General features: G+C 39.7%; 3 protein-coding genes and 1 pseudogene across 3 annotated transcripts; 3 read left to right on the top strand and 1 right to left on the bottom strand.

Annotated features, from left to right (window-relative positions):
• The first annotated feature begins 24,855 nt into the window (after nt 1-24,855).
• On the top strand, nt 24,856-26,035 carry LOC122671923 (chalcone synthase 2-like). The gene has a single exon (XM_043869415.1). It carries the CDS (start codon nt 24,857-24,859, stop codon nt 26,033-26,035), a length of 1,179 nt encoding a protein of 392 aa, XP_043725350.1. The 5' UTR covers nt 24,856.
• Nucleotides 26,036-30,091: 4,056 nt separating this feature from the next.
• On the top strand, nt 30,092-31,302 carry LOC122671927 (chalcone synthase 2-like). The gene has a single exon (XM_043869417.1). It carries the CDS (start codon nt 30,098-30,100, stop codon nt 31,271-31,273), a length of 1,176 nt encoding a protein of 391 aa, XP_043725352.1. The 5' UTR covers nt 30,092-30,097; the 3' UTR covers nt 31,274-31,302.
• A 7,440-nt stretch (nt 31,303-38,742) lies between these two features.
• Nucleotides 38,743-65,631, top strand: LOC122672438 (annotated as a pseudogene).
• A 5,252-nt stretch (nt 65,632-70,883) lies between these two features.
• LOC122671934 (40S ribosomal protein S17-like) lies at nt 70,884-71,423 on the bottom strand. Its single transcript, XM_043869423.1, has one exon. It carries the CDS (start codon nt 71,343-71,345, stop codon nt 70,908-70,910), a length of 438 nt encoding a protein of 145 aa, XP_043725358.1. The 5' UTR covers nt 71,346-71,423; the 3' UTR covers nt 70,884-70,907.
• Between the last annotated feature and the right edge of the window lie 666 nt (nt 71,424-72,089).

The following is a 72,089-nucleotide window of genomic DNA, read 5'->3' as shown; positions in this document are numbered from 1 at the left end:
TTTTCAATCGCTGAAGCTTTTTTGGGACGAAAATAATTGTCTTGCCTATTCTATCGCCATAAGAAGCATCCCAAATGCTAGCGACAATTGAAAACCAACCATTCCTAATAGGTTTATGAGGAACAATTTATTTTTAGGCACAACTATTAACCGTCGCGAAAAAAACTAAATTAGGGATAGTTTTTTACTTGGAGCGAGGCAGGGCCGGGTTGGGCTGGGTTTTTTAAAACCCTAGCCCAACCCTAGGTCCTCTTAGCTCAACCCAAGTCCAAGCTGGCCCTAGGTCGGGCTGAGATATTTCAACTCAGTCCCAACCCTGTCGAGCTCAACCCGACACTGATTGATCCTGATCGGGCCAGGTTGGGCCAGGTTAGCCTAGATTGACCCTGATTTTTGCTAGGGCTTGGTTGGCCCTGATTGACGAGTCTCATGTGATTGTGTATTGGTTTGTTTCATACTCAATTGACTATTAGACTTTTCTTTGGGTTAGAAAACTTAACCCAATCTTAAAATCTAAATACTTTTGTTCGATAGATAATTAGCCTTTTTTTTTATAAACCAATAGATAATTAGATACTAAACAAAAACTGCAAAATATAATCAATAAATTGTAAAGCATAACCTAACAAAGGGTCGGGCCGGGCTGGGCTTAGCCCGAGGCCTCAACTCTGGCACAGCCCGACCATGACCTCGGGCCTTAAAATTTCAACCCTACCCACCCTCAGGGTTGAAAAATCCAGCCCAGGCCCTATTCAGGCTTAGGGCGGGCTCGGGCTGACAAGGTCAAACTTACACCCATGTTTTTTACCATCACTATAATGTTTATTTTAGAGACAGAATTTTCTATCTAAAATCTGGAATTTTGTTCATTGGAGACAGAAATTTTCGTCTTTCTAAAAGTTTTATAGGTAAAAAAAAGGGGTGATGTTCTCTGCACCGCAGCACACAAGGGTTGTGATACCTCGTACCCAGTTAAATTTAGAAAGTACTTGTTGGTACTACCAGATGTTGACACTTCGATGGTACCCATGGATGGGTATGTTTACCTGAAGGTGAGACCTTAGAATTTTAAATAATTTTACAAATAGCATAGTATTTAATTTGTTTAAGATTTATTTTAGAAATATTTATTTAAATAATAATTCACGTTTTCATTTGAATTAATTGGGATTTATGGATTTTACTATGGCTTAGTTATAGCCAATGGGGGTCCTATTAGTTAATTTAGTAATTGAATTTATTTGGTTCAAAATGAAAGACAAGGGGTCTAAGGACCAAGGGGTTCACCTTTGGCCCAAAAGATTCGGGCCAAAGTATGGTTTAAGAGAATGATGTAATACGACAAGGGTAATATGGGAACACCAAGGTAGATTAGCGCTAGACATGGGAAATGAAAAGGAGGAACGGATTTGAAGGGAGGGGGAAAGTTGAAAAAAAAAATTGGATCATATTTAGCTATTTTGAGCATGTGCATAAAATTTTGTTCAAATCCAATTTCATTTGGGCCTTGATTGGTGCAAAGAATCTTTATGGGTTTCGCACACTTGATAAGCATTTTTTGCTACTTTCCCAGAAAAATTTGACCTTGATCGCCATATGGATGAAAATTGCTCGAGGAATGCTTCATGGCGATATAAGGATTGTCAAAATCAGACACACGGTTTGGAATATAATAATGTATTAAATTAGAACTCTTTAAAAATAATTTGAGAAAATTACTCTCCCCTCTCCTCGATTATATCCGAATGACAAGCCCTTCCCCTGCATATTGAGTAATAGCTCTCCCCTCTCCAATAATCAAAAGATTCTATCAACCGTACCCATTACGTAAAAAAACGCTGTTAAGTGATGACATCACACTTAATATACTCAATTAAACCCCAAAATGCCCTTAAGCATGTGATATTCCAATATTACCCCCTTAACAACAAGAGACTAAATGAAAAGAAAACTTCCAGAAGTTCTCCTTCTTCTTCCTTCTTTCGAACACTCCAGCGGTAACCAGAATAGAACAGATAATAGGTCCAGTGAAGAACCCTAAATAAACCTTGACCCTGAATGCTCCCTAGTCTCTATAGTTCCATCTCCCAAACCCATCCTTCCCACATTTCAAATTAATTTTAAGCAAACGGCAATGTTTCATAAATCAACTTGGATTTGCATTCTTGTAAGGCTACGTTTGGTAAATGTTTGAACATAGAACATCCGTTCTTGACTAGAAACGTTCTTTGGCATTTCTGGTTTAAAACTGCGTTTTGAGACAAAAAATGACTGTTTGATACGGTCTCAAGAACGCCGTTCAGAACGAAAATGGTGTTTGGTATAATTTGTTCTTCCTATTTGATGTTAATTATATTTATGCCATCCATATAACTAAATAAATGTCTCTCTTACATAACAAACTGAAATTTAAAATCTCTTATAAAAAAAAATTAACATAAATTAAGGGCGTGTTTGGTTGCATAAACCAAGTTGTGGTTGCATTGATATTGGTGAGGAATCCATTGGTAGTGCACCAATTGATCCGTTGTCCTGACAAATTAACTGTTTGGTTACCCTGAGCCCGTTAGCTGAATCTTCCAGAAAAACTGTTTGGCTACCCTAAGTCTGTCAGTTGGATTCAACATGAATCTGTATGAAAAACTGTTTGGTTTCCCTGAGTCTGTCAATTGGATTCAGCTTGAATCTGTATGAAAAACTGTTTGGTTCAGATAGATCATGTCAAGACATTGGCTACTATATGGCTAGAACATGAAACAATTATGAAGAAATTTGCATACAACTAATGTTTAAACTTAAATTAAAATGGCAGTTGATAGAGTTCCTATCCAATAACTGTCCTTGTCATCCATTATATGAATAAAATATTATTAAAAAATTCTATACTACTGTGACATCCTAGTTTTTCACATAAATCATTAGGAAAGAAATCCATGAGCAGCTAAGAAAATTGTGCGATAAGATTAGCATAGTTTTTCACATCAATGCATGTTCAAGCCTTTTTTAGCTAAATGATCATTACATTAAACAAAGAACCAAAAAACAAAGAGGAACTGAAAAGGCACAACTACAAGCTGAGACAGCTAACCATCTCACCCAAAAACCTTAAAAAATCTGTATCGAGGCATGCTGATCGCATCTCGAGCCAGAAGGTCTTCAATATGACTAGGGAAAGTAACACAGACTCTCCTATAATCGCCGCATGTTTAGCCAAATAATCTGCAATAGGATTCGCTTCCCTGTAGCAGTGCGAGATTTTCCAATTGCAAGACTCAAGAAAAGATTTAAGTACCTGCCATCTTTGGAGCGCAAACCACGGGACATTAGAATGTTGAATGGACAAAACCAAGGCAGCCGAGTCAGATTCTATCCAAAGGTCCCTGATGCCCCTCTCCATAGCAATAAAAAGACCGTCTAACAAGGCCTCAAATTCAGCCACAAAGCTGCTGGTAACCCTAGGTGTCTGCAGTACGAATGGATAACTTGGGCTTGGTGATTTCTAAATACTCCCCCAGAACCCGCCCTACCTGGGTTCCCTAGGGAACTTCCATCAATATTCAACTAATGGAAGCCTTGTACACAACTGTAGTTAAATAATTTGAAAACAGAGAGAAGTATTACACCTGAATCACCTTATAAGAACACAGTTAGAGGAACAAAAAAAAAGAAGGGTTTTTTTACAATTACCACCCCAAAATCTTTACTATCTACTATTACCCCCCCAAAAAAACTTTCAAACAACTGTTACCCCCCCTCTTATGCATACTAACCACTAACTGACCCCCACCATTACATTTCCGTAACGGTGGGAGTTAGTCGTGACAGTGTGCCGTGGTCACTAATTTTTTAGGACCAAAATGCCCTTTTGGGGTGGTAATTGGAAAAAAAAAAAAAAAAAACCCATCACTGTCTCTTCTCCTCCTCCTCCTCCTCCTCCTCCTTCTCCTTCTTCTTCCTCCTTCTTCTCCGTTCTTCTTCTTCTCCTTCTTCTTCTCCTTCTTCAGCATTATATACTTCGACAGTATGTGCCCATAATCTATAATTTGAGGCACCATTGTACTTAATAAAGGTGATTTTGAACATTGACGGAGTCCACAGAAGGTTTAGAATCAGCCATTGTAATTTATCAGATATAACTTCAGCACACATAGAAGAAACCAACTAATTGCAATTAACTAGAATTCCAGTCTCCAGACTAACACCACCAAGTCATATCAATCACAGATAATATTAGGGAGGCCACCAGACACCATCTACAGCCTTTACACAAAGGAAAGTCAACTGCAGGGAGAGAGATTTCTCTCTGTACAGAGAACTGGAACCCCTGAAATCGCAAGGGATTAGAGGGCTTTGATTGCCCTGAATTTTATGATGAATACTCTCATGGATACAGAGAAAATAATCCCAACGTTGCGTAGAAATCTGGTGACAGCAAGATGACTTATTGAAAAAACCCTTTTCAAGATTCGGGTTTGTCAAGAAATTGCAAAAATATGACCTGATGACCGAGAAAAGGAAAATCTTACTTCAATATGATAGTCACAGGCTAATATATCATCTCCAAGAGAAGAGAACAGAACAGCAGCAGCTATATCAATCATCAACCACATAAGAAACAACACCCATGCGGAGATTTAAAAAAAAACCTCTTGTGCAGAAACCCTAATTCGAATTGGGCAAAAAACCAGAAGAATGGCAGTAAAATTTCAGCAAGCAGTGAATGTATTCAGCAGCAGTCAATCTCTCCCTCGCGAAGAGCAGTCACTTTCAGTAAAGGACAGTGATGGGTTGCAGAGGAGGAAGAAGAAGAAGGAGAAGAAGGAGGAGGAGGAGGAGAAGAGACGGCGATGGGTTTTTTTTTTTTTTTTTTTTACAATTACCACCCCAAAAGGGCATTTTGGTCCTAGAAAATTTGTGACAACGGCACACTATCACGACTAACTCCCACTGTTACGGAAATGTAACGGTGGGGGTCAGTTAGTGGTTAGTATGCATAATAGGGGGGTAACCGTTGTTTGAAAGTTTCTTTTTTTTTGGGGGGGGGTAATAGTAGATAGTAAAGAATTTGGGGTGGTAATTGTAAAAAACCTAAAAAAAAAAAAACAAGTAGGCTTACTGACAATAAAAATGAAAGAAAAAATTATTCTTGAGTCTTGGTCAAATCGAACCACCATCCCATGGGTGAAACCCCACATTCTCTTCCGTTTGAGTTAAAGACTCACCTATTTTAATGATTGAGACATCAACCATATTGGCAAATCCATTTCTTCATTGAAAATTATGTTCAACCTATTGTTTTCTCTTTTTTCTACATATTCATTCCTATCTACAGGACAAGATTAGTTCATATTGGGATCCAATAACCAAGGTTCTTATACAGTCTGAACTAGTGCCTTCACCAAACAATTATTACATTCACTGATTCACATGCCAATGAGTGGAACAACAATAAATCCTATTCCTAATGGGCATTTCACTGATTAATGCAATGCTATCATAGTATCCCATCATTTAACCCATATTTCACAGAATCATCTTAGATTGTTAAACTATAACTGAAGAACAATGACGATTTTGATTACACTAATCACATATAAAAAGAAAAGGGCTTTGATCCTTGGAGGCAATGGAAAAGTTGTCCAAGGCCACACAATACTTTCAATAATGGAGAGGCCTAATGAATGCATGGTCTGGTGAACTTTTAGAGCAACAAGCTAATGGTGGAAACCATGGGAGCACTCCAAGGACAAAACAACATTATTAAACCCACTATATGAAGGCATCGCAAGTGCGATCGCAACGGAAGCGTAAATAGGATCACAGTATCGATGGAGAAGTCATTCAAAATAGAACGAAGCAAGGATCGATTATTACCTAAGCCTCACAAGTGCAAGACCTCCAACCGATGATAGCTCTTTCTCAATCGTTCCACGCACCACGCAAGCTTTGCGTTCCCACCATGGTCAAGCTTATTCCTCCACAGTTCCAAGAACACAATAGGTTGGACCACCTCTAGGATCAAACACCAAGAGAACAAGAGAGGGAGAAGACGATTTTTCAAGGAGGGAGAGAGAGCGCTGCGATTTTTGCTTTGGGTTTCCTTGTCTTGTGTGATTTTGTAATCTCATGAATATTTATATTTCTCTCACAAAATCCCCATATTGCAAGGTCACATGGGATAGATATATTGAGTTACTATAAGTGACTCAATTATCTCCCAAGCAATCTTTCTCTAAATTAGGAAAGACATGGATTGCTAGGAAAATCCAATCTTGAGTGAATATGAATATTCTCTCCATTGGGTTTCCTTTTCTAACAATCTCCTCCATCCTACTGTAAGATCCAATCTTACAAGAGGATCATGAAATGGACATCACGATCAATCGTCACCGCGTAGATGAATGGAACTGAAAGGAAAGGGGTAGGATCGCAATGGGATACCACTTAGCTTCTAAGAAAAGGCCATCGAAGATGCTAAGCAGATGTACTAACCTATGCCCAAGGTAAGTAGTTAAAACACGCATCAGTCCCCCACAAAACAATGTTGCACGGTTCAATATAAGGCATGTGTACAGGACTGTCATTCCTCAATGAACCGATACACCGATCGAGAGATTCAATTACCTTGATTGGACCAACAGAAAATATTTCAAACAAAATGTTCAAGAAAATAGATAATATTTTATATATATAGCTAAAAACATTTCAAAAACATTTTGAAGATGCTATCGGAACCGGATTTGGGTCCAATCCTGTATAGAACACTCTCCTCAACATATTCCCAACGTATGGGTTGTAGGTTCCGTGTTGGGTATCTCTTTTGAATACAGTCAGACACTGAGAATCCAGCGCACCGATATATAGTCAAAGATAGACATCAACCGTTGGTACACCAAAACTCTCAACATATGAATGCGTCGATAAGGACCCCTCAGGTCAAGAGACCAATCGTGAACTACTTAAGAGAATCTCATTTTCTTTATACTGACAGTACACCACATGTGAAATTCTCAATGATCCAATCCAATGCACACACCAAATGTGCACTCACATTTGTGTCTTGGAAAATAACCTCCCTAAGCACACACAATGTGACCACCATGCCGGATGGGATGTCCAGTTCCATCCCCAGTGGTGAACAGTTTTAGGTATGAATACCTAAGGACAATAACTGAGCTCAACAACTGATCATGCTAATCAAAACAAGAATTTATTATTCAAATAGAAGGAGTTTTGTACATCAGTGCCAGTCACCCATGGACTTCACCCCCATATTCCCAACATGTTTCTCAAAAACACTAGGAGGCAACGCCTTGGTCATGGGGTCAGATAGGTTATCTGCAGTGTCAACCTTAGCTATGGCTATATCGCCACACTGAATAATCTCACGGATCAAGTGATATTTCCGCTCCACATGCTATTCCACTGATGAGCTCTTGGTACCTTCGCTTGTGCTATAGCTCCCCTGCTGTCACATAACAGTTGTATGGGTTACTCCACTAGCTCAGGCACCACCCCTAGGTCTGTCAAGAATTTCTTGAGCAAGACACCTTCCTTGGCTGCTTCACTAGCTGCCAAGTACTCAACTTCGGTTGTGGAGTCGACTATTGACTTTTGTTTGGCACTCCTCCAAATTACTGCACTCCCACCAATCATAAAAACCATCCCAGAGGTAGACTTTCTGTCATCCTTGTCAGTTTGGAAATCCGAATCCATATATCTAACCACTGACAACTGATCACAACCATAAACAAGGAAGTAATCTTTGGTCCTCCTTAAGTACTTCAGGATCTCCTTAACAGCTGTCCAATGTTCCTGTCCTGGATTGGATTGATATCGACTCACAATCCCTACGGCATGACAAATATCTGGCCTGGTACACAACATGGCATACATCAGACTTCCTACTACCGAAGCATAAGGAACTCTCTTCATAGTCTCAATTTCCTCAAGAGTTTGAGGACTTTGTGACTTGGATAAACCGATTCCATGTCTGAGAGGCACACTACCTCTCTTCGAATCCTACATGTTGAACCTCTCAAGCACTTTGTCAATGTAGGCGGATTGTGGTAATCCCAACATCCTCTTCTTGCAATCTCTCACAAGCTTAATTTCTAGGATGTAACTGGTTTCACCCAGATCCTTCATTGAGAATGTTTTGGACAACCACATCTTTACAGATGAAAGTAACTCCACATCATTCCCAATGAACAATATATCATCCACATATAGGACTAGAAAACAGACGGCACTCCCACAGACTTTCTTATACACATGGCTCATCGATGTTTTGTTCAAACTCAAATCCTTGATAGTTTGATCAAAACGGATGTTCCATGGTCTGGAAGCTTGTTTTAGTCCATAAATAGACCTCAACAACCTGCATACCTTGTTTTCCTCTCCGGGAGAGACAAAACCCTCTGGCTGATTCATGTATATGACCTCATCAAGATAACCGTTAAGGAAAGCGGTCTGCACATCCATCTGCCAGATCTCATAGTTATGGTATGCATCAATCGACAATAGAATCCGAATGGATTTAATCATCGCTATAGGTGAGAAGGTTTCATCATAGTCAACATCCTCTTTCTGGGTGTATCCCTTTGCCACCAGCCTTACCTTGAAACGTTCCACATTTTCATCCACACCTCTCTTCCTCTTGTAGATCCATTTACACCCTATGGGTTTTACCCCAACTAGCAGATCTTCAAGAGTCCAGACATGGTTAGAATCCATGGAATCTATTTCACTGCGCATTGCTTCCTGCCATTTCACTGAGTCAACGTCCTTAAGAGCCTCAGCGTAAGTATAAGGATCTGTGTCTGAACAGTCAGACACCATTTGGAATTCTTCCACCTTTTGATCCTCCTCCGTGAGAAGGTTCAAACGAGTTGGTGGCCTGATAGACCTCCCACTCCTCCTAGGCTCTTGAGGCTGTTGCTCAACTGTGGGTACGTCAACTAGAACCTCTATCGATGCTGAAGGTACTTGGTCATTAGTTATTTCTTTAATGACCACTGGATCTGATCTTAGTGAGATTGTGTCATCCTCAAGAAAAGTTGCATGCTTACTAACAATGACTTTCTGATTAACAGGGTCATAGAAGTAGTAGCCTATTGTAGTCTTAGGGTATCCCAAGAAATAGCATCTATCTGTTCTGGATTCCAACTTATTCGTCTGTTGTTTCTTTACATGCGCTATGCAACCCCACACCTTGAGATATTGAAGACTTGGCTTACGCTGATACCACAACTCAAAAGGTGTTCTGGTCATAGACTTTGTTGGTACCCTGTTCAGTATATAGATGGTAGTTTCCAGTGCGAAACCCCAAAAACTCAATGGCAGTTCCAAATAACTCAACATGGACCGAACCATGTCTAACAAGGTTCGATTCCTCCTTTCTGAAACTCCATTTTGTTGAGGTGTTCCCAGGGCTATCAACTGGGTTATGATCCCAGCTTCTTTCAGATAGTCTCTGAACTCATCTGATAACTACTCTCATCCTCGATCAGATCGAAGGCACTTGATGCAATTTCCTGACTGTTTTTCAACCTCCACTCGGAATTCCTTGAATTTATCAAAGGTTTTCGAATTACGGTGCATTAAGTAAATATATCCATAACGAGAGTAGTCATCAGTGAAGGTCACGAAGTATTCGTAATCATACCTCGCTTGAACATTGATGGGTCCACACACATCTGAGTGTATCAATTCTAACATTGCTTCGGCTCTTCTCCCTTGTTAGAGAAGGGTTTCTTGGTCATTTTTCCTTGTAGACACGACTCATAGGTTGGGTAAGGTTCTACCTTCAATGATTCTAAAGGCCCATCCTTCACCAACCTGTTTATCCTTTCTACTCCAATGTGACCTAACCTCAAGTGCCAAAGGTATGTAGAATTATCTTGGGCTGATTTTCTTTTTAAAAAATTATTGGAGATCTCATTCACCTCTAGTATCGATTTTAAGAGATATAACCCGTTATCCAGTAGCCAGAAGCAATAAAAGAATTATTCAATTGAATAGTTAATTTATTACCAAAGAGGAAAGTATAACCATCCATAACAAGCCTACTAATATAAACAATATTCCTCCTAAAATGAGGAACATAAAAACAATCTCTCAAAATTAAAGTACTATAATAAAAAACTAAAGAAAATCTCCAACAGCCTCAACAGTGGCCTCAGTACCCGTACCCGTTCGCAATCGAACTTCATCCTTACTCAGTCTTCTTGTTAGCTTGAACCCCTACAACAAGTTGCAAATATGGGTGGTAGACCCCGAGTCCACCAACCATGTGTTAGTAGGTTCCTCTGACAAATTAGACTCATAAAGGACCAAGGTTTCAGAAATACCTTCTTCCTGTTTCTCCTGCTTCTTTTTCTGAGCAGCCAGGAAGGCACGACATTCCTTCTTCCAATGTCCGTCCTTCTTACAATAGAAACAAGTCCCCTTACTCTTGTTCTTCTGAATTCCCTTATCGCCAACCTTAGGGTTTTTGCCCTTGTTAGCGTTCTTCTTCTTCTTCTTGCCCTTGGGCTTTGAGGAAGAAGACTTGTCCTCTGTAGTCAAGACCTCCACTTTCTGCTTCTTGGATGCAGCTTCCACCTCTTGCAACATGTTGCCCAGCTCAGGGAGTTCCACAGAAAGTTTATTCATATTGTAATTGACAATAAACGATCCGTAGATGTCCTAAGGTAATGAGTGGAAGATGACATCCGTCTTATAATTCAGCTTGAATGAAGTCCCAAGGTTCTCCAGATCCAGGAACAAGTTCCTCAGTTTCATGACATGGTCAATAACCGGAGTACCTTGAGCCATCTTCGTGCCATGGAGGAGTGTCACCAGTTGATGATGGGCATGACATTCTTCCCTCCCATACATCTCCTTCAACTCCTCCATCATGTCCTTGGTCAAGTACATATCCTTGACCGAATCAACGATGGTCTTCTCCAGAGAACTCAACACGAGGAGTTTTGCCTTAGAGATTTTCTATCGAAACAACTCATAGGCAGGCTTCGATTCAAGGTTCTCCTCATTAGGGAATTCAGGCTCATCTTCATCCAGGACAGACAGGAGTAACTTGATGTTCCTCCTCCAGTCAACATAGTTAGGGCCGGTCAAAACATAGTCTTTGATAAGGGAGGCATAGTTCATTTGGGTTGACATTTTTTTAAAACTACATGATGTACAAAAATTACTAATTAGCATGATCTACAACCATTGAAATAACTGGGGTAAGAACAATCAATGGTCAGTCACACCCCAAGCTTCCCTCTAGCTTGTAGGGCATGAATTGAAAATGACCAACCCTCATGCTCTTGACTTAGCCTATCGGAGTTCATCATTCGCATCTTGGTTGGGTAGACTATTCTGCCCGTCACTTAGACTTCCAATGTATTTGGCCACCTGAGTGTCATGCCCATTCCTATCGGTTGACACACACTCAAGTCAAGTGTTTGCCCTTAATTTCGGAAGGAACTATGGTGTTTGTGGGTTAATGTCTATTATCATAGAACACATACCACTGACCATATTCTCTACCTATCTTTTTTTTTTTTGGTAAAGCCATATTCTCTACCTATCACATGTGAGATGAGTGCAGACAATTTCACCAATTCACTCTAATATTATCCTATCGGCATCTACAAGGGTGGATCAATGACATTTCTACACTCACCAACTAAGGGAGGCCATGAGAATCCCACCAGCCAGGGATTCCCATATCACACTTGTATTATAGTGAGGGAAAATGGGAACGCATATTAAAACACAAGCATACATCCAATGTATAAACAAAATAGCACATCCATCCAAGGAAAACTATAAACACATAAATACCAATGGTTATGGGACAACATCTTTAATCAATGTGAGTTCATAACCAAGACAAACTCACTTGACTAAAAATGGATGGGAGTAATCATAGCCTCATATGTCACTCCCACTCACGACAATTATAGTGTGATAATGCATATGCAACTATCTATTACAGGGAAATTCTAAAACTGTAATAATTAAGGACACTTCAAGTGAGCAAGTCCTTCCTTCATTCTTGTCTCCAACGAACCGGCAAGATCCCTGATCCATAATCCACAATCTACGATCCACGATCCATGATCCATAATCCATAATCAATGATCCTTGACTCAAGATCCATGATCCATGATCCACAATCCACGAAGTAACAATGAATATTTTCAAACTAAGCTAAAAATATTACAATCCTTTCCAAATAAATAAAATTACATAACAGGAAACCAGTCCACCAAAATTGGACTGCCTGGAGAATAATAAAGAAAATTACATATAAAATCACAACCATGCCATGCCTAGCACACAGATACATCTAATGCATGTAATTTATTCATCCCATAACCATGGTCCACATTATTTACATGATGCTCAAAAATAATATTCCAACATTTATGTGAAAATTGCCCAAAAACACATAAAACATCATTACCATGACAATTCAAGCCATTTTGATCAAGTGCATCCAATGCATCCATCATGCAACCATTACCATGCCAACTTATGTCATAATGGTTATGTGCATTACATGATCATTACCATGACAATCCAATGTCACTATGATCATGCACATCACATAGCCATTACCATGACAACTTATGTCATAATGGTCATGATACATACCCCACAAAGCCATCACATACATGCTTAAAATAAAACTAACAATTATAGTAAGCCATTATGCCAAATTGGGGAAGGTGGGTGAAGGGAAGAATCTCTCCACCCATCTTCTCCAATGAAAATCCTTTTCATAAATGAAACCAGAAATTTTTTTTTTTTTTTAATTTTATTTATAAAAACCTGCAACACAAAGTGAAGCAAAACAAAAGGGAAAAACAAGTGCACATTCATACAATAGCATCACATGCGGCAAGGTTGCCCGCGCACGCATGCGGCTGGCAGCCCTACACGCATGCCGCAGGCTGTAGGGTGCACACGGCCAGGGGGTATGGGCTATCCAAGGGGTGGGGTGCATGTGGCTAGGGGCGCGCATAGGCAGCCAACCCGCAGCCCCTATGCGCACATGCAACTCACCTCAAAAAAAAAAAAAATTTTTGTTTTTTTATAAACAGAATAAAAATTATGAGCATCATAAAATAATGAACAAATAAAATTGAAAACAACCCCATCGATAAAGAGGCTCTGATGCCACTGAAGGCATCGCAAGTGCGATCGCAACGGAAGCGTAAATAGGATCACAGTATCGATGGAGAAGTCATTCAAAATAGAACGAAGCAGGGATCGATTATTACCTAAGCCTCACAAGTGCAAGACCTCCAACCAATGATAGCCCTTTCTCAATCATTCCACGCACCACGCAAGCTTTGCATTCCCACCACGGTCAAGCTTACTCCTCCACAATTCCAAGAACACAATAGCTTGGACCACCTCTAAGATCAAACACCAAGAGAACAAGAGACGGAGAAGACGATTTTTCTAGGAGGGAGAGAGAGCTCTGCGATTTTTGCTTTGGGTTTCCTTGTCTTGTGTGATTTTGTGATCTCATGAATATTTATATTTCTCTCACAAAATCCCCATATTGCAAGCTCACATGGGATAGATATATTGAGTTACTATAAGTGACTCAATTATCTCCCAAGCAATCTTTTTCTAAATTAGGAAAGACATGGATTGCTAGGAAAATCCAATCTTGAGTGAATATGAATATTCTCTCCATTGGGTTTCCTTTTCCAACACTATATCCATTCGACATAGTGGGGACCCCTTCTTTTTGTGTTTCATATAGATTTATAACTGAAAGAAGTTACCAATTGCAATCAGAGACCCAAATTCAATTGAACTTCTACTTCAAGGGGCATTAATACAAGAAAAAAAATCTACTTCTCTTTATTTTCTTGAAACTCTAGTTTTTTTTTTTTTTTTTTTTTTTTTTATAGATAGAGGGGAGGGAAGATGTGAACCAAGAGGCTTGAACCCAAGACCTCTTGGTAGCAATGGGCTTTTACGCACCACATTTTGAAACTCTAGTTAAAACAAAATGCAGTACTTACCAGAAAAAAAAAAAAACAGCACATTGGCCTCCCCATCTTCGGCATTGCCATCAGCAGGGACTGTCAAATCGCCAAACAGACAAGACCCTAAAAGAAATCAGGCATACACAATTCTAAAATCTCAGTCTACCCTGAGCATCAACAGTAAGCTCATCTAGAGCCAAGGCAATCGGATTAGCTTCACATAAGCAATGAGAAATTTTTCACATGAGTGAGTCCATAAAAGAAATAAGACCATACCAATGCTGCCAAAGGAACCGGGGGAAAACTTTCCGCGAAGCTAGCAAAAAAACAGCCACCGAATGACACTCGATCCACAGATTTGAAACGCCAAGCAATTTAGCATATTCCAAACCCATAATATACGCATGGAACTCACCCTCAAAATTAGTCGCCACTCCCAAACTTTCCCTAAAAGAGAAGATTACTTGGGCATCAGAGTTTCAGAAGACTCCCCTTGCCCCTGATCTGCCTGGATTTCCTAGAGAACAACCATCCATGTTCAGTTTGACCCACCCTGAAGAAGGCCGCACCCAAAATATCTCTAGTAATCAGGCAGCGCCACAGGGCCTCAAAGAGACATTCAGTCTTCTCCCAAGCAAAAAGTCTTTGATGGAAAATGATTGGCAGGAGAGTTTGGAGGAAACAGACTCGATTTCCTTACGAATAAGACCCCAGACCTTCGCTTGACTGGAAGACCGACCTTCAAACCTTCTTAAATTTCTCTCCCGTCAAAAACAAAAAGGAATAAAAATTATGCCACAACTCCACACTTCTTTGAGTAGGGACACTGACGCCTTGCTTTTCCACTAAGAACTCAGCTCCAAAAGAAAAAATTGAGGCTGCTAACCAATGTTGAAAAAGCTCGAGAAGAAAACCACATAAATTGAGCGAACGGGCACTAACAAAAAATGTGATGCAAAGATCTCAGCCCGGAAGCAGAAAATGCATCTCAAAGGGATAGGAATGCCAAACTTATTAACAAGATCATCAGTAGGTAGCATGCCATGATGAATCCTCCAACCGAAAACTGAGTGGGGAGGCAGAAGACATTTATTCCAAACCAACGAAAACCAAGGCAGCTTAGGATTCATTAATCTAATCTCCTCCCAAGCTGATTTCACTGAAAAAACACCTGCAGGATTAAGAGACGAAAAACATTTGTCCTCCAGCGACGCAGGCAGAATGCAGATCTGCCTAACAGAATAAAAAATTCCTTTCAAGAAGTTCGACTCCACACTAGGGGGACACCATCGATCCCCTTGAATAAAATCTGCCACCTTGCTTCCAAACCCCTTGAATAATGCTGGCTTGAGAGGGGACATTTTTGCAATTGACGACAGACCCAACAATTTATCAAACTAGAAAAGGATTCAAGACCCATTGCCCACAGCCCATCTTTCATTACTGGACACCAAATCCCAAAGGTGTTTAATACCAGGCCAGATTGAAAAGGATTTGTAGCTGCATTTTAAAGAGCCATTAGCGTTTAAAAATCTAGCTCTAAAAAATTTGGCCCAAACCTGACTACCAGTGGTTGACTTGCCAAACAAGCTTGCAAAGAAAAGCTTTATTAACATCATGCATATGCCGAATTCCCAAGCCTGTTTCAGATTTAGGCTTACAAACCGAAACCCACTTAACAGTTACTTTTTTTCATGGAATTAGCATCCCCTGTCCAAATGAAATTCCTCATCCACCTCTCAAGAGTCTTCACCAAAGAATTAGGCCGCCAATAAATGGAGAAATTATGTATTGGAATGCCTGAAATCACTGATTTAACCAGCTCCACTCGCCCAGCCATCAATAATAATTTTCCTTTCCAACCCGGAAGTCGCACCTTGATTTTATCCATTAAGGGAAGCATATGCTCGTGCTTGACCCGCCCTTTGAAAATTTCCACACCCAGGTACCTCGTAGGCAAGGAGTAAATATGAATGCCAAGGTCATTAGAGATCCTATTATGCCTTCGAACAGGGACATTTCCAAAGAACAGTTTGCTTTTCTCCAAGTTCACCCTCTGGCCCGAAAAATCCATGTACTTAACCAAGAAAGACTTTAGGTTCAGAATGTACCTATTAGAAGCATTTATAAATATTAAAAATATCGTCAGCAAATAAAAGGTGGGCAGGGGTGAGAATCCATTGTTGGCATGTACTTCATGGTTTTAACCATTCAGGTCCATGTTTCCCTCTAGAGAGCCTCCCTTGATGACCGATCCTAAAAGGGTAGTCAGACTATCGTTAGCAGTTAATTTGTAATTTTAGGGTGTAAACAATGCCCCTTGCAACTTCTAAGGATGATGCTCATAAAGTCCTTATGGAGTTGCAACACAGCTTTGAACCACTGATTTGGTTTCCATCTAAAATAGTTTGTTAAGTGTTATTAGACGGTATAGTCGGCCTTTGGAATCCTTCCTTCCTATATATGTATTCCTTTTTCAGAAAAGAAACGTCTGGTATGACGTTTGAGTTGACAGTTGCAGGTGAAAGGTAATGTACACATTAATGCTTCCTTCATTTTGGCGGCGCTCCCGATTTCCTAGGGATTGAATCATTTTGAAACCCTCAAACACTAGTTTAAATAAATGATGCCAACGATTATAGAAGATTATCTTCTTCCTTTCTGGGTTTTTCTCAGTGTATTCCTCTTCTGTTTCAATGGTTGAAAGTTCCCAATACCCTTTCACAGCATCAAAGGTGAGAGCTGAGATGAACTCTGCCTCTGCTTATTTTGACATTCCAATTGTTCCAATGCCTTAGACAACTCCTTCTCTCCTTGGAGAGAGTCAACTTCTTTCTTACTTTAATCAGTTGAAGAAAGAAAGAGGTTCCCTGCCTGGTGACTTCTTCCAGTATGAAAAACCTTACTACATCGCATTCTCACTTTGTTGTTGGTCCACGCATTTTCTCTTCTACCAATGCACAGTTTGTTACTTCACTACTGGTTAGTGAGACCAAGCTATTCTCTGCAGGCATCCCATATTCCCCAACAAACTGCCTCTACCCTTTTCTTGTTTTTAGACTACATACTTGCAAGCCTGGAATGCCTGGGTCGACAGAATGGTTGAATACAAGATGGATTCTTAGCGAAGGCTTGGTATAGCTGAAGCTATCAATCTATCCAAGACCCCAATCGATGCTAACAAACCTTTCCTGTGAGTGGCTTTATGCTTCTGGTCTCGATCATCCATCACCTTCCGTTTCTGTTTGGTGCAATGAGTCCAACTCTACTGGATATTGGGGCACTACTTGGGCTTCGGTCAGGTGGGAAAGAGTTTCATGGTGATTCCCAAGCATCTTCTGAAGATCATGGGATTGACTTCTCCCAAAAAGTGGAGTACGCTTCTCATCTCACTCATTACCAACGTACTAGTGGTGATGACACAAAGAAGAGTATGTTGCCTTTCTTCTTTATTAGATTTTGCGTTTCTTGATTTGTACTCAGGCTAATAAAAAAAGGAGATCCTGGTACATAGTCATTCCAAGAGCTACTTACCATAGAATTAAAATCGGTGTGCTCCAACTAGAAACGTTATAACGGGAACAGACAATTGGAAGGCTTGTGCACGGGGTCAGTAAAACACCACTAAAGTGAAATGTTCCCAAATATGTTTTATTCTAAAAATATATCATGAAATGCTCCCAAATATGGATTATCAAACACATTCATGTCATTAAAAATAGAAACCCCCCACTGGAGCCGAATTCTAAAGTGTGTATAATTGGCAATCAAATTTTGTTATTTATGAATGGGATCTTCTTATTGACATCTCGAAAGGTGTCAAATAATTTGTAACCTAAATTTTTTTTTAATTTTTATGTCAGATACACAATTTTTTTCTAATGAGGGTAATAGTATCACTTCGCATGGATTCTCTAAAATTGTGCAAGAAATTGACACCTTTTAATAATGACCTAATGATTTGTCATTATCAAATTATTTTTGAAAAGCCTTTTTTACTCCTATCTTAAAGAACTTCTGATAATTAATAAGACAAGTGACAATTAAAAGGTGTCAAGTTCTAAATACACCTATTGTGGTGTCATTCAGGCACTCCCTCTACAAAAAAAATGGAAGGTTTGTAGTTTTTTTTTTTTTTGATAGGTGGTATCAATTTATTAAGAGAGAACAAAAGACAAATACTTACAAACAAAGGCCAAAGGCAAACCAAACTAGGCCTCAAAAACAGATCTCAAAGCTTAGAGAAGCAATAAACAACACAGCAGAAAAATAAATCACCAAAACATATTACAAAGACTACCCAACTTATCTATTCTCCCATATGCCCGGATATCACTAATAATCATTGCGCTGGTCTTGGTCTTGGTCTTGGTCTTGGTCCTAAATATACAGAAGTTTCTCTCCTTCCATATATGACCAATAGTAGCATAGAAAGAAATCATGACAATACCACCAATTGAGTCTCCCTTAAAATACTTAGCAATCCACCTAGCCTCCAAGCTGACATTACTCCCCACCCTTCTAGAAGGAGAACAAAGCTTCAATATACTTATCTATATCTGTTTAGTAAATGGACAGTCAAAAAATAAATGATCTCTACTTTCCAACCCTGCCCAACAGAAGCAACAATAGGGAGACACCAACACATTCCTCTTTCGAAGCTGGTCCTTGGTAGGTAGACCATCTACCAAACAATGCTAAGTGGTTGTTGAGTGTCTAGGAATACACTTTTAGACCAAACGGTAACCGCCCAATCTATCTTAGGAGAGTGGCTCCTCACTATATCCCTAGCTGATCTAGTAGAAAAGATGTTGGATGAGGACCCCATCCATATGATAGAATCTTCCCTTGACCCATTGAGCCAGCATATGTTGTCTGACTGGCCCCAAACATGGGCAAGATCTGAAGATGTAGCTGGGCCATGATTCCATCTTGCATCACTCAAACTGGATCGTACGAGAGGCGATCTATCGATCTGCATCATACGTATATGATCCCTAAATCTATTAAGCAAGACCCCTTACGGATGCCAAGGGTCAAGCCAAAGCAAAGTAGAAGCTCCATTACCTAACCTGTGTGGAACAAGCGCGCTGATCTGATCCCGATAATGACTTTTCTCCACACCCAAGGACAATTTTGGATCGGTTGGACTGTGCAAATAGAGTCTGTTTTCAAGTATCTATGTTGGACCCATTTAACCCATAAGGAATCCTTCTTGGAAACAATCCACCACACTTGCTTTAGGACCCCAACTACATTCACATCTTTAATGCGTCTTACACCTAGCCCCCCTTTTCCTTTAGGTTTACAAATGTCAGTCCAAGAAGTGAATTCTTCTTTCCATTAAAGGGCCAGACCATAAGAAATTAGAGAACATGGGTTCCAGCTTCTTGAGAACATGTGCAGACAAACCAAACAGACCAGAACAATAAATGTAATGTCCCTGCAGAATAGATAAGACTAGCTGAAGACGACCAGCAAAAGATAAAAATCTAGATTTCCACCCTTCCAATCTCTTCCTGACCAAATCAAACAAAGGTGCACAATCTGTAGCTTTTAGCTTTCCTGAGATCAGAGGGACTCCAAGATACTTTATTAGATGTTGAGTACCAGTAAAATCAATTAACACCACCAACTGCTCCCCAATCCAAGGATTAACCCCTCCAATGATTATTGAGGACTTCGAGTTATTCACTTTAGGGCCCAAAGCAAATGAAAATGAGTTAATGGTTTCCATCACTGTCGCCACTGAACCATAATCCGCCTTCACAAACACCATCAGGTCATCGGCAAAAACCAAATGAGAAAGCCTCATCACTTTACACCTTGGAATAAGGTGAATCCTTCTGTCCTCAACAATCTGTTTCAACATCATAGACAAGCCTTCCATAGCAAGGGTAAATAGGTAGGGAGACAGAGGATCTCCTTATCTAATTTCCCTACCACTAGCAAAATATCTTACGGGGCTTCCATTCACTAATACCGAGAACATGGGGGTCATTACACATATATTGCTTCACCCAAGATATAAACTTTGTAGGGAATCTCATGAGGCTCATCGTTTGGAACAGGAAGCTCCATTCCAACGAATCATAGGCCTTATGCAACTCAATCTTAAGAATGGCTGATGGCGGAGAATTTTTTTGAGCAACCCCCTTCACAACATCATGGCAAACAAGAATGTTATTAGCAATAGACCTTCCCTTGATAAAAGCCGATTGATTCAAGGAGACTAGAGTGCCAACAACCATCTGAATTCTATTAGCCAGAATCTTAGAAATAAACTTATATAGTAAATTGCATAAAGAAATAGGCCTAAAGCCACTAAACCCCACAAGATGATCAGATTTTGGAATAAGACAAATGAAAGTAGAGTTTACTGACTGGGGCATGAAAGCATGGGAGAAATTTACATGGTATCCATTTTTCTATTTCTTTATTTAAAACTAGAGTCAAGAAAGTTACAAATAGACCCCATCACTATGAATTGATGCATAACTAAGTAAATATTCACAGATTGCAAATTGTTGTAAATGAATTGCATCTCCCCTATGAAGAATTAATTGTTAAGGATAAGGATCCGTTGGCATTTAAAATATTCAATTTTATTTGAATTAGTCAACACTTATCTAATACTAGCTATTGTAACTAATTGGGTTTATCCCATTGTAACAGATACGAGTGTAACAACACTTTGAATTCAAGTTTATAAATACCATCACTACCCAACAAAGTGGGTAAGGTGAGATTCATCCCAATTCAATCCCACTAAAATATTGGTCGTTTGCTTTTGAAACTGCAATTTATCTCATAAATCATTTACCCACTGTTCTTCAGAAAAATAGATCTCCTATTCAAGTCTTATATAATCTCACACCCAACTACTCTTTCTTCAAAGTTTTTGGTTGTGCTGTCTACCCTCTCTTGCGCCCCTATAATTCTCATCAGTTTTCTCTCCGCTCTACTCTGTGTGTTTTTATGGGATACAGTCCTCTGCTTCATGGCTACAGATGTTTGGACCTAAAAACAAACCGCATGTACATTGCTCGCCATGCTCAGTTTATTAAGGATCACTTTCCTTTTGCCACTCATATTCAAAGCACACAACCACATTCAATCCCACCTCAGCCATGGTTATCAATATCCACCTTTGATACACGTCCGTTACAGGTCCAAGAAACAACAGGCACTTCATCTGATATGACTTCACATACTACACCTTCACCACCTCCAATCTCCCCTACTTAAATTATTCACCACTCATTTCCAATGCTGATGTGATCCCTACCCCATCTACTAACGAACAAGGATCAGATGCTATGAATAATGTTGTAGGGGTTATTGCAGATCTACAACCTTCCTTGCCTCCTGATTCAATATCTTCACAAGCCCAAAATCATTTACTTGCAGCGCCTCTCACAAGGACTCACCCGATGCAACTACGATCCAATCCAAGGCCATCAACACGTTATCCTTTGCCATCTGCCCACTTAACAGAAGGGCCCATTGAGGTTGAACCTACTTGTTTCATAGAGGCTAACAAACATGATAAGTGGCAGACAGCTATGAAAACGGAGTTCAATGCACTGTTAAAAAATGGAACTTGGAGTTTAGTTCCACCACAGTTCCATCAGAATGTAATTGGATCTAAGTGGGTGTTTCGAATAAAAAGAAAAGCAAATGGTATGGTTGAGCACTACAAGGCCCGATTAGTGGCCAAAGGCTACAACCAGCAGGAAGGTATCGATTACACAGAGACATTTAGTCCTGTGGTAAAGCCTACTACAGTTCGGACTGTGTTATCCTTGGCGACAGTAAACAACTGGGAGATGCGCCAATTGGATGTAACTAATGCATTCTTACATGGAACACTCAAGGAGGAAGTTTATATGAAACAGCCTCAAGGATTTATTAATCCCACTAAACCACAATATCTATGCAGGTTACATAAGGCGTTGTATGGTTTGAAGCAAGCGCCAAGGGCTTGGTTTCAAAGATTGAGTGCCTATCTACTTACTTTGTGGTTTGAAGGATCCAAAACTGACACCTCATTATTTATTCTTAAGCAGGCCTCTCATTGTGTTTATATGTTGGTGTACGTAGATGACATAGGTATCACTGGCTCTAATCCCACACTACTTCATCATACCATTACTTCTCTACAGTAGGAGTTTGCCATTCGTGATTTGGGGAAGTTGCATTATTTCCTTGGCATGGAGGTGCTTCAATGTTCTAAAGGTATTGTGCTCTCTCAACAAAAATATATTACAGATCTTCTCAAAAAGACTGGCATGGATGGTGTCAAACCAGTACATGCACCTATGGCTATCAATACCAAGTTATCACAAGCTCAAGGGAAGCCATTGGTTGATGCAACAACATATCGTAGTACAATGGGAGCCCTCCAGTACGCCACATTAACAAGGCCAGACATATCATATTCTGTTAACAAAGTATGCCAATATCTTCAAACCCCAACTGATGAACATTGGCAAGCAGTCAAACGCATACTACGGTATCTTAAAGAAACTGTTTCACATGGCCTTCTTCTCACCAGCTCTACATCCCCCACCCTCAATGCCTTTAGCAATGCAGATTGGGCTGGATGCCCTGATGACAGACGGTCTACAAGTGGGTTTGCAATATTTCTTGGCAACAACCTAATATCGTGGTCTGCTTGGAAATAAAATACAATCGCTTGATCTACAACAGAATCTAAATATAGAGCACTTGCTAATGCGACAGCAGAGCTGGTCTGGATTAAATCCCTCTTACAAGAACTTCGTGTGCCACAAGCAAAGCCTCCGGTACTATGGTGTGATAACTTAGGAGCTACATATCTCACAGTGAATCCATTGTTTCATGCACGCACCAAACACATAGAGGTGGATTTTCACTTCGTTCGTCACTTGGTTGCACAAGGCCTGCTTGAAGTCAAATTTATCTCCACTCGCGATCAGCTAGTGGATATTTTCACCAAATCCTTATCACGTTCTCGTTTTGAAATGATCCAGAACAAGTTGAAGATCTTTCAAAGACCAACCTCCACTTGAGGGGGGATGTTAAGGATAAGGATCCGTTGGCATTTCAAATATTCAATTTTATTTGAATTAGTCAACACTTATCTAATACTGGCTGTTGTAACTAATTGGGTTTATCCCATTGTAACAGATACGAGTGTAATAGCACTTTGAATTCAAGTTTATAAATACCATCACTACCCAACAAAGTGGGTAAGGTGAGATTCATCCCAATTCAATCTCTCTATCTAGCTCTCACATTAATAAATAAAATGTTTGGTGATTAGAGCAGTGAGATCAACAGTGAGTTGGTTTGATGCATCCTTTTAGCTTTGGCACCTGCAGCAGTGAGAAACATGAAAGTAAAAGTTAAAGAGTTAGGAAGTCTATTAAGCTAATAAGTTTAGTGAAGATGTATATGTGGAATAGATACTTTCACCCACCAGTTGCAGCATGAGGAACCTCTACAATAAAAGAAAGGGAAATAAATTTAAATTAATAAAAAAAAAATTTACAAAAGTTGAAATTATTAAGGTACTTACAAAGATTAGATAATTTAAAGGGAAAGAGAACGGGCACATCCCTGAATAGCCATACCTTCCCTAGCCATATTAATGAGCTTCTGGGCCGTGATGCTATGGGTTTGCCTAGCTACAGATTTTTGTAGGGCCGGGTAGAGTGATCGCCTCTGCCTGGTTGGTTTCTTTATAGCTGTTTCCTTCGTTGTAAGGGGCTACGCCCTTTTCCTTGGTTTGTTTTTCTTTTTTCTTTCTATTTCCTTAATGCAATGACCCTTTAGCGAAAAAAAGAACGGCACCAGGTCATACAGTGCACGCCACCCCCGTGTCTGACACATGGGTTTACGAAATGACTGTTGCATACCCTGTAACCCCAGAAATGACCAGAGGTACGGTGGTCATTATTTGCATGCGTCCCTAACACAGGGGTGGGTGGTCATTTCACCCCCTTAGTATTTGGGCGGAGGCCGCATATTCCCCAACGAAGAATAGTCTCCTATTATATTAACAAAACAAAAAAAAAAATAGATCATAATAAACTGAAGGAAAAAAGTTTGGTAAAACACCAACTCAAAAGTGAAATTGAAAACTCTGTCACATATCACAGTTCATATGAGGCGGCGATATGTCATAAATACCCCTCCACCATTTGTCAGCTTCCAAAAGAAATTCCCTTATTGGTTCACCTTTTTTTTTAAACAAAATTGTAACTCGATGAATACAAAACATTAGATGCAGGATGGATTCCATCTGAACGGCTGTGAACCAGTTCTCGTACATTCACGGTGAACCGGTCAGCCCAACTCAAAACATTGCTATCAAGTATCAAGGGAAACATATATATTAAATGCCGTTCTCTCACAGTTGTCTCATTTGCCATTCTTTCTAATTTATTTTGCCGAAGTCTCTAATTTATTTTGCCGAAGTCTCAAATGACGACAAAAGAAATCACAGATTTTCTTTGAAACCCCGACCATTCAACTGCATCAACTTGATTACAGCAACCCAGGTAAGTCAGTATGACTGACGGAGTCTCATTCAAAATAGTAGTTTCAAAAAAAGGCAACTTCCACCAAGTCTAAGTGATTATAATAAAATTCAAAACTCTAAGTATTGCTTGGGCGCATATGGATCCATTCAAACTTCCTACTTCTATAAAACCCCATTCATCTGTCTTGCTATTTCATCCAAGAATCATCATTGCTATTGCTTCCTAGTTTCAATACATACCCTTTCCTTCCATCTTAATTCATTTCTCTATTTCAGATTTTCCCACCCTTTAGATCGATCGATCCAGCGATCAACACAAGCAATGGGATCATCAGTTGGAGAAATCTATGAAGCGCAGTGCACTCAGGGTCCAGCCACAGTGCTGGCCATCGGCACAGCAAATCCATCCAATTGTGTTTATCAGCCTGATTTCCCAGATTTTTACTTCAGATCCACAAAGAGTGAGCATATGACTGGATTGAAGGAGAAGTTCAAGCGAATCTATGACAGATCTACAATTATAAAACGTCATCTCTACATGACTGAGGAAATGATCGAGCAGAACCCCAACTTCTACAACCCCATGGCTCCAACACTTGATGCACGCCAAGATATTATGGTTGTTGAGGTTCCCAAGTTGGCTAAAGAAGCAGCTTTAAAAGCCATCAATGAGTGGGGGCAGCCCAAATCAAAGATCACCCACATTGTATTCACTACCATTTCTGGTGTGGATGCGCCTGGTGCCGACTTCCAACTCATCAAGCTCCTTGGCCTTTCACCCACCGTCAAACGTGTGATGATGTATCATCTAGGCTGCTACGGTGGTGGCAGTGTCCTCCGTGTTGCCAAAGACCTTGCTGAGAACAATAAAGGTGCTCGTGTTCTCGTTGTTTGCTCGGAGTTAAACTCAGTTAGTGGCTTCAAGGGACCTACCGAGACCGACTTCCACACCTTACTTGGGCAGGCAATCTTCGCTGATGGCGCTGCTGCTTTAATAGTTGGTGCAAACCCTGACACTTCAATTGAGCGTCCACTATTCCAACTCGTCTCAGCGGGTACTCGAATTCTCCCAGACTCAGATGATATGGTTGAAGGCCATTTACGTCAAACAGGTCTTTCAATCAGCTTATCCAAGGATGTAGCCAAAACTATTTCTGGGAACATCGAAAAATGCTTGGAGGAAGCATTCAGCAAGATTGGTATTAGTGATTGGAACTCCATTTTTTGGGTGTCTCACCCTGGTGGGCCGGTGATTTTGGACCTGATTGAAGGGACCCTTGGTTTGAAGGAGGAGAAACTCAAGGCATCAAGAAAAGTGTTGAGCGAATATGGTAATATGTCAAGCCCCACTGTGATGTTCATTTTGGATGAGATGAGGAACAAGTCTATGAAGGAAGGGAAATCCACAACTGGAGAAGGGTTTGATTGGGGTGTGCTATTAGGGTTTGGACCAGGTCTAACTGTGGAGACAATGATCTTGCATAGCATAACCCAGGCTTGATAATCATACCAATTTATGTTGATTGTGGTTACACTCTGTTCTATGGGGTATTCTGTATGGATCTATATATTGTGCCTTCATTGCATTGGTTGTTTGATCCCTTGAGTTCTTTCCATTAACATTTGGGGGAGGGAGGGACAAGCTCGTTTATGTGATTTTGGTTTTTGCATTTATTTTTTAGTAAGGGCCTTCGGCCCTCTTACCTAATAAAGTTACTATTTTTGTATTTGTTTATGCTTCGTTTGATAAAATACTAAGTCAAAATTTATTGAAAGAACACAGAGATGTTGGACTGCATTTTTCAATTACAGTGTCTATGGAGTGAACTCTTTGGATGGTAGACGAGCTCTTTGGGTTGTTCTTTCTTTGATGGCCAGTCATATTAATGTCTCATGGGTGATCTTAGGAGTCTTTAATTCGATCCGGTTTCAAAGAGAGAAGTTGGGCGGATCTATGATTTCCCAAGTAGCGGCAGACGAATTTAACAAATGCATCTTTGATTTGGGATTGATGGATCTTAAATGGAAAGGCCAGTTCAATACTTGAATAATGATCAGGTGGGGACGGATTGTATATGTTGCAAGCTTGACAAGGCCATGGTTAACTATAAGTAGCTGGATTCTTATAGTGTTGATTTTCTTCCACTATAAAAAATTGGGTTTTAGGAACGAAAAAAAATTGTCCTACTGTGAATTTTCAAAGCTTTTTGGGGATGAAAATAATTGTCTTCCTTATTCTGTCATCATAAGAAGCGTCCCAAATGCTAGCGACAGTTGAAAACCAACCATTTCTAATAGGTTTATGATGAACAATTTATTTTTAGGCACAATTATTAATCATCGCGAAAAAACTAAATTAGGGATGGTTTTTTACTAGGAGTGAGACAAGGCCAGGTTGGGCTGGGTTTTTTAAAACTCTAGCCCAACCCTGAGTCCTCTTGGCTCAATCCAAGCCCAACCTGGCCCTAGGTCGGGCTGAGATATCTCAACTCAGTCCCAACAATGTCGAGCTCAACACGGCCCTGATTTTGACAGTATTCGCGCACGCCAAATTAAGTTTGACCGATACTTTACTTCTTCAGTATAAATCAGATTTAAGCAATCTTGGACTTATTGGAAAGCTATCAAAACAAAGCTTTCTAACAAATCCAAGATTGCTTAAATCTCATTTATATTGAAGAATTATGTTCCAGTCAAACCTTATTTGATACCATGTCCAAGAACAATATATAGTATCAAACTTGGATCAAAACCACAAATAATATTTTTAATGTTCTCTATGTGAAACTAATGCATGGATTAAGTTTTAAATGTCAAAAATAAACAACACAACAAGAATCAGGGCAAAAAAACAACCTCTGGGCCTCGAAACCAAGGTTCGAGTTAGCTTGGAGAAAATCCCAAGTTTCGATCAAGATATGGTTGAAACCGAGACAAACTTGTTTTCTGGCTGATCGAAAACTAGTCGAAACCCGAATTTTAGAACCTTGGTTTTGACACCCTTAGACATGACCCTTAAGCACGGGAAGCTGCTCTCTAAGAGCTCTCAACATCATATGAAAGACCATATCAGATTATCTGCTTTACCCCTCAAACTGCTTGGCATTCCTTTCATTCCAAATAAAATAAGGCACTAGAACCATTCTTGCACGCCACGCCTCCTTCATAACAAGATTCCTTGCCTTATGATTCCACCATGAAAATAACTCAATAATAGTGACATTGGTAGTAACCCAGGGCACCTCAAAGCACACCAAAAGTTGCTCCAAATAGACCAAGGAAAAACAGTCTAAGAAGAGATGAGAAGCAGACTCAACTGTGCCGTGACATAGTTCACATCTAAAAGGTTGCGGAACTCCCTTGGAGCAAATCATATCATCAAAAGATAATTTCCGGTGCACTATCTTCTAACCAAAAATAGACTGCTCTTTTTTTTTTTTGTGTGTGTGTGTGTGTGTGTGTTTTGGCTAATGATCATTTGTATATAAAGAGAAGAAAAAATAAGTAAAAGATAAAAAATAAAAAAAAATCAGAAGAGCAGAAACATCCCAGAAACTCAAAAATAGACTGCCTTGGCAGTGGAGCTTTTTGCCAAAACATCCACACCGATGAGACTTTCAGGTTCCTGCTTCGAATGGTCTCTACACTAATAAAAGCCTAATCAATCTCAACCACCTATTTAATTAAATTCCTACGGTTGAGAGTAAGACCTACTTTACTTAGGGATGTAAACGGATTGGATTCGGCTCGGATAGTGCTATATCCGCATCCGTATCCAATTAGCTTTCGAACAGATTTGGACAGTGCTAAACGGATACGGATCTGATATTTTATCCGTGTACATGTAAAAATAGCTTTTTGGATAGCTATAACCTATCCGTATTCGCATCCGTTTAGCTTTTGGACGGATTCGGATAGTGCTAAACAGATACGAAAAATGATTTCGGCTATTCATTTACATCCCTAACTTTACTATGGGTTTATATAAATTATTCACGGGCTTGGGCTGACCCACCAACCAAATAAAAAACTAAAATAATTAAGAATCCTAAAACTATGCCCAATTACATTAAACAATTAATCATACGCTAAAATAAATAATAAGATGCAATTTTGGGCCTGCATCAGTACGGCGGTCATTTTGGCATGCCCCTGTGTCAGGGATGGGTGGACATTTCACCCCCTCTGTATTTGGGCGTAAGCCGCATATTCCCCAACGAAGAACAGTCCCCCATTATATTAACAGGAAAAAAAAAAAGGGAAAAAGATCATAATAACCTAAAGGAAAAAAGTTTGGTAAGACACCAGCTCAAAAGTGAGATTGAACACTCCCTCACATATCACTATTCATATGAGGTGGTGATATGTTATAAATGCCCCTCCACCTTGTGTTACATTCCAAAGGAAATTCCCTTCTTGGTTCACCTATTTTTTTATGCACAATCGTAACCCGATGGATACAAACATTGGAGGCATGTTCACATTCAAGTACGTGAGCGAGGAAAAACGATTTCTTGGAGGCACACAACTACTACGATATTTGGGTCTTCGATGAATTCAGGGAGCCAAAAACAGATGACTATACTATGAAACAAACAGAGGAGGGAGATGTCTTCTTAAACACACTTCTAAGAATTCTGGACGGGCAAGAATGCAGACTTGATTCAAAATACTCCAGGGTCTTCAATAAAAAGGTAAACGTGCCCGCCCTACTATTATTATCCGCTCTTTTCCCCTTATTATTATTAAGAGCCCTTTTCCCCTTATTATTACTATTCCCTCCAAAATTGCCATTTCCCCCGCAGCGGTGATTACCGCAATTTTCTTTTCTTTTATTTCTTCTGTTATCCGTAGATGATTGAAGCGGTTTGGTTTTAATGTCCGAAGTATCGACTAGAAAAAGAAAATACCAGGAGAACAAACAAGGCAACTGTTAGAACACCCGTCGAAGCTATTCTTCCAAAACAAAATTAAAGAAGACTTTAAGGCCGTTTAGATGGAATCCACTCTGTGGGACCCACATGGAGTAGATTCCATCTAAATGGCTGTGGGCCGTTCTCGTACATGAACATGAGCCCAACTCAAAATATTGGTATTACCGAAAAAAAGATGAATAATTGTATATAAGTCAATGTGACTGACGGAGTCTCATTCAAACAAAGATGAATAATTGGTCCACAATCACTGCTTAACAGGAATATTGATTAAGATGCCCTAAAACTTACTCAATTATTAATTTGTTTTATTACTCTAGAGTCTAGGCTTCTCTGACTTATTTTCAAAATAAAAGGAGTTTCAAAAAAGGCAACTTCCCCCAAGTCTAAGTGATTATAATAAAATTCAAAGCATGGAATTGCTTGTCCTTGCGCGCATATGGATCCATTCAAACTTCCTACTTCTATAAAACCCCATGCAACTGTCTTGCTATTTCATCCAAGAATCATCATAGCTTGCTAGTTTCAATACACAGCCTTCCCTTATTCCATCTTAATTCATTCCTCTATTCCGGATTTGCACACCCTTTATATCGATCTAAACAAAGAGAAGATCAACAACAAAAGCAATGGGATCAGTTGGAGAAATCTATGAAGCGCAGTGCACTGAGGGTCCAGCCACAGTGCTGGCCATCGGCACGGCAAATCCATCCAACTGTGTGTATCAGCCTGATTTCCCAGATTTCTACTTCAGATCAACAAAGAGTGAGCATATGACTGGATTGAAGGAGAAGTTCAAGCGAATCTGTGACAGATCTACAATCATAAAACGACATCTCTACATGACTGAGGAAATGATCGAGGAGAACCCCGACTTCTACAACTCCATGGCTCCAACACTTGATGCTCGCCAAGATATTATGGTTGTTCAGGTTCCCAAGTTGGCTAAAGAAGCAGCTTTAAAAGCCATCAATGAGTGGGGGCAGCCCAAATCAAAGATCACCCACATTGTATTCACTACCATTTCTGGTGTTGATGCTCCTGGTGCCGACTTCCAACTCATCAAGCTCCTTGGCCTTTCTCCGACTGTCAAACGTGTGATGATGTATCATCTAGGCTGCTACGGTGGTGGCAGTGTCCTCCGTGTTGCCAAAGATCTTGCTGAGAACAATAAAGGTGCTCGTGTCCTCGTTGTTTGCTCTGAATTAAACTCAGTTAGTGGCTTCAAGGGACCTACCGAGACCGACTTTCACACCTTACTTGGGCAGGCTATCTTCGCGGATGGCGCTGCAGCTTTAATAGTTGGTGCAGACCCTGACACATCAGTTGAGCGCCCATTGTTCCAACTCGTCTCAGCGGGTACTCGAATTCTCCCAGACTCAGATGATATGGTTGAAGGCCATTTACATCAAACAGGTCTTTCCATCAGCTTATCCAAGGATGTAGCCAAAACTATTTCTGGGAACATCGGAAAATGCTTGGAGGAAGCATTCAGCAAGATTGGTATTAGTGATTGGAACTCCATTTTTTGGGTGTCTCACCCTGGTGGGCCGGCAATTTTGGACTTGATTGAAGGGACCCTTGGTTTGAAAGAGGAGAAACTAAAGGCATCAAGGAAAGTTCTGAGCGAATATGGTAATATGTCAAGCCCCACTGTGATGTTCATTTTGGATGAGATGAGGAATAAGTCTATGAAAGAAGGGAAAACCACAACTGGAGAAGGGTTTGATTGGGGTGTTCTATTAGGGTTTGGACCAGGTCTAACTGTGGAGACAATCGTCCTGCGTAGCATTGGTACAATTTAATCCAGGCTTGTTGATCTTACCAATTTCATTGCTTTAATTGTTTTGTGCTCTTTGAGTTTTTCCCATGGGAAAGGCCCATTTATATGTTAATATAGTGATTTAGTTTATATCATTTATTGTTCAGTAAGGGCCCCTTTCCTAAGTTTCTATATTTTAGCTTGTTTAAGCTTATTTTAATAAAATACTACCTAAATTTGTTGAAAGAACAAATGAGGATATTGGGACTGCAAGATGTTATTAAGGATAGCTTGCATCCAAAAGAACTATGCTCATTGGCTTAATTTTTTTATCCAAATGTCAAGACAACCATCCAAATTCCTTCATATGGGATGGATGAATAGCAACATAAGGTGCCTTAACAATCCAATGTTCCCCATTTGGTGCCAGTACATCATGGAGAGGTGTTTTCAACCTTGTTATTTGCTTTTTGTGACTATTTGATGAATTTTTTTATACGTAATATCAATTTTATTAGGAAAAAAAAAAAAAAAGATAATTACAACAAAAATAAGAGACCTTATCAAACTCAAATGACTTGGACCAAATTGAGTATCCCAAAAAAAAAAATAGTTGGACCTAGTTGATATGTATGGCATTTAAACGTTGGTACCACTATTATCCATAGAATCTATAATATATCATTTTATTAGAGTTATAAAATTGTGTTAACTTAGACTAAGGGAGTGGTTTCACAAGCAGAATTCTCTCAGAACCTTGGTCAGGGACACTAAGGCAGTGGTCTCGTGGATAGGGATAAGGGAGTCTTTGTCCTTTTTGAGAATTCCAAGGTAGCCCTCTGAACCTTGAACAAAATAACTCTTGAAGAAAGGAGAAAATCATTTTCTTAAAATCCTGGGGTAGCCCTATGGACCTTGAACAAAAGAACTCTTGAAGAAAGGGAGAAAATCATTTTCTTGAAATCCTGGGTAGCCCTGTGGAACTTGAACCAAAGGAGTTTCAAAGAAAAAAAATCATGTTTTGCTCTTTAAAATCTCGGGTAGGGCCTTAAACCAAAGGAGTTTCGAATAAAAATCACATTGTGTATGTCCATTTTTTATCTGGTGTACTTACATGTGACTCCAATTCTCCTTTTTCGGCCTTTTAATGGGCCAAGATTTGACCGATCAATTTTTACAGAGTTTGGTTTTATCGTTCGTAATATCGCATCGAACCTCCGTCACCCCTAAGCAGGAAGCCAACAACACATGCTCTGGGTGAGAATAAATCAGACACTCTTTTGTCTGTGCCCATTAGCTGACGCACAGGCCTCGACCAAAGAGGGGCATTCTGTGGACCCTGAATTTTGTATCCCTCCCGGCAATGATGACAATAGGACGTGGTTTGATGTAGTATCTCTCTCAAGAAGAACTTGACCATCTAACTTACCCCACCATGATCCCGATAAGGATTGAAGAAATTTTTTTTAAGTGCAAAATACTTGATACTAGTCAAGGGTCAGAAATTCTCCTGGAAACAAATTATGGTTAGTCTTTATTCTGAATTTTAAAATATTTTTGACAAAATCTTAACACTTGCACCATTGGATAGTGAGCGAAAATTCAATTCCAACGGTATAGTATACAGAAAAAACCGATGTTCGGACGCGAATCGACACCCAAAACACGACTAAGGAGTCAACACTTGCACCAGGGTTCTGTCCGATTCCCATATAAAAAAAAAAAGTGCACCTGATAAGCCGAAACTCTATCAAAATTTCTATAAAGTTCTCTCGATAAGTCGGGATTTTGCCCAAATGTCGTCAACAAAAGTTCGTTTGAACGATTCAGCCTCTGCTTTTCCCTTCCAAACTGGTTCTTTGCCGGTCACCACCACATTAATATTTTACGATTCTTTAAGGTTTCTCTCTCTCTCTCTCTCTCTCTCTCTCTCTCTCTCTCTCTCTCTCTCTCTCTCTCTCTCTCTCTCTATGCTTGGTCCGTAACCTGGTTCTGGTTCTATGGTCGAGCCTCCCGCCTCCCCAGATAGGTTCGAGGAGAAGCTCAGGTAAGGATTGGTACTCCAAGATTCGGTGAGTTTGTGAGAGCTCCGCCAGCAGGAACGACGTGCTCGACCACCGCTGTAAGAGGCCCAAGTTCTTGGTCGTCGCTGTTTGGGTCTGCTGCCCAAACTCTTGAAGGACTTCCTCTCCACTTCTCTCCGCCAGCCATGATGGAAGGTAAGCCTATCATGCACTGCCCTGCGAGTGTTGTGAACAAGAATCTCCATCTATGGAGCAAGGCAGTGGTGGGATTCTTTGTAGGTCGCAGGCCATCCTTTGAATTCATCAAATCCACCCTTCTGAAGCTGTGGCGCTTGTTTGGGTACGTCATCATCAATGCATTAGCTAATGGCTACCTTATATTCCAATTCAGCCACGATGAAGATAAGATCAATGTCTTGGAAGAAGGACCTTGGAGTTTGGCAAGGAGACCTCTGATTGTTAGACCGTGGAACCCGATTTGCCTCTGAAGGAGATGGAAGTAAAATACATCCCTGTTTGGATACGCCTCCCTGCGCTTCCATTCCACCTCTGGACCTCTACTGGTCTCAGCTTGATAGGCAATATGCTCTTGGTGTACCTTTGTATTCTAATAACATCACCCTCTCAAAAGATCATCTCTCATAAGCCCGGATTTGTGTCGAGATAAAAGCCACAACGGAGCTCCCGCAGTCCATTACTGTTTGCCCTGAGGAAGGTACCAACTTTGAACAAGAAGATTACTTTGAATGGTTGCCTCTAAGATGTGAGACGTGCTGCTCCTTTGGGCACTCAGCAATTCATTGTGGCAAGGTCATTGTAGGTCGAATGACTTGTCGCTCAAGCTCCTGGAATGGTAGAAGATCGGGTCATAACTCAATCCAGCCTATTGGTAATCGAGTTAGAACCCAAAGTTTTGGATCTCAGCCCCAGCCGGAAGGGATGCAAGGTCCGACCATGGAGGGTGTCTCCTCTGTTGACCTCCCCTCTTCAATGCCCGAGGTACTTGCCACCACTGCTTCAGGCCCTTTTCTTGAGGCTCCCTCTACTGCAGTGCATGCAGGCCTGAACTTAGCACACTCTAAGCTTTCATCCACTCTGCAACATTGTTCCAACATACCTGTTGCTTGCAGTTTGACCCCAAACAAAAATCATTTTGAAATCCTAAGTACTTACTCTGAGTTGGGTGTGGAGGACGGTTCTAATGGTCCTCTAATCTCATCCATGCTGGACCCCTCAAATCCTACTAGGCCTAGGCTTTCAAGGACTTCTCTTGTGCATGAGGCTGAAAAGATGCAATTAGTCGTTGACTTAAGGGTGGAGCCCACTATGGAGGTTGGGTCTATGATTGAAGAAGGTGACATTCAAGAAGACCCACCTCCTCCCATATCCAATTCTTGTTATGCCCATGTGGGGGAAATTAACTCGATGGTGGAGTTAGGTACTTCCACGGTGGAAGAGGTGTTTGCGGATGATGGTAATCTATCTGTCTCATCCTCTCCCCCCTCCTCGTTGGGGTCAATGTCTAAGAAGAAGTTGAAGAAGTTGAAAAAGAAGTCGAAGAAGAGGTCAATGAACGGAAAAAATAATGGGTCGGGTGTTTGCAGAAGAAGCTCAAGGGTGCCTAAGCCACCTCCTCCGAGATGGGATCTTGGAGCTCCTGACCTCTCTCATAAAAAGAATTTGATGATTTCAGGTTCTGTTTCATCATTTGTCGATGATAGGGTTGTTGTCAGTTTGGGCCAGAGCAATGCTCACAATGATTGTGATGTAGGTTCTGAGGGTTTAGTTTCGGGCAACGACTCTCCTATGGGGGACCTAAATTCTGACTTAGTCACCAATACTCGAGGAGATCCTAGAGCGGATGGCAGTGGTTTTAGAAGGAGATGAGTGGTTCTTCCTATTCCTCCCTATAATCCAAATGGGAAGAAGGTCGACTTTAAAATCTCGTGATTCGTTGCTTGGGACCATTTTGTCCTTTGGTTACTCTTTAGGTGGTTTCTCTTTAGCTTGATCTGATTGTAGCTCTATCTGTTGTTTTGTGTTTCCCCTCCTCTTGAGGTTTGGGACTGTCTAGCTGGTTGTATTTTTTTTTTTTTTTCTCATCCTCGATTCTCAGGCCTTTGTTTCTTTCTCCTTTTGGTAATGAATTTCTTATTCACCAAAAAAAAAAAAAGTTTGTTTGATAACACGTGGTTCTGCCTGAATTTCGTTGACAAGCTCTTCTGATAGAGCCGAAGCTCCACCTATACGCGAATGTTCTTCCCTTTTGACTCTTGTTGGAGGTCATCCTCAGGTATTTTCACCTCCTCACTTCATTTTGAATTTGGCATAATGCAGGCCATCAAAGTATCTTGCTTTAATGTACATATTAATATTTTTTAAGGTGTTTTATAATGTTTCAATGCATATATATATATATATATATATACATCATGCATCATAACTGCACATAAAATATCATCTTTGCCCTCCAGGGGCATTTTGGTAATTTACCAAGTGTGGACCTGAACCATCATTTCAGTAATACTATTTGGTATGTCTTGTCCTCTTAAGTTTATTAACATCACTTTTGATTCCTGCAACACTGTTGAGTGTCTGTTTTGACCCTTCTTGCCATTTTGCCTTAGGGGCATTTTGGTAATTTTGCATCCAAATTTTTTTTAGGACTCCGGACGGACTCCTAACACTTGTTTACATGTTTTAAAATTAATAAACATGTTTTTCAGCATAAGACGACATTTTCATGCATTTTCTACATTTCTGCCCTCTAAGGCATTATGGTAATTTTACCATTTTGTGTCAGTTTGCATTTTAGATATTTTTAATATCTCATATGCATTTTTCTTAATGTATTTAGTCATTTTTTAACCAATGGTGATGTTTAAATATGACTTTATTCGTATTTTCTGCTTTTCTGTCCTCTAGGTGCATTTTGGTAATTTTTATCATTTTATGCTTGTTTGCATTTTAGATAATTGTAATATCTCTCATGCATGATGTTAATGTATTTAGTCATGTTTTAATCACTAGTGATATTTAAATATGACTTTATATGTCTTTTTAAAATTTCTACCCTTTAGGGGCATTTTAGTAATTTAACTCATTTGCATTTTAGATATTTGTAATATTTTGCGTACATGTTGTTGATGTATTTAGCCATGTTTTAATCAATGGTGGTGTTTAAATATGACTTTATGCAATTACTTTGACCCCCTATTAATTTAGGTCGTTATAGTTACCTGTTGCCGTGTAAATATTAGTGTGTGTATATTTGATTCCTTATGATGCATGATATTTTGATCGTAGATTAACCTTGCATGTTGTTATGGGATACTTTATCTTTGTGAGAATCTTGAACCCAACATCTAAAAGAAAGACCGGCTCATCCGGGGTGAATGGGTGCGTAAACCGTCCTGTCTCCGTAACCTGATCGGCCTCTTACCCATTCTCTAGCCAGATCATATGGAATCAATCATAGCCCTATCCTTTAACCAAGATTTGGGCTACCCTTTCAAAGTTCTAGGCCCTTAACAACCTAGGCAGCGACTCCCTTCCTTTTATTTTAAAGGGAAAATTGCCTAGATCTACGTGATTAGAAAAAGATTTACAAACTTGGTAGAAATAAATTATGTTTTACAATCATAAGTTACTAAGATGAAAAGATTTACCAAATCCCCATAAGAGTAATAAAAGCTAAACGAATAGCCTAAAATACCCTTGACATCTTTCTCTTTTCGTTATTTTTTATATCTTTATTTTACCTCTCTCCTCCTTGTTCTTCTCCTTCTTCGTTAGAAGATGAGGTTGCAGCGGCGGCTGTCACCGCACTCCCTGCTCCAGCCCTCCCTCTCTCTTCCCCGCTCCTCCCAGTTAGCTCCACAAACTTCATTCCTTCCTGCCCCCTTCACCCCAACCTCCCTGCAATCAATTTTCTCATAAATATTTCAGGAGCTTGATATCTCCTCGATCTGCTCAGGTAGGGAGAAGCCAATTTACCTACGTATAATATACAAATCATAAACTATTATTTCATAGGATAAATTCTGTGATAGAACAAAGTGAAAGGTGGGGGAGAAGCCAATTTACCCATATATAAACTCCATTGGGACAGAAAAGGTGAAAGGTGGGTATAAGTTGGGATATGAACAGAGGCATTTGCCATCATTTGTCATTTATGATGTTATGAGGTATGTGCAACCACCTATTTTCACCTGAGAAGCAGCACTGCTTTTAGCTGTTGGAGCCAAAGGAAAAATGTTTTGTGTTGCCCTCTTCAACCATTATGATAAAGCAACCAATTGCAAGGTTTGAAGGTCTCATAATAAATGTTGATTTTGCAAGGAAGGAAGAAATATCTGAAGAAAATATTCCACAGAAAATTGGTTGCAGGGGATGGGGTGAAGGGGGCGGCTGGAGGGAAATTCGTAGAACTAACAAGAGGGAGCAGGGAAGAAGAGGGATGGTGGTAGCAGGGGTGGGGAATAAAAAATTAAAAGGCGGGAGTAGGGAATGTGGTGATAGTCGCCGCTACAATCTCATCCCCTGGTGATGGAGGGAGGTGATAAAAAAAACATATAAAAATGGCCGTAAAATGTTAAAATGGGAATAAAGAAATAATAAAAAGAAAAAAAAAGACATAAAGGGTATTTTAGATTATTTCTTTAGCTTTTACTCTTACGGGGATTTGGTAAATCCTTTCAACATTATAACTTATGATTGTAAAACATAATTTATTTCCCTATTTTAATTTGTACATCCCAACAGACATAGACTTCATGTAACCGTCTCACCCAACATATTTGGAGTCGCTAAAAAGGGATATCAACCTTCGGTAAGTTCAGAGGCACACGCAAGAAGACCCGATCGATACACCTTGTACCTACACCAGCCATTATGGGCGAGCCTCTAAACATGGAAATGGATGAATTGATCGTTGGAACTAAGGATGGTGAAGGTAGCTCAATACTTATGACTAAATGATCAATGCTGACAAGCATATTCTTTTTTCAAAAAATAAAAAATTAATAATAAATAACATAAAATAATTTGATCATTTATGCATGATAATCTAAGCTTATTTGAAATATACACGATCATGTAGCTGAATCTTTGGCCTTTATTTTTTTTTTTTACACAAAATATTTTGATCCTCCTATTGTCACACATGGCATTTAATTTTTTTTTTTTTTTTTTTTTTTTTTGTCTCAACTACGAGTCTCGCATGACCAATAAAGAAACCACCCGTTTCCTTCCAACCCCAACTACAACAAGAAGTCAAGAATCCATATAAGTCAGTATGATGGAGAGTCTCATTCAAACAAAGGTGAATTCAAGTGGTCCACAATCGCTGCTTTGCTCAATTCAATGGATCATCTTTGACTTAGTTTCCTGAAAGAAAAAAAAAAGTTTAAAAAAAGGCAACTTCTTTCCAAGTCTAATTCATTCCTCTATTTCGGATTTTCATACCCTTTAGATCGATCAATCCACACAAGAAATGGGATCAGTTGGAGAAATCTATGAAGCGCAGTGCACGCAAGGTCCAGCCACAGTGCTGGCCATCGGCACAGCAAATCCATCTAACTGTGTGTATCAGCCTGATTTCCCAGATTTCTACTTCAGATCCACAAAGAGTGAGCATATGACTGGATTGAAGGAGAAGTTCAAGCGAATCTCTGACAGATCAACAATCATAAAACGTCATCTCTACATGACTGAGGAAATGATCGACGAGAACCCCGACTTCTACAACTCCATGGCTCCAACACTTGATGCACGCCAAGATAGTATGGTTGTTGAGGTTCCCAAGTTGGCTAAAGAAGCAGCTTTAAAGGCCATCAAGGAGTGGGGGCAGCCCAAATCTAAGATCACCCACATTGTATTTACTACCATTTCTGGTGTTGATGCTCCTGGTGCCGACTTCCAACTCATCAAGCTCCTTGGCCTTTCACCCACCGTCAAACGTGTGATGATGTATCATCTAGGCTGCTATGGTGGTGGCAGTGTCCTCCGTGTTGCCAAAGACCTTGCTGAGAACAATAAAGGTGCTCGTATCCTCGTTGTTTGCTCTGAGTTAAACTCAGTTAGTGGCTTCAAGGGACCTACCGAGACCGACTTCCACACCTTACTTGGGCAGGCAATCTTTGCAGATGGCGCTGCAGCTTTAATAGTTGGTGCAGACCCCGACACATCAATTGAGCGCCCACTGTTCCAACTCTTCTCAGCAGGTCATTTACGTCAAACAGGTCTTTCAATCAGCTTATCCAAGGATGTAGCCAAAACTATTTCTGGGAACATCGGAAAATCCTTGGAGGAAGCATTCAGCAAGATTGGTATTAATGATTGGAACTCCATTTTTTGGGTGTCTCACCCTGGTGGGCCGGCGATTTTGGACCTGATTGAAGGGACCCTTGGTGAAACTCAAGGCATCAAGAAAAGTATTGAGCGAATATGGTAATATGTCAAGCCCCACTGTGATGTTCATTTTGGATGAGATGAGGAATAAGTCTATGAAGGAAGGGAAAGCCACAACTGGAGAAGGGTTTGATTGGGGTGTGCTATTAGGGTTTGGACCAGGTCTAACTATGGAGACAATCATCTTGCGTAGCATAACCCAGGCTTGATGATCATGCCAATTTATGTTGATTGTGGTTACACTCTGTTCTATGGGGTATTCTGTATGGATCTATATTTTGTGCCTTCATTGCTTTGGTTGTTTGGACCCTTGAGTTCTTTCCATTAACATTTGGGGGAGGGAGGGGACAAGCTCGTTTATGTGATTTTGGTTTTTTGCATTTATTTGGTAAGGGCCGAAGGCCCTCTTACCTAATGAAGTTACTATTTTTGTATTTGGTAATGCTTCGTTTGATAAAATACTAAGTCAAAATTTTTTGAAAGAACACATAGATGTTGGACTGCATTTTTCAATTACAGTGTCTATGGGGTGGACTCTTTGGATGGTAGACGAGCTCTTTGGGTTGTTCTTTCTTTGATGGCCAGTCATATTAATGTCTCATGGGTGATCTTAGGAGACTTTAATTCGATCCGGTTTCAAAGAGAGAAGTTGGGAGGATCTATGTTTTCCCGAGTGGCGGCAGATGAATTTAACATATGCATCTTTTATTTGGAATTGATGGATCTTATATGGAAAGGCCAGTTCCATACATGAATAATGATCAGATGGGGATGGATCGCATATGTTGCAAGCTTGACAAGGCCATGGTTAACTATAAGTAGCTGGATTCTTATAGTGTTGATTTTCTTCCAGTATAAAAAATTGGGTTTTATGAATGAAAAAAAATTGTCCTAATGTGAATTTTCAATTGCTGAAGCTTTTTTGGGACGAAAATAATTGTCTTGCCTATTCTATCGCCATAAGAAGCATCCCAAATGCTAGCGACAATTGAAAACCAACTGTTCCTAATATGTTTATGAGGGACAATTTATTTTTAGGCACAATTATTAACCGTCGCGAAAAAAACTAAATTAGGGATGGTTTTTTACTAGGAGCGAGGCAGGGCCGGGTTGGGTTGGGTTTTTTAAAACCCTAGCCCAACCCTAAGTCCTCTTAGCTCAACCCAAGCCCAACCTGGCCCTAGGTCGGGCTGAGATATCTCAACTCAATCCTAGCCCTGTCGAGCTCAACCCGACACTGATTGATCCTGATCGGGCCGGGTTGGGCCAGGTTAGCCTAGATTGACCCTGATTTTTGCTAGGGCTTGGTTGGCCCTGATTGACAAGTCTCATGTGATTGGGTATTGGTTTGTTTCATACTCAATTGACTATTAGATTTTTCTTTGGGTTAGAAAACTTAGCCCAATCTTAAAATCTAAATACTTTTGTTCGATAGATAATTAGCCTTTTTTTTATAAACCAATAGATAATTAGATACTGAACAAAAATTGCAAAATATAATCAATAAATTGTAAAGCATAACCTAACACAAGGTCGGGCCTGGCTGGGCTTAGCCCGAGGCCTCAACCCTGGCCCAGCCCGACCATGACCTTGGACCTTAAAATTTCAACCCTACCCGCCCTCAGGGTTGAAAAAACCAGCCCAGGCCCTGTTCAGGCTTAGGGTGGGCTCGGGCTGACAAGGTCAAACTTACACCCCTATTTTTTACCATCACTATAATGTTTATTTTAGAGACAGAATTTTCTATCTAAATCTGGAATTTTGTTCATTGGAGACAGAAATTTTCGTCTTTCTAAAAGTTTTATAGGTAAAAAAAGGGGTGATGTTCTCTGCACCGCAGCACACAAGGGTCGTGATACCTCGTACCCAGTTAAATTTATAAAGTACTTGTTGGTACTACCAAATGTTGACACTTCGATGGTACCCATGGATGGGTATGTTTACCTGAAGGTGAGACCTTAGAATTTTAAATAATTTTACAGATAGCATAGTTTTTAATTTGTTTAAGATTTATTTTAGAAATATGTATTTAAATAATAATTCACGTTTTCATTTAAATTAATTGGGATTTATGGATTTTACTATAGCTTACTTATAGCCAATGGGGGTCCTATTAGTTAATTTAGTAATTGAATTTATTTGGTTCAAAATGAACGACAATGAGTCTAAGGACCAAGGGGTTCACCTTTGGCCCAAAAGATTCGGGCCAAAGTATGGTTTAAGAGAATGATGTAATACGACAAGGGTAATATCGGAACACCAAGGCAGATTAGCGCTAGAAATGGGAAATAAAAAGGAGGAACGGATTTGAAGGGAGGGGGAAAGTTGAAAAAAAAAATTTTGGATCAAATTTTGTTATTTTGAGCATGTGCATAAAATTTTGTTCAAATCCAATTTCATTTGGGCCTTGATTGGTGCAAAGAATCTTTATGGGTTTCGCACATTTGATAAGCATTTTGTGCTACTTTCCCAGAAAAATTTGACCTTGATCGCCATATGGATGAAAATTGCTCGAGGAATGCTTCATGGCGATATAAGGATTGTCAAAATCAGACACACGGTTTGGAATATAATAATGTATTAAATTAGAACTCTTTAAAAATAATTTGAGTAAATTACTATCCCCTCTCCTCGATTATATCCGAATGACATGCCCTTCCCCTGCATATTGAGCAATAGGTCTCCCTAATAGCTCTCCCCTCTCCAATAATCAAAAGATTCTATCAACCGTACCCATTACGTAAAAAAACGCTGTTAAGTGATGACATCACCCTTAATATATTAAACTAAACCCCAAAATGCCCTTAAGCATGTGATATTCCAATATTACCCCCTTAACAACAAGAGACTAAATGAAAAGAAAACTTCCAGAAGTTCTCCTTCTTCTTCCTTCTTTCGAATACTCCGGCAGTAACCAGAATAGACCAGCAACATGTCCAATATTATCCCTTCTCCCTGGTTAATCTCTTGATAATCAGATAAGAGAATCATAGAACATAATAGGTCCAGTGAAGAACCCTAAATAAACCTCTGACCCTGAATGCTCCCTAGTCTCTGTAGTTCCATCTCCCAAACCCATCCTTCCCACATTTCAAATTAATTTTAAGCAAACGACAACGTTTCATAAATCTACTTGGATTTGCATTCTTGTAAGGCAACGTTTGATAAATGTTTAAACATAGAACATCCATTCTTGACTAGAAACGTTCTTTGGCATTTCTGGTTTGAAACTGCGTTTTAAGACCAAAAATGACTGTTTGATAACGGTCTCAAGAACGCCGTTCAGAACGAAAATGGTGTTTGGTATAATTTGTTCTTCCTATTTGATGTTAATTACATTTATGCCATCCATATAAGAAAATAAATGTCTCTCTTACATCACAAACTGAAATTTAAAATCTCTTATAAAAAAAATTAACATAAATTAAGGACGTGTTTGGTTGCATAAACCAAGTGGTGGTTGCGTTGATATTGGTGAGGAATCCATTGGTAGTGCACCAATTGATCCGTTGTCCTGACAAATTAACTGTTTGGTTACCCTGAGCCCATTAGCTGAATCTTCCAGAAAAACTGTTTGGTTACCCTGAGTCTGTCAGTTGGATTCAACATGAATCTGTATGAAAAAACTGTTTGGTTTTCCTTGAGTCTGTCAGTTGGATTCAGCTTGAATCTGTATGAAAAACTGTTTGGTTCAGATAGATCATGTCAACACATTGGCTACTATATGGCTAGAACATTAAACAATTATGAAGAAATTTGCATGCAACTAATGTTTATTCATATGAAGAAATATATGAATAAAATATTATTAAAAAATTCTATACTACTGTGACATCCTAGTTTTTCACATAAATCATTAGGAAAGAAAACCATGAGCAGCTGAGAAAATTGAGCGATAAGATGAGCATAGTTTTTCACATCAATGCATGTTCAAGCCTTTTTTGGCTAAAAGATCATTGCATTAAACAAAGAACCAAAAACCAAAGAGGAACTGAAAAAGCACAACTACAAGCTGAGACAGCTCACCCAAAAACCTTAAAAAATCTGTATCGAGGCATGCTCATCGCATCTCGAGCCAGAAGGTCTTCAATATGACTAGGAAAAGTAACACAGACTCACCTGTAATCGCCGCATGTTTAGCCAAATAATCTGCAATAGGATTCGCTTCCCTATAGCAGTGCGAGATTTTTCAATTGCAAGACTCAAGAAAAGGTTAAAGTTGCCATCTTTGGAGCGCAAACCACGGGACATTAGAATGTTGAATGGACAAACCAAGGCAGAGTCAGATTCTATCCAAAGGTCCCTGACGCCCCTCTCCATAGCAATAAAAAGACTGTCTAACAAGGCCTCAAATTCAGCCACAAAGCTGCTGGTAACCCCTAGGTGTCTGCAGTACGAATGGATAACTTGGGCTTGGTGATTTCTAAACACTCCCCCAGAACCCGCCCTACCTGGGTTCCCTAGGGAACTACCATTAATATTCAACTGATGGAAGCCTTGTACACAACTGTAGTTAAATAATTTGAAAACAGAGAGCAGTATTACACCTGAATCACCTTATAAGAACACAGTAAGAGGAACAAAAAAAAAAAACAAGTAGGCCTACAGACAATAAAAATGAAAGAAAACATTATTCTTGAGTCTTGGTCGAATCGAACCACCATCCCATGGGTGAAACCGCACATGCTTTTCCGTTTGAGCTAAAGACTCACCTATTTTAATGATTGAGACATCAACTATATTGGAAAATCCATTTCTTCATTGAAAATTATGTTCAAGCTATTGTTTTCTCTTTTTTCTACATATTCATTCCTATCTACAGGACAAGATTAGTTCATATTGGGATCCAATAACCAAGGTTCTTATACAGTCTGAACTAGTGCCTTCACCAAACAATTATTACATTCACTGATTCACATGCCAATGAGTGGAACAACAATAAATCCTATTCCTAATGGGCATTTCACTGATTAACGCAATGCTATCATAGTATCTCATCATTTAACCCATATTTCACAGAATCATCTTAGATTGTTAAACTATAACTGAAGAACAATGATGATTTTGATTACACTAATCACATATAAAAAGAAAAGGGCTTGGAGGCAATGGAAAAGTTGTCCAAGGCCACACAATACTTTCAATAATGGAGAGGCCTAATGAATGCATGGTCTGGTGAACTTTTAGAGCAACAAGTTAATGGTGGAAACCATGGGAGCACTCCAAGGACAAAACAGCATTATTAAACCCACTATCTCCATTCGACATAGTGGGGATTATGACCCCTTCTTTTTGTGGTTCATATAGATTTATAACTAAAAGAAGTTACTAATTGGAATCAGAGACCCAAATTCAATTGAACTTCTACTTCAAGGGGCATTAATACAAGAAAAAAAAATCTACTTCTCTTTATTTTCTTGAAACTCTAGTTTTTTTTTTTTTTTTTTTTTTTTGATAGGTAGAGGGGAGGGAAGATGTGAACCAGGAGGCTTGAACCCAAGACCTCCTGGTAGCAATGGGATTTTACGCACCACATTTTGAAACTCTAGTTAAAACAAAATGCTAAACCCTGAAAGAAATCAGGCATACACAATTCTAAAATCTCAGTCTACCCTGAGCATCAACAGTAAACTCATCTAGAACCAAGGCAATCGGATTAGCTTCACGTAAGCAATGAGAAAATTTTCACATGAGTGAGTCCATAAAAGAAATAAGACCATACCAATGCTGCCAAACGAACCAGGGGACAACTTTCCTCGAAGCTAGCAAAAAACCGCCACTGAATGACACTCGATCCACATATTTGAAATGCCAAGCGATTTAGCATATTCCAAACCCAGAATATACGCATGGAACTCACCCTCAAAATTAGTCGCCACTCCCAAACTTTCCCTAAAAGAGAAGATTACTTGGGCATCAGAGTTTTAGAAGACTCCCCCTACCCCTGATCTGCCTGGATTTCCCAGAGAACAACCATCCGTTCAGTTTGAACCACCCTGAAGAAGGCCGCACCCAAAACATCTCTAGTAATTAGGCAGCGCCACAGGGCCTCAAAGAGACATTCAGTCTTCTCCCAAGAAAAAAGTCTTTGATGGAAAATGATTGGCAGGAGAGTTTGGAGGAAACAGCCTTGATTTCCTTACGAATAAGACCCCAGACCTTCGCTTGACGGGAAGACCGACCTTCAAACCATCTTAAATTTCTCTCCCACCAAAGACAAAAAGGAATAAGAATTAGGCCACAACTCCACACTTCTTTGAGCAGAGACACTGACGCCTTGCTTTTCCACCGAGAACTCAGCTCCAAAAGAAAACATTGAGGCTGCTAACCAATGTTGAAAAAGCTCGAGAAGAAAACCACATAAATTGAGTGAACGGGCACTAATAAAAAATGTGATGCAAAGATCTCAGCCCGAAAGCAGAAAATGCATCTCGAAGGGATAGGAATGCCAAACTTATTAACAAGATCATCAGTAGGTAGCATGCCATGATGAATCCTCCAACCGAAAACTGAGTGGCGAGGCAGAAGACATTTATTCCAAACCAACGAAAACCAAGGCGACTTAGGATTAATTAATCTAATCTCCTCCCAAGCTGATTTCACTGAAAAAAAACACCTGTAGGATTAAGAGACGAAAAACATTTGTCCTCCAGCGACGTAGGCAGAATGCAGATCTGCCTAACAGAATAAAAAATTCCTTTCCAGAAGTTCGACTCCACACTAGGGGGACACCATCGATCCCCTTGAATAAAATCCGCCACCTTGCTTCCAAACCCCTTGAACAATGCTGGCTTGAGAGGGGACATTTTTGCAATTGACGACAGGCCCAACAATTTATCAAACCAGAAAAGGATTCGAGACCCATTGCCCACAGCCCATCTTTCATTACTGGACACCAAATCCCAAAGGGGTTTAATACCAGGCCAGATTGAAGAGGATTTGTAGCTGCATTTTAAAGAGCCATCAGAGTTTCAAAATCTAGCTCTAAAAAATTTGGCCAAACCTGACTACCAGTGCTTGACTTGCCAAACAAGCGTGCAAAGAAGAGCTTTATTAACATCATGCATTTGCCGAATTCCCAAGCCTGTTTCAGATTTAGGCTTACAAACTGAATCCCACTTAACAGTTAATTTTTTTCATGGAATCAGCATCCCTTGTCCAAATGAAATTCCTCATCCACCTCTCAAGAGTCTTCACCAAAGAATCAAGCCACCAATAAATGGAGAAATTATGTATTGGAATGCCGGAAATCACTGATTTAACCAACTCCACTCGCCCAGCCATCAATAATAATTTTCCTTTCCAACCCGAAAGTCGCACCTTGATTTTATCCATTAAGGGAAGCATATGCTCGTGCTTGACCTGCCCTTTGAAAATTTCCACACCTAGGTACCTCGTAGGCAAGGAGTAAATATGAATGCCAAGGTCATTAGAGATCCTATTATGCTTTCGAATAGGGACATTTCCAAAGAACAGCCTGCTTTTCTCCAAGTTCACCCTCTGGCCTGAAAAATCCATGTACTTAACCAAGAAAGACTTTAGGTTCAGAATGTACCTATTAGAAGAATTCATAAATATAAAAAATATCGTCAACAAATAAAAGGTGGGCAGGGGTGAGAATCCATTGTTGGCGTGTACTTAATGGTTTTAACCATTCAGGTCCATGTTTCCCTCTAAAGAACCTCCCTTGATGACCGATCCTAAAATGGTAGTCAGACTATCGTTAGCAGTTAATTGGTAATTTTAGGGTGTAAACAATGCCCCCAGCAACTTCTAAGGATGATGCTCGTAAAGTCCTTATGGAGTTGCAACACAGCTTTGAATCACTGATTTGGTTTCCATCTAAAACAGTTTGTTAAGTGTTATTAGACGGTATAGTCGGCCTTTGGAATCCTTCCTTCCTATATATGTATTCCTTTTTCAAAAAAGAAACATCTGGTATGACGTTTGAGTTGACAGTTGCAGGTGAAAGGTAACGTACACATTAATGCTTCCTTCATTTTGGCGGCGCTCCCGATTTCCTAGGGATTGAATCATTTTGAAACCCTCAAACACTGGTTTAAATAAACGATGCCAACGATTATAGAAGATTATCTTCTTCCTTTCTGAGTTTTTCTCAGTGTATTCGTCTTCTGTTTCAATGGTTGAAAGTTCCCAATACCCTTTAACAGCATCAAAGGTGAGAGCTGAGATGAACTCTGCCTCTGCTTATTCCAATTGTTCCAATGCCTTCGACAACTCCTTCTCTCCTTGGAGAGAGTCAACTTCTTTCTTACTTTAATCAATTGAAGAAAGAAAGAGGTTCCCTGCCTGGTGACTTCTTCCAGTAAGAAAACCTTACTACATCGCATTCCCTGTGGTCCACGCATTTTCTTCTACCAATGCACAGTTTGTTACTTCACTACTGGTTAGTGAGACCAAGCTATTCTCTGCAGGCATCCCACATTCCCCAACAAACTGCCTCGACTCTTTGCTCGTTTTTGGCCTACATACTTGCAAGCCTGGAATGCCTGGGTCGACAGAATGGTTGAATACAAGATGGATTCTTGGCGAAGACTTGGTATAGCTGAAGCTAGCAATCGATCCAAGACCCCAATCAATGCTAACAAACCTTTCCTGTGAGTGGCTTTATGCTTCTGGTCTCGATCATCCAACACCTTCCATTTATGTTTGGTGCAATGAGTCCAACTCTACTGGATATTGGGGCACTACTTGGGCTTCGGTCAGGTGGGAAAGAGTTTTATGGTGATTCCCAAGCATTTTCTGAAGATCATGGGATTGACTTCTCCCAAAAAGTGGAGTACGCATCTCATCTCACTCATTACCGACGTACTAGTGGTGATGTCACAAAGAAGAGTATGTTGCCTTTCTTCTTTATTAGATTTTGCGTTTCTTTTTTTTTTACTCGGGCTAACAAAAAAAGGAGATCCTGGTACATAGTCATTCCAAGAGCTACGTACCACAGAATTAAAATCGGTGTGCTCCAACTAGAAACGTTATAACGGGAACAGACAATTAATGGAAGGCTTGTGCACGGGGTCAGTAAAACACCACTAAAGTGAAATATTCCCAAATATGTTTTATTCTAAAAATATATCATGAAATGCTCCCAAATATGGAATATCAAACACATTCATATCATTAAAAATAGAAACCCCCCACCGGAGCCGAATTCCAAAGTGTGTATAATTGGCACTCAAATTTTGTTATTTATGAATGGGATCTTCTTATTGACATCTCGAAAGGTGTCAAATAATTTGTAACCTAAATTTTTTTTTAATTTTTATGTCAGATACACAATTTTTTTCTAATGAGGGTAATAGTATCACTTCGCATGCATTCTCTAAAATTGTGCAAGAAATTGACACCTTTTAATAATGACGTAATGATTTGTCATTATCAAATTATTTTTGAAAATCCTTTTTTACTCCTATCTTAAAGAACTTCTGAGAATTAATAAGACAAGTGACAATTAAAAGGTGTCAAGTTCTAAATACACCTATTGTGGTGTCATTCAGGCACTCCCTCTACAAAAAAATGGATGGTTTGTAGTTTTTTTTTTTTTTTGATAGGTGGTATCAATTTATTAATAGAGAACAAAAGACAAATACCTACAAACAAAGGCCAAAGGCAAACCAAACTAGGCCTCAAAAACAGATCTCAAAGCTTAGAGAAGCAATAAACAACACAGCAGAAAAATAAATCACCAAAACATATTACCAAGACTACCCAACTTATCTATTCTCCCAAACTGAAATGACCCTCCACTTTTCAACTAGAAACAAGTTCCTAGGCGTTCTTTTGCCCTTAGGGATAACCCCCCTACATCGGTCTTCAACATATGCCCGGATATCACTAATAATCATTCGGCTGGTCTTGGTCTTGGTCTTGGTCCTAAATATACTAAAGTTTCTCTCCTTCCATATATGACCAATAGTAGCACAGAAAGCAATCATGATAATAACACCAATTGAGTCTCCCTTAAAATACTTAGCAATCCACCTAACCTCCAAGCTGACATTACTCCCCACCCTTCTAGAAGGAGAACAAAGCTTCAATATACTTATCTATATCTGTTTAGTAAATGGATAGTCAAAAAACAAATGATCTCTACTTTCCAACCCTGCCCAACAGAAGCAACAATAGGGAGACACCAACACATTCCTCTTTCGAAGTTGGTCCTTGGTAGGTAGACCATCTACCAAACAATGCCAAGTGGTTGTTGAGTGTCTAGGAATACAACTTTTAGACCAAATGGTAACCGCCCAATCTATCTTAGGAGAGTGGCTACTCACTATATCCCAAGCTGATCTAGTAGAAAAGATGTTGGATGAGGACCCCATCCATATGATAGAATCTTCCCTTGACCCATTGAGCCAGCATATGCTGTCTGACTGGCCCCAAACATGGGCAAGATCTGAAGATGTAGCTGGGCCATGATTCCATCTTGCATCACTCAAAATGGATCGCACAGAGGCCAGTTTATCAGATCCTGCATCATACCGGATACGATCCCTAAATCTATTAAGCAAGACCCCTTCTGGATGCCAAGGGTCAAGCCAAAGCAAAGTAGAAGCTCCATTACCTAACCTATGTAGAACAAGCGAGCAGATCCGATCCCGATAATGACTTTTCTCCACACCCAAGAACAATTTTGGATCAGTTGGACTGTCCAAATAGAGTCTGTTTTCAAGTCTTTATGTTAGACCCATTTAACCCATTAGGAATCCTTCTTGGAAACCATCCACCACACTTGCTTTAGGATCCCAGCTACATTCATATCTTTAATGCGTCTTACTCCTAGCCCCCCTTTTCCTCTAGGTTTACAAATGTCTGTCCAAGAAGTGAATTCTTCTTTCCATTGAACGGCCAAACCATAAGAAATTAGAGAACATGGATTCCAGCTTCTTGATAACATGTGCATACAAACCAAACAGACCAGAACAATAAATGTAATGTCCCTGCAGAACAGATAAGATTAGCTGAAGACGACCAGCAAAAGATAAAAATCTAAATTTCCATCGTTCCAATCTCTTCCTGACCAGGCCAAATCAAACAAAGGGGCACAATCTATAGCTTTTAGCTTTCCTGAGATCAGAAGGACTCCAAGATACTTTATTAGATGTTGAGTTCCAGTAAAACCAATCAACACCACCAACTGCTCCCGAATCTAAGGATTAACCCCTCAAATGATTATTGAGGACTTCGAGTTATTCACTTTAGGGCCCGAAGCTAAAGAAAATGAGTTAATGGTTTCCATCACTATTGACACTGAACCATAATCCGCCTTCACAAACACCATCAGGTCATCGGTAAAAACCAAATGAGAAAGCGTCATCGCTTTACACCTTAGAATAAGGTGAATCCTTCTGTCCTCAACAATCTGTTTCAACATCATAGACAAGCCTTCCATAGCAAGGGTGAATAGGTAGGGAGACAAAGGATCTCCTTATCTAATTCCCCTACCACTAGCAAAATTTCTTACGGGGCTTCCATTCACTAATACCGAGAACATGGGGGTCATTACACATCGCTTCACCCATGATATAAACTTTGTAGGGAATCTCATGAGGCTCATCGTTTGGAACAGGAAGCTCCATTCCAACGAATCACAGGCCTTATGCAACTCAATCTTAAGAATGGCTGATGGCGGAGAATTTTTTTGAGCAACCCCCCTCACAACATCATGGCAAACAAGAATGTTATTAACAATAGACCTTCCCTTGATAAAAGCCGATTGATTCAGGGAGACTAGAGTACCAATAACCATCTGAATTCTATTAGCCAGAATCTTAGAAGTAAACTTATATAGTAAATTGCATAAAGAAATAGGCCTAAATCCACCAAACCCCACGAGATGATCAGATTTGGGAATAAGACAAATGAAAGTAGAGTTTACTGACCGGGGCATGAAAGCATGGGAGAAATTTACATGGTATCCATTTTTCTATTTCTTTATTTAAAACTAGAGTCAAGAAAGTTACAAATAGACCCCATCACTATGAATTGATGCATAACTAAGTAAATATTCACAAATTGCAAATTGCTGTAAATGAATTGCACCTCCCCTATGAAGAATTAATTGTTCAGGATAAGGATCCGTTGGCATTTCAAATATTCAATTTTATTGGAATTAGTCAACACTTATCTAATACTAGCTGTTGTAACTAATTGGGTTTATCCCATTGTAACAGATACGAGTGTAACAGCACTTTGAATTCAAGTTTTTAAATACCATCGCTACCCAACAAAGTGGGTAAGGTGAGATTCATCCCAATTCAATCCCACTAAAATATTGGTCGTTTGCTTTTGAAACTGCGATTTATCTCATAAATCGTTTACCCACTGTTCTTCAGAAAAATAGATCTCCTATTCAAGTCTTATATAATCTCACACCCAACTACTCTTTCTTCAAAGTTTTTGGTTGTGCTGTCTACCCTCTCTTGCGCCCCTATAATTCTCATCAGTTTTCTCTCCGCTCTACTCTGTGTGTTTTTATGGGATACAGTCCTCTGCTTCATGGCTACAGATGTTTGGACCTAAAAACAAACCGCATGTACATTGCTCGCCATGCTCAGTTTATTAAGGATCACTTTCCTTTGGCCACTCATATTCAAAGCACACAACCACATTCAATCCCACCTCAGCCATGGTTATCAATATCCACCTTTGATACATGTCCGTTACAGGTCCAAGAAACAACAGGCACTTCATCTGATATGACTTCACATACTACACCTTCACCACCTCCAATCTCCCCTACTTAAATTATTCACCACTCATTGCCAATGCTGATGTGATCCTTACCCCATCTACTAACGAACAAGGATTAGATGCTATGAATAATGTTGTAGGGGTTATTGCAAATCTACAACCTTCCTTGCCTCCTGATTCAATATCTTCACAAGCCCAAAATCATTTACTTGCAAGGCCTCTCACAAGGACTCACCCGATGCAACTAAGATCCAATCCAAGGCCATCAACACGTTATCCTTTGCCATCTGCCCACTTAACAGAAGGGCCCATTGAGGTTGAACCTACTTGTTTCACAGAGGCTAACAAACAGGATAAGTGGCGGACAGCTATGGAAACAGAGTTCAATGCAGTGTTAAAAAATGGAACTTGGAGTTTAGTTCCACCACAATCCCATCAAAATGTAATTGGATCTAAGTGGGTGTTTCGAATAAAAAGAAAAGCAGATGGTATGGTTGAGCGCTACAAGGCCCGATTAGTGGCCAAAGGCTACAACCAGCAGGAAAGTATCGATTACACAAAGACATTTAGTCCTGTGGTAAAGCCTACTACAGTTCGGATTGTGTAATCCTTGGCGACAGCAAACAACTGGGAGATGCGCCAATTGGATGTAAATAATGCATTCTTATATGGAACACTCAAGGAGGAAGTTTATATGAAACAGCCTCAAGGATTTATTAATCCCACTAAACCACAGTATCTATGCCGGTTACATAAGGCGTTGTATGGTTTAAAGCAAGCGCCAAGAGCTTGGTTTCAAAGATTGAGTGCCTTTCTACTTACTTTGGGGTTTGAAGGATCCAAAACCGACACCTCATTATTTATTCTTAAGCAGGCCTCTCATTGTGTTTATATGTTGGTGTACGTAGATGACATAGTCATCACCGGCTCTAATCCCACACTACTTCATCATACCATTACTTCTCTATAGCAGGAGTTTGCCATTCGTGATTTGGGGAAGTTGCATTATTTCTTTGGCGTGGAGGTGCTTCAATGTTCTAAAGGTATTGTCCTCCCTCAACAAAAATATATTACAGATCTTCTCAAAAAGACTGGCATGGATGGTGTCAAACCAGTACATACACCTATGGCTATCAATACCAAGTTATCACAAGCTCAAGGGAAGCCATTGGTTGACGCCACAACATATAGTAGTACAGTGGGAGCCCTCCAGTACGCCACATTAACAAGGTCAGACATATCATATTCTGTTAACAAAGTATGCCAATATCTTCAAACCCCAACTGATGAACATTGGCAAGCAGTTAAACGCATACTACGATATCTTAAAGAAACCATTTCATATGGCCTTCTTCTCACCAGCTCTACATCTCCTACCCTCAATGCCTTTAGCGATGCTGATTGGGTTGGATGCCCTGATGATAGACGGTCTATAGGTGGGTTTGCAATATTTCTTGGCAACAACCTAATATCGTGGTCTGTTTGTAAATAAAATACAATCGCTCGATCTTCAACAGAATCTGAATATAGAGCGCTTGCTAATGCGACAGCAGAGCTGGTCTAGATTAAATCCCTCTTACAAGAACTTCGTGTGCCACAAGCAAAGCCTCCGGTAGTATGGTGTGATAACTTAGGAGCTACATATCTCACAGTGAATCCATTGTTTCATGCACGCACCAAACACATAGAGGTGGATTTTCACTTTGTTCGTCACTTGGTTGCACAAGGCCTGCTTGAAGTCAAATTTATCTCCACTTGCGATCAGCTAGCGGATATTTTCACCAAATCCTTATCACGTTCTCGCTTTGAAATGATCTGGAACAAGTTGAAGATCATTCAAAGACCAATTTCCACTTGAGGGGGGATGTTAAGGATAAGGATCCGTTGGCATTTCAAATATTCAATTTTATTTGAATTAGTCAACACTTATCTAATATTGGCTGTTGTAACTAATTGGGTTTATCCCATTGTAACAGATACTAGTGTAACAGCACTTTGAATTCAAGTTTATAAATACCATCACTACCCAACAAAGTGGGTAAGGTGAGATTCATCCCAATTCAAACTCTCTATCTCTCACATTAATTAATAAAATGTTTGGTGATTAGAGCAGTGAGATCAACCGTGAGTTGGTTTGATGCATCCTTTTAGCTTTGGCACCTACAGCAGTGAGAAACATGCAAGTAAAAGTTAAAGAGTTAGGAAGTCTACTAAGCTAAGAAGTTTAGTGAAGATGTATATGTGGAATAGATACTTTCACCCACCAGTTGCAGAATGAGGAACCTCTGTAATAAAAGAAAGGGAAATAAATTTAAATTAATAAAAAAAAAAATTTACAAAAGTTGAAATTATTAAGGTACTTACAAAGATTAGATAATTTAGAGGGAAAGAGAACGGCACTAGGTCGTACAGTGCACGCCACCCCTGTGCCTGACACATGGGTTTACAAAATGATTGTTGCATACCCTGTAACCCCAGAAATGACCAAAGGTACGGTGGTCATTTTTGCATGCGTCCCTAACACAGGGGTGGGTGGTCATTTCACCCCCTCAGTATTTGGGTGGAGGCCGCATATTCCCCAACGAAGAATAGTCTCCCATTACATTAACAAACAAAAAAAAAAAAATAGATCATAATAAACTAAAGGAAAAAAATTTGGTAAAACACCAACTCAAAAGTGAAATTGAAAACTCCCTCACATATCACTGTTCAAATGAGGTGGCGATATATCATAAATGCCCCTCCACTATTTGTCAGCTTTCAAAAGAAATTCCCTTATTGTTTCACCTTTTTTTTTTAAACAAAATCGTAACTCGATGAATACAAAACATTAGATGCATAATGGATTCCATCTGAACGGCTGTGAACCAGTTCTCGTACGTTCACGGTCAGCCCAGCTCAAAACATTGCTATCAAGTATCAAGTGAAACATATATATTAAATGCCGTTCTCTCACAGTTGTCTCATATGCCATTCTTTCTAATTTATTTTATTTTTTTTTTTTTTTTTTTTTTTATTTTGCAGAAGTCTCAAATGACGACAAAAGAAATCACAGATTTTCTTTGGAACCACGACCATTCAAAATAAATGGGTTTCAAAAAAGGCAACTTCCACCAAGTCTATTTCATCATTGCTTGCTAGTTTCAATACATACCCTTTCCTTCCATCTTAATTCATTTCTCTATTTCAGATTTTCCGACCCTTTAGATCGATCGATCCATCCACACAAGCAATGGGATCAGTTGGAGAAATCTATGAAGCGCAGTGCACTCAGGGTCCAGCCACAGTGCTGGCCATCGGCACAGCAAATCCATCCAACTGTGTTTATCAGCCTGATTTCCCAGATTTTTACTTCAGATCCACAAAGAGTGAGCATATGACTGGATTGAAGGAGAAGTTCAAGCGAATCTGTGACAGATCTACAATTATAAAACCTCATCTCTACCTGACTGAGGAAATGATCGAGGAGAACCCCGACTTCTACAACCCCATGGCTCCAACACTTGATGCACGCCAAGATATTATGGTTGTTGAGGTTCCCAAGTTGGCTAAAGAAGCGGCTTTAAAAGCCATCAATGAGTGGGGGCAGCCCAAATCAAAGATCACCCGCGTTGTATTCACTACCATTTCTGGTGTTGATGCTCCTGGTGCCGACTTCCAACTTATCAAGCTCCTTGGCCTTTCACCCACCGTCAAAAGTGTGATGATGTATCATCTAGGCTGCTACGGTGGTGGCAGTGTCCTCCGTGTTGCCAAAGATCTTGCTGAGAACAACAAAGGTGCTCATGTGCTCGTTGTTTGCTCTTAATTGAACTCAGTTAGTGGCTTCAAGGGACCTACCGAGACCAACTTCCACACCCTACTTGGGCAGGCTATCATCGCAGATGGCGCTGCAGCTTTAATAGTTGGTGCAGACCCTGACACATCAGTTGAGCGCCCACTGTTCCAACTCATCTCAGCGGGTACTCGAATTCTGCCAAACTCAGATGATATGGTTCAAGGCCATTTACGTCAAACAGGTCTCTCAATCAGCTTATCCAAGGATGTAGCCAAAACTACTTCTGGGAACATCGGAAAATGCTTGGAGGAAGCATTCAGCAAGATTGGTATTAGTGATTGGAACTCCAATTTTTTGGGTGTCTCACCCTGGTGGGCCGGCGATTTTGGACTTGATTGAAGGGACCCTTGGTTTGAAAGAGGAGAAACTAAAGGCATCAAGAAAAGTGCTGAGCGAATATGGTAATATGTCAAGCCCTACTGCGATGTTCATTTTGGATGAGATGAGGAATAAGTCTATGAAGGAAGGGAAAACCACAACTGGAGAAGGGTTTGATTGGGGTGTTCTATTAGGGTTTGGACCAGGTCTAACTGTGGAGACAATCGTCCTACGTAGCATTGGTACAATTTAATCCAGGCTTGTTGATCTTACCAATTTCATTGCTTTAATTGTTTTGTGCTCTTTCAGTTTTTTCCATAGGGAAGGCCCATTTATATGTTAATATAGTGATTTAGTTTATATCATTTATTGTTCAGTAAGGGCCCCTTTCCTAAGTTTCTTTATTTTAGCTTGTTTAAGCTTATTTTAATAAAATACTACCTTAAATTTGTTGAAAGAACAAATGAGGATATTGGGACTGCAAGATGTTATTAAGGATAGCTTGCATCCAAAAGAACTATGCTCGTTGGCCTAATTTTTTTATGCATATGTCAAGACAACCAACAAATTCCTTCATATGGGGTGGATGAATACCAACATAAGGTGCCTTAACAATCCAATGTTCCCCATTTGGTGCCAGTACATCATGGAGAGGTGTTTTCAACCTTGTTATTTGCTTTTTGTGACTATTTGATGAATTTTTTTATACGTAATATCAATTTTATTAGGAAAAAAAAAGATAATTACAACAAAAATAAGAGACCTTATCAAACTCAAATGACTTGGACCAAATTGAGTATCCCAAAAAAAAAAAATAGTTGGACCTAGTTGATATGTATGGCATTTAAACGTTGGTACCACTATTATCCATAGAATCTATAATATATCATTTTATTAGAGTAATAAAATTGTGCTAACTTAGACTAAGGGAGTGGTTTCACAAGCAGAATTCTCTCAGAACCTTGGTCAGGGACACTAAGGCAGTAGTCTCGTGGATAGGGATAAGGGAGTCTTTGTCATTTTTGAGAATTCCAAGGTAGCCCTCGGGACCTTGAACAAAATAACTCTTGAAGAAAGGAGAAAAGCATTTTCTTAAAATCCTGGGGTAGCCCTATGGACCTTGAACAAAAGAACTCTTGAAGAAAGGGAGAAAATCATTTTCTTGAAATCCTGGGTAGCCTTGTGGACCTTGAACCAAAGGAGTTTCGAAGAAAAAAAAATCATGTTTTGCTCTTTAAAATCTCGGTTAGGGCCTTAAACCAAAGGGGTTTCGAATAAAAATCACAATGTGTATGTCCATTTTTTATGTGGTGTACTTACATGTGACTCCAATTCTCCTTTTTCGGCCCTTTAATGGGCCAAGATTTGACCGATCGATTTTTACAGAGTTTGGTTTTATCATTCGTAATATCGCATCGCACCTCCGTCACCCCTAAGCAGAAAGCCAACAGCACATGCTCTGGGTGAGAATAAATCAGACGCTCTTTTATCTGTGCCCATTAGCTGACGCACAGGCCTCAGCCAAAGAGGGGCATTCTGTGGATCCTGAATTTTGTATCCCTCTTGGCAATGATGACAATAGGACGTGGTTTGACGTAGTATCTCTCTCAAGAAGAACTTGACCATCTAACTTACCCCACCATGATCCCAATAAGGATTGAACAAATTTTTTTTAAGTGCAAAATACTTGATACTAGTCAAGGGTCAGAAATTCTCCCAGCAACAAATTATGGTTAGTCTTTATTCTGAATTTTAAAATATTTTTGACAAAAACTTAACACTTGCACCATTGGATAGTGATCGAAAATTCAATTCCAACGGTATATTATACAGAAAAAATCGATGTTCGGACGCGAATCGACACCCAAAACAAGACTAAGGAGTCAACACTTGCACCAGGGTTCTGTCCGATTTCCATAAAAAAAAAAGTGCACCTGATAAGCCGAAGCTCTATCGAAATTTCTATAAAGTTCTCTCAATAAGTAGGGATTTTGCCCGAATGTCGTCAACAAAAGTTCGTTTGAACGATTCAGTCTCCGCTTTTCCCTTCCAAACTGGTTCTTTGCCGGTCACCACCACATTAATATTTTACGATTCTTTAAGGTTTCTCTCTCTCTCTCTCTCTCTCTCTCTCTCTCTCTCTCTCTCTCTCTCTCTCTCTCTCTCACTCGATGCTTGGTCAGTAACCTGGTTTTGGTTCTATGGTCGAGCCTCCCAGCCTCCCCGGATAGGTTCGAGGAGAAGCTCAGGTAAGGATTGGTACTCCAGGATTTGGTGAGTCTGTGAGAGCTCCGCCAGCAGGAGCGACGTGCTCGACCACCGTTGTAAGAGGCCCAAGTTCTTGGATGTCACTGTTTGGGTCTGCTGCCCAAACTCTTGAAGGACTTCCTCTCCACTTCTCTCCGCCAGCCATGGTGAAAGGTAAGCCTATCGTGCACTGCCCTGCGAGTGTTGTGAACAAGGATCTCCATCTATGGAGCAAGGCAGTGGTGGGATTCTTTGTAGGTCACAAGCCATCCTTTGAATTCCTCAAATCCACCCTTCTGAAGCTGTGGCGCTTGTTTGGGTACGTCATCATCAATGCATTAGATAATGGCTACCTTATATTCCAATTCAGCCACGATGAAGATAAGATCAAAGTCTTGGAAGAAGGACCTTGGAGTTTGGCAAGGAGACCTCTGATTGTTAGACCGTGGAAACCCGATTTGCCTCTAAAGGAGATAGAAGTAAAATACATCCCTATTTGGATACGCCTTCCTGCGCTTCCATTCCACCTCTGGACCTCTACTGGTCTCAGCTTGATAGGCACTATGCTCTTGGTGTACCTTTGTATTCTAATAACATCACCCTCTCAAAAGATCGTCTCTCATACGCCCAGATTTGTGTCGAGATAAAAGCCACGACGGAGCTCCCGCAGTCCATTACCGTTTGCCCTGAGGGAGGTACCAACTTTGAACAAGAAGTTTACTTTGAATGGTTGCCTCCAAGATGTGAGACATGCTGCTCCTTTGGGCACTCAGCAGTTCATTGTGGCAAGGACGTCATTGTAGGTCGAATGACTTGTCGCTCAGGCTACCGGAATGGTAGAAGATCGGGTCATAACTAAATCCAGCCTATTGGTAATCGAGTTAGAACCCAAGGTTTTGGATCTCAGCCCCAGCCGGAAGGGATGCAAGGTCCGACCATGGAGGGTGTCTCCTCTGTTGACCTCCCCTCTTCAATGCCCGAGGTCCTTGCCACCACTGCTTCAGGCCCTTTTCTTGAGGCTCCCTCTACTACAGTGCATGCAGGCCTAAACTTAGCACACTCTAAGCTTTCATCCACTCTGCAACTTTGTTCTAACACAACTGTCGCTTGCAGTTTGACCCCAAACAAAAATCATTTTGAAATCCTAAGTACTTACACTGAGTTGGGTGTGGAGGACGGTTCTAATGGTCCTCTAATCTCATCCATGCTGGACCCCTCAAATCCTACTAGGCCTGGGCTTTCAAGGACTTCTCTTGTGCATGAAGCTGAAAAGATGCAATTAGTCGTTGACTTAAGGGTGGAGCCCACTATGGAGGTTGGGTCTATGATTGAAGAAGGTGAGATTCAAGAAGACCCACCTCCTCCCATATCCGATTCTTGTTATGCCCATGTGGGGGAAGTTAACTTGATGGTGGAGTTAGGTACTTCTGCGGTGGAAGAGGTGTTTGCGGATGATGGTAATCTATCTGTCTCATCCTCTCCCCCCCCTCCTCATTGGGATCAATGTCTAAGAAGAAGTCGAAGAAGTTGAGAAAGAAGTCGAAGAAGAGGTCAATGAACGGAAAAAATAATGGGTCGGGTGTTTGCAGAAGAAGCTCAAGGGTGCCTAAGCCACCTCCTCTGAGATGGGATCCTGGAGCTCCTGACCTCTCTCACAAAAATAATTTGATGATTTCAGGTTCTGTTTCATCATTTGTCGATGATAGGGTTGTTGTCAGTTTGGGCCAGAGCAATGCTCACAATCAAAATGCTCACAATGATTGTGATGTAGCTTCTGAGGGTGTAGTTCTGGGCAACGACTCTCCTATGGGGGACCTAAATTCTAACTTAGTCACCAATACTCGGGGAGATCCTAGAGCGGATGGCAGTGGTTTTAGAAGGAGATGGGTGGTTCTTCCTATTCCTCCCTATAATCCAAATGGGAAGAAGGTCAACTTTAAAATCTCATGATTCATTGCTTGGGAGCATTTTGTCCTTTAGTTACTCTTTAGGTGGTTTCTCTTTAGCTTGATTTGATTGTAGTTCTATCTATTGTTCTGTGTTTCCCTTCCTCTTGAGGTTTGGGGTTGTCTAGCTGGTTGTATTTTTTTTTTTTTTTTTTCTCATCCCCGATTCTCAGGCCTTTGTTTCTTTCTCCTTTTGGTAATGAATTTCTTATTCACCAAAAAAAAAAAAGTTCGTTTGATAACTCGTGGTTCTGCCTGAATTTCGTTGACAAGCTCTTCTGATAGAGCTTAAGCTCCACCTATACGCGAATGTTCTTCCCTTTTGACTCTTGTTGGAGGTCATCCTCAGGTATTTTCACCTCCTCACTTCATTTTGAATTTGGCAAAATGCAGGCCATCAAAGTATCTTGCTTTAATGTACATATTAATATTTTTTAAGGTGTTTTATAATGTTTCAATGCATATATATATACATCATGCATCATAACTGCACATAAAATATCATTTTTGCCCTCTAGGGGCATTTCGGTAATTTACCAAGTGTGGACCTGAACCATCATTTCAGTAATACTATTTGGTATGTCTTGTCATTTTAAGTTTATTAACATCACTTTTGATTCCTGCAACACCGTTGAGTGTCTCTTTTGACACTTTTTACCATTTTGGCTTCGGGGCATTTTGGTCATTTTGCATCCAAATTTTTTTTAGGACTCCGGACGGACTCCTAACACTTGTTTACATGTTTTAACATTAATAAACATGTTTTTCAGCATAAGACAACATTTTCATGCATTTTCTACATTTCTGCCCTCCAAGGCATTATGGTAATTTTACCATTTTTGCATTTTAGATATTTTTAATATCTCATATGCATTTTTCTTAGTGTATTTAGTCATGTTTTAACCAATGGTGATGTTTAAATATGACCTTATTCGTATTTTCTGTTTTTCTGTCCTCTAGGTGCATGTTGGTAATTTTTATCATTTTATGCTTGTTTGCATTTTAGATAATTATAATATCTCTCATGCATGATGTTAATGTATTTAGTCATGTTTTAATCACTAGTGATGTTTAAATATGACTTTATATGTCTTTTTAAAATTTCTACCCTTTAGCGGCATTTTAGTAATTTAACTCATTTTATTTTTGTTTGCATTTTAGATATTTGTAATATTTTGCATACATGTTGTTGATGTATTTAGCCATGTTTTGATCAATGGTGGTGTTTAAATATGACTTTTAGCCATGTTTTAATCAATGGTGGTATTTAAATATGACTTTATGCAATTACTTTGACCCCCTATTAATTTAGGTCGTTATAGTAACATGTTGCAGTGTAAATATTAGTGTGTGCATATTTGATTCCTTGTGATGCATGATATTTTGATCGTAGATTAACCTTGCATGTTGTTATGGGATACTTTATCTTTGAGAGAATCTTGAACCCAGCATCTAAAAGAAAGACCGGCTCATCCGGGGTGAGTGGGTGCGTAAACCGTCCCGTCTCCGTAACATGATCGGCCTCTTACTCATTCTCTAGCCAGATCACATGGAATCAATCATAGCCCTATCCTTTAACCAAGATTTGGGCTACCCTTTCAAAGTTCTAGGCCCTTAACAACCTAGGCAGCGACTCCCTTACTTTTATTTTAAAGGGAAAATTGTCTAGATCTACTTGATTAGAAACAGATTTACAAACTTGGTAGAAATAAATTATGTTTTACAATCATAAGTTACTAAGATGAAAAGATTTACCAAATCCCCATAAGAGTAATAAAAGCTAAACGAATAGCCTAAAATACCCTTGATGTCTTTCTCTTTTCGCTTATTTTTTATATCTTTATTTTACCTCTCTCCTCCTTGTTCTTCTCTTCTTCGTTAGAAGATGAGGTTCAGCGCGGCTGTCACCGCACTCCGCTCCAGCCCTCCTCTCTTGCTCCTCCCGTTAGCTCCACAAACTCATTCTTCCTGCCCTTCACCCCAACCTCCCGCAATCAATTTTCTCATAAATATTTCAGGAGCTTGATATCTCCTCGATCTGCTGGTAGGAGAAGCCAATTTACCTACGATAATATACAAATCATAAACTATTATTTCATAGGATAAATTCTGTGATAGAACAAAGTGAAAGGTGGGGAGAAGCCAATTTACCCATATATAAACTCCATTGGGACAGAAAAGGTGAAAGGTGGGTATAAGTTGGGATATGAACAGAGGCATTTGCCATCATTTGTCATTTATGATGTTATGAGGTATGTGCAACCACCTATTTTCACCTGAGAAGCAGCACTGCTTTTAGCTGTTGGAGCCAAAGGAAAAATGTTTTGTGTTGCCCTCTTCAACCATTATGATAAAGCAACCAATTGCAAGGTTTGAAGGTCACATAATAAATGTTGATTTTGCAAGGAAGGAAGAAATATCTGAAGAAAATATTCCACAGAAAATTGGTTGCAGGGGATGGGGTGAAGGGGGCGGCTGGAGGGAAATTCGTAGAACTAACAAGAGGGAGCAGGGAAGAAGAGGGATGGTGGTAGCAGGGGTGGGGAATAAAAACTTAAAAGGCGGGAGTAGGGAGTGTGGTGATAGTCGCCGCTACAATCTCATCCCCTGGTGATGGAGGGAGGTGATAAAAAAAACATATAAAAATGGCCGTAAAATGTTAAAATGGGAATAAAGAAATAATAAAAAGAAAAAAAAAGACATAAAGGGTATTTTAGATTATTTCTTTAGCTTTTACTCTTACGGGGATTTGGTAAATCCTTTCAACATTATAACTTATGATTGTAAAACATAATTTATTTCCCTATTTTAATTTGTACATCCCAACAGACATAGACTTCATGTAACCATCTCACCCAACATATTTGGAGTCGCTAAAAAGGGATATCAACCTTCGGTAAGTTCAAAGGCACACGCAAGAAGACCCGATCGATACACCTTGTACCTACACCAGCCATTATGGGCGAGCCTCTAAACATGGAAATGGATGAATTGATCGTTGGAACTAAGGATGGTGAAGGTAGATCAATACTTATGACTAAATGATCAATGGTGACAAGCATATTCTTTTTTCAAAAAAAAAAAAATTAATAATAAATAACATAAAATAATTTGATCATTTATGCATGATAATCTAAGCTTATTTGAAATATACACGATCATGTAGCTGAATCTTTGGCCTTTATTTTTTTTTTTTACACAAAATATTTTGATCCTCCTATTGTCACACATGGCATTTAATTTTTTTTTTTTTTATTTTTTTTTTGTCTCAACTACGAGTCTCGCATGACCAATAAAGAAACCACCCGTTTCCTTCCAACCCCAACTACAACAAGAAGTCAAGAATCCATATAAGTCAGTATGATGGAGAGTCTCATTCAAACAAAGGTGAATTCAAGTGGTCCACAATCGCTGCTTTGCTCAATTCAATGGATCATCTTTGACTTAGTTTCCTGAAAGAAAAAAAAAAAAAAGTTAAAAAAAAGGCAACTTGTTTCCAAGTCTAAGTGATTATAATAAAATTCAAAACAAGGTTGCGCACTTCAGCCAAAGGATCCATTCAATCTTCCGACTTCTATAAAACCTCATGCATCTGTCTTACTATTTCATCCAACAATCATCACTTGCTAGTGCCAATACATAGCCTTTCCTTCCATCTGCATTCATTCCTCTATTTCGGATTTTCATACCCTTTAGATCGATCAATCCACACAAGAAATGGGATCAGTTGGAGAAATCTATGAAGCGCAATACACGCAAGGTCCAGCCACAAGTGCTGGCCATCGGCACAAAAATCCATCCAACTGTGTGTATCAGCCTGATTTCCCGATTTCTACTTCAGATCTACAAAGAGTGAGCATATGACTGGATTGAAGGAGAAGTTCAAGCGAATCTGTGACAGATCAACAATTATAAAACGTCATCTCTACATAACTGAGGAAATGATCGAGGAGAACCCCGACTTCTACAACTCCATGGCTCCAACACTTGATGCACGCCAAGATATTATGGTTGTTGAGGTTCCCAAGTTGGCTAAAGAAGCAGCTTTAAAGGCATCAATGAGTGGGGGCAGCCCAAATCTAAGATCACCCACATTGTATTTACTACCATTTCTGGTGTTGATGCTCCTGGTGCCGACTTCCAACTCATCAAGCTCCTTGGCCTTTCACCCACCGTCAAACGTGTGATGATGTATCATCTAGGCTGCTATGGTGGTGGCAGTGTCCTCCGTGTTGCCAAAGACCTCGCTGAGAACAATAAAGGTGCTCGTGTCCTCGTTGTTTGCTCAGAGTTAAACTCAGTTAGTGGTTTTAAGGGACCTACCGAGACCGACTTCCACACCTTACTTGGGCAGGCAATCTTTGCAGATGGCGCTGCAGCTTTAATAGTTGGTGCAGACCCCGACACATCAATTGAGCGCCCACTGTTCCAACTCTTCTCAGTAGGTTCTCAAATTCTCCCAGACTCGGATGATATGGTTGAAGGTCATTTACGTCAAATAGGTCTTTCAATCAGCTTATCCAAGGATGTAGCCAAAACTATTTCTGGGAACATCGGAAAATGCTTGGAGGAAGCATTCAACAAGATTGGTATTAGTGATTGGAACTCCATTTTTTGGGTGTCTCACCCTGGTGGGCCGGCGATTTTGGACCTGATTGAAGGGACCCTTGGTTTGAAGGAGGAGAAACTCAAGGCATCAAGAAAAGTATTGAGCGAATATGGTAATATGTCAAGCCCCACTGTGATGTTCATTTTGGATGAGATGAGGAATAAGTCTATGAAGGAAGGGAAACCCACAACTGGAGAAGGGTTTGATTGGGGTGTGCTATTAGGGTTTGGACCAGGTCTAACTGTGGAGACAATTGTCTTGCGTAGCATCAGTACAATTTAATTCAGGCTTGCTGATCTTATAAATTGGCATTGATTTGCAGGCACACTTTCCTCTATGGGTTTTCTTGGGATTTTCTATATAGCTTTATATTTTGTGACTTCATTGCTTTGATTGTTTAGTTCTTTTTGGGATTTTTTCTTGGGGATGGCCCATTTATGTGTTAATATGATGATTTAGATTTTGTCATTTATTGTTCAGTAAAGACCAAAGGCCTTCTTTCCTAAGTTTCTTTATTTTAATTTGTTTAAGCTTCTTTTCATAAAATACTACATTGATTAAATTTAGTGAAAAGACAATTGAGGATGTTGGGATTGCACAATGGCCAAGGCTGGATGTTATTAAGGATGATTCGCATCCAAAAGAGCTTTGCCCGTTAGGTTAATTTTTGATACCCATGTCAAGACAATCACCCAAATTCCTTCTTATAGGTGGTCGGTACCAACTTGAGTTGCCTTAGCAAGCCAACAATGTTCCTCATTTGGGGCTAGTACATCATGCAAAGATGTTTTTTTTGTGGCTTTCATAGTGTTTTTTTAATATAGGTAATATCACTTTTATTGGAAGGAAAAAAAAAAAGATAATTACAACCAAAATAACAGACCTTAAATCATTTGTCGGTTAAGCCTTACTAGACCAAAGGCCTTCAATAATGTCAAACCTCCCCTTCCGAATTGGATAAGAGAATCCCTACCAACCATGACTAACCCCCTCCGAACTTTAGCACGGTTTTGTACTACAAATCGGACCACCATACCCCCTCCTTATATTATGTACAAACTTTCCTTTCTTTCTAACTTTTAATATACTTCTGCTTTTCATAAAAAAAAAAACCATGACTACGAGACTAATAAGAAGTCCAAACCCAAGCTTCAGATTATAAGACAGAGTCAACAGTTGGGTATGTGCTTCATGAAGATAATGCAAGCTTAACGTTCTAAGAGGGTATACTCTGCTTTACAGCAAGAAGATCTCAGTACAAGTTAGGTATGGTTCTTTGATCTCAGTACAAGTTGGGTTGGGTTGGCCCTGATTGACTCTGATTTTTGCGAGGGCCTGGTTGGTCCTAATTGGCTACTCTCATGTGATTGGGTATTGGTTTGTTTCATACTCAATTGACTATTAGACTTTTCTTTGGATTAAAAAATTTAATCTAATCTTAATATTTTAAATATTTTTGTTTAATAGATAATTAATCTTTTTTATGATAAACCAATAGAAAATTAGATACTAAATAAAAATTGCAAAATATAATCAATAAATTGTAAAGCATAACCTAACACAGGGACAGGCCGGGCCGGACTGGGCTTAGCCCAAGGCCTCAACTCTGGCCCAGCCCGACCCTGACCCCGGGCCTGAAAATTTCAACCCTAACCTGCCCTCAGGGTTGAAAAATCCAGCCCATGCTTTGTTCAGGCATAGGGGCGGGCTCGGGCCGACAGGGCCAAACTTACAACCCTACTACTATTGATGGGTTTAAAAGATATTTGGTGTGGATTGTAAACGTACTCCTATGAAACAATGCATTTGTGCAAACAGAAGTTATTAAGATGCTTGACTGTAGGAATCAAACTTGATTTAGTTTTTATGTGCAATACTTATGTTGATTAGTTTAGAATTAACTATAGCAAGAACTGATTAATACTTTATGCTTGAACATGGAATCTTGGAGTGCTCCAAATTGTACAGCAAAGGCATTTTGCTCTTGTGGTTCTATCTATTTAGGAACCAGAAGGGAATGCAAGATGTTGTGAATCAGAAATACAAAACAGGAACTTGTCATCCCGATTGAGCTCTCAACTATTTCTAAACATTGGGGAAGCAGTTGTAACAGTTTGTTCTAATAAATTAGTAGGGACTAGTTGTTCCATAAACATTAGAGATGCAAATCTCATAGAATGTCAAAACTCCACATATCTCACTTAATGCACATTCATTTGAATCGCAGACTTGGTCATATGATCTCTGAAGCCATTGTATATAAGGCTTTGAGCTTTGTATTTCTCTTCTCAAAGGTATATTATATGATGGACTTTTTTTAGGCTACAGGATAACAGTCATGTAAGTTAACAGAAGTCCATCAACTCATCCTTTAATCGGTCAATTGGATTCCTTGATGTTCACATTTTGTTGGTGTTGGTTTTGCAAGGTTGAACGAAGAAGCTACCATCATCCTCCACTCTATTATGGGTGTACCCAGTGCACTAGGCTCCCACCACTTATATCACCAAAATATATTCAAAATATAGAGAAACATCTCAAGCAAACTCTACTATTATGGGTCTTTAGCTCAAATTGGTAGAGCACTTGGAACAAGACAATATCTCAATCATGTTCCAAAGGGATGGTGGTTTGAATCCATTAATATCCTTTTGATTCAACCGTTCATAGCCAAGTCAGTTGAGATAATCATGTATAAGTAAGTGCAAATGACAATTGCACACAATGGAAACAACAATGATTCTTATCACCTTAGCAACACTTGCATGACTGGAACTCAACATCTTATGTGTTAGTGTGGCCATGGGAGGATGTTATTATAATTGGATAATGGTTAATAGCATTTTTTGCAAATAGTAGAGAGGTTAAAAACTTGAAGAATGGCATTTCGTAATTATTAGCGTAGGAATTGAAATGATTCTACCAGGGTCATACCAAGCACTGATTCTGTTTTGAATCTAATCCGAAATCAATTCTAGAAAAATTTACCAAGCAATGATTTTGCTCCAAAATTCATGGAATCAAAAAAACAAAAAACAAAAAATCCACTCAGAATCAAGGACTGCCCCTAATTTATCACTTTTCTAGGAAGGGTGAGCTGACTACTTAAAATAGCAGCTACAATTTTTTACTTCCTCTACTCACACCTAGTAGCTACTTCCTTTTGTCAAGACCTCTATATAAGAATAAGGAGACTGTTCTCTGTGCCGGGGCACAGGCTACACCCAGACACATAGGGATAGGCACAATGACCACCTTGCCCCCCTGAATGGCAGACCCATATTTCTGGGCGCAGCAGATATATTGAGGCTTTGATCAGAATATCTCTAGGTCTCTTCCCTTTTTGATTTATTGTCTCAATTACTAGTAGCTCCTTCTAGTCAGATCCTGATAAGCCTTTCTTTCTTGGGGTTTTCTCTATCACTTGTTATTTCTTATGTCAAATGAAAAATCAATGTTTGTTGTCAGGCAATACACCCAAACCCTAAATGGTGATGTCCAATACCTCTAGATGGATAGTTGAACTTAAGCTTCTTATTGTTCCTTTGTGTTGCACCGGAACTTCGCCAGCATTGCTAAATCCAAAGGGGTCCAACCGATTACCTTGACCTTCCGAAGCCTGGTTGTGCTACTATAGTATGTGATGGCAATTTTCTTCTCACTGAATCATGCCAGATTAAGGTTTTACAAGGAGTGCACAAGAAGCCGAGGAAGGAGGATTCCTCCAGGGATTGTAAAATGCTCAAATCATTAAATGTCAACATTTGGATTGCTTGTGCTGTATTGATAGAATTAGTGAAGACTCAAATCAATAGCCATGGGAGGTTCTCAGTGTTTTTGGATACCAAATCTACTCTCAGAAGTTTTTTCAATGTTTTTCACTAAGAAGATGGGCAGATGTTATATTGAACCTGCTCATCAACTTCTTTGTGTACTAAATGTAAGCTGGATATATCTGATCATATAACTGACTTCTTAAAGTTCTAATGCATGTTTGTTTTATTAGTTTTAAAAAAAACAAAAAAACCAGCCATTACAGTTGTTGATCCTTCTAAAATTTTCGCCACTGCAATTCCTTTGTTCATGGCTAAAGCAATAGACTTCCCTGACTCTTCCCCATACTTTGCCATTTGAATGTATTGTATATACCAGTATTGCACTTACCCTAGTGAATCTTAATACCAAGATCAGGTTCTGACCTCCCATTTGGTTCTTCCATGAGAATTATATGGTCTAATCAAGTTGCAATGGCATACACTGAAACCAAAATACTATGGAATCAAATGGTTCTGATCTGGAATCAAACACAACTTACAGAGATTTGCAAATCATATAATTTGATATGAAGACAGTTCATCAACTTTGAGTAGAGGACCTGGAAGCCTGAACAGTCCAGGTCACTCATGGGATTGACATCACAGTAACCACAGTGATGATTGCCTCAATCAACAATCCGAACAAGCATGGGAACTATAATGCCTCACTTGGCATTCAAGAAGTACCTGAACTTGAAACTTATATGTTCAAGGAACAAGGCTTAATGTCCCCAGCAGATGAGGCCAAGAAAATACGCTTAGTGCCTTCACCCTCTAAACATCTCATCTAAAATGGCAGATTATTTGATCCAAAGGAGATATTATATATCTTCTACCACATAATATAAGACCACCCAAGGAGCTCAAATCCCTTTCCGAAATAGGATTATCTCTGCTGAACCATCAATCCCAATAGAAATTTGGGCAAATATATATCTTTAAATAGTTAATAACTGGTTCAAACACAAGAACCCACGGATTCTTCAACTCCCCTCTGAAATAGGGTGATCTTCAAACCTTCAAAAGAAAAAACTGGGCTAATCCCACTCTGAATGTCAAATGACTGCAGCTCCAAGAGAATCTTAAAAACGGACCTTGACACATAACATGATATGGTGGAGAAACAAGAATGTCTAAAGGGTCAAAGCCAAATCCCAAAATTGGGTGATCACCTCCCAATACCAGTTGATTCAATGTTAGAACCAACAAATAAAAGTTCTCCATACACAACACTGTGCCCTGAAAACCAAAATCTAAGACATGGTGACAGCCTTTTTATACCTAATCAACCCATTTAACAACTTCAGGATGGTGCCTCTGCCAAGAGAATCCAGATCTACCCTTAATAATTTGAAAGCCAGTGCTGAACCACAAACCCTAAATTTGAAACCGTAATTGCTCCTCACCAGAACAGAACAGAGCAGAAAAAAAAATAGCTAAAAGTAATTTTCCTTCCTCCCTTAAAACCATAATGCAAATTATGAAACAGACTCATCTTCAAAATGCAAATCTAGAAACATAGCTACTGTCACAACAATCAGAACAAGGCAAACATATAAAAACCAGAGAGAGAAAATAAAACCCTTAAAAAACATATAGTAGCATTTTCCAATGGTAGTGAAACTTACCAAAATTATAATCTGCAAGGCTTAATGACATCCCTCGTTACCGAATTAACATATCTAAAATTATCTCTCCATCTTAAAATCAAAAACAAAAAATCCCATTGAACAGAACCAGTAAAAAAACTACGAATCAATATTTCCGTGCAGGCCCACCTGCGTAGCCACCGCCCCTACCGTAACCGGTTTGAGGAGCACCAGCTGGATCGGCTTGCTTGATGACGCCAGGAAGGTCAGCCATACCGAGGGCAGCAAGCATCTCTATGGTCTCCTTATCGACCTCAATAGCATCAGTCTTAATGGCGGACTCATCAGGTACAAAATCCATTCTACGCTCACGTTCTTCTTCCTGGAGCTTCAGAGAGATTCCACGAACTGGGCCTCTCTGGATTCGCTTCATGAGATGAGTAGAGAAACCAGCGATCTTGTTGCGAAGACGCTTCGAAGGGATGATGGCTACTTCTTCCAAGACCTTCTTGTTGGTGTGGAAATCAAGGGTCATTCGAGAGTAGTACCTCTCGATTACCTGACGAGAGGATTTCTTCACCGTCTTGGTGCGAACTCGTCCCATGTTGGTAGCCGCCTCTGTTGCACAGAAGGAAACGACGGAAGGAGTTGGGGGAGGATAGCTAACTGAAACTCAGCAAAATACAATGAGAGTTAGGGTTTCCTTTTTCTTCATTATAAATAACACTATTATAAATAATAAAATTTCTTTGTAACCATGTTGGTTACAACAGATTTTGTAACGACTTATTTTTCCCTTCTCCACAAAGTAATACAATGTTTTAAAATAGGGTCAATTTGGTAATTGGACTTGAAATTTGGGACCATTCGACTCAATCAGAATCTCAACAGATTTCAGCGATTAAGCCCTCAGAAAGCCATTAGGACTCTGGGAGGGTGGGAGTCTATTCGATCAAACAATATTGAGTTAGGGAGTTGGACTAGGTTTCTTATTCTACCCTCTAGATTCAAAATAGGGATCCATTTAGATAAGAATCGAATTTATAAGGTAAGTAGGTTTCAAATTTGTTTTACATCCACTACTTATCCATTTTAAAAATATTTAATCAATTCTCTTATAAAAAACAAATGATTTACCCAATTCCCTTGGTTAATACTAATGCCACATAAGAATAAAATAGTAGTAAACTTTCAAAACTGTCCCAATTTTATTTAAGTATTTTAAAAACCGTGAAATTGGATGATAGTGCACCTTAATTGTAGGAGTTAAAATCAAAACTCCTATTATCCCCTCCCAAAAATAGAAACGTACTTTAAAAACACAAAAAAAAAAAAAAAAAACAAAGGT

The sequence above is a fragment of the Telopea speciosissima genome, chromosome 8 (assembly GCF_018873765.1).
Source record: "Telopea speciosissima isolate NSW1024214 ecotype Mountain lineage chromosome 8, Tspe_v1, whole genome shotgun sequence".
Lineage (NCBI taxonomy): Eukaryota > Viridiplantae > Streptophyta > Magnoliopsida > Proteales > Proteaceae > Telopea > Telopea speciosissima.
The sequence above is the reverse complement of the archived record's forward strand: the minus strand, read 5'-3'. Positions and strand labels throughout refer to the sequence as shown.

What these genes read in the sequence shown, in the direction of transcription:
- LOC122671927 (XM_043869417.1), top strand. Translation starts at nt 30,098, where the DNA reads ATGGGATCAGTTGGAGAAATCTATGAAGCGCAGTGCACTGAGGGTCCA.
- LOC122671934 (XM_043869423.1), bottom strand. Translation starts at nt 71,345, where the DNA reads ATGGGACGAGTTCGCACCAAGACGGTGAAGAAATCCTCTCGTCAGGTA.
- LOC122671923 (XM_043869415.1), top strand. Translation starts at nt 24,857, where the DNA reads ATGGGATCATCAGTTGGAGAAATCTATGAAGCGCAGTGCACTCAGGGT.